General features: G+C 47.7%; 3 protein-coding genes, 2 long non-coding RNA genes and 2 pseudogenes across 5 annotated transcripts; 4 read left to right on the top strand and 3 right to left on the bottom strand.

The window, feature by feature from the left end:
- Positions 1-16,827: 16,827 nt before the first annotated feature.
- On the top strand, positions 16,828-19,521 carry LOC123927150 (annotated as a pseudogene).
- Positions 19,522-28,359: 8,838 nt separating this feature from the next.
- Positions 28,360-31,370, top strand: LOC123927181. Its single transcript, XR_006815367.1, has 4 exons — positions 28,360-28,439; positions 28,820-28,915; positions 31,051-31,154; positions 31,331-31,370. It is a non-coding gene; the product is annotated as an uncharacterized LOC123927181 (long non-coding RNA).
- Positions 31,371-33,403: 2,033 nt separating this feature from the next.
- LOC123926557 lies at positions 33,404-44,172 on the top strand (annotated as a pseudogene).
- A 233-nt stretch (positions 44,173-44,405) lies between these two features.
- LOC123927183 lies at positions 44,406-46,440 on the top strand. Its single transcript, XR_006815369.1, has 3 exons — positions 44,406-44,433; positions 44,903-45,032; positions 46,369-46,440. It is a non-coding gene; the product is annotated as an uncharacterized LOC123927183 (long non-coding RNA).
- Positions 46,441-51,142: 4,702 nt separating this feature from the next.
- On the bottom strand, positions 51,143-57,065 carry LOC123926556 (uncharacterized protein C2orf16-like). Its single transcript, XM_045980518.1, has 2 exons — positions 55,034-57,065; positions 51,143-51,174 (listed from the first exon to the last, which is right to left on the bottom strand). Exons 1-2 carry the CDS (start codon positions 57,042-57,044, stop codon positions 51,143-51,145), a joined length of 2,043 nt encoding a protein of 680 aa, XP_045836474.1. The 5' UTR covers positions 57,045-57,065.
- A 1,259-nt stretch (positions 57,066-58,324) lies between these two features.
- LOC123926555 (uncharacterized protein C2orf16-like) lies at positions 58,325-62,383 on the bottom strand. Its single transcript, XM_045980516.1, has 2 exons — positions 61,107-62,383; positions 58,325-58,360 (listed from the first exon to the last, which is right to left on the bottom strand). Exons 1-2 carry the CDS (start codon positions 62,337-62,339, stop codon positions 58,325-58,327), a joined length of 1,269 nt encoding a protein of 422 aa, XP_045836472.1. The 5' UTR covers positions 62,340-62,383.
- A 324-nt stretch (positions 62,384-62,707) lies between these two features.
- Positions 62,708-65,262, bottom strand: LOC123926554. The gene is made up of 3 exons (XM_045980515.1): positions 65,120-65,262; positions 63,492-64,593; positions 62,708-62,731 (listed from the first exon to the last, which is right to left on the bottom strand). Exons 1-3 carry the CDS (start codon positions 65,164-65,166, stop codon positions 62,708-62,710), a joined length of 1,173 nt encoding a protein of 390 aa, XP_045836471.1. The 5' UTR covers positions 65,167-65,262.
- Positions 65,263-69,949: the final 4,687 nt, after the last annotated feature.

The raw sequence follows: 69,949 nt of genomic DNA, 5'->3' as shown, positions 1-69,949 counted from the left end.
CTCAGGTCAGAACTCAGTCTCCCAGGTCCAGGCAGCATGTCCCTTCCCGCTGGCTGCAAGGCCCCTCGACTTGTCCTGACATTTGGGGAGATGTCAGCCCCTTCTCTCACCTCCGCGAACCCCTGCTATGGTGGTGGTCCCCCTTCAGTAAAGTCTTTCTTGCCATCTTGAACAAGGGTCAGAATAGGTTATTTAACAGAGTCAAGACTGCAAGTAAGTAAGCAAGACAGGAATTTAATGGAGGCTGGAGGGATTGGGAAGCGGTTTTCTAGTGACCGTGGGGCATGAGGGGGGTAAGACCAACGCCAGCAAGCTGCGCTCAGGCAGAACTCAGGTGGGCACGAGACTGGTGTCAGAGATCCGATGAGAAGGCTTCCCCTTGTCCCCAGCGGCCCTGACACTGCAGCGTGGAGGGGACACATTCACTCCGGTGAGATCATCGGAGGGAGCACGGGCTTCGCTGCGGAAATGCTTGTCTCTGCACTTTGCTGTCTTCTCCGTTTGAAGGCTGAACCTCCAAAGAGATGTTACTGAGCTCCTGCATTTAGTTTGCTTCTAGCTGGTCTCTGCAGCAGCGGGGCAGGGGTTCATCCTAAGACGAGGTGCCTGTCTTGGCTTAGAGAGCCCTGAAAGTATCCTACCAGAATGGGGTACAAGGATCTTATTTAGGGGATGATCCCAGGAGACCTGAGGAGAGACAGCAGAGTAAGGAGGAAAACCCAAAAAAAGGGGCATGTTACGGGGTCAAGGCCCTAGGCAACTGGCACTTAGCCCCTTAGGGGCCCCTGTGGGACCATGTAGAATCCAATGCCAGGAAGGAGGAGGTGGGTGTTCTCCCATTACTGACTAGGGTTGATCCTACCATGTATGTGGCCAAGGAGAACTGTGGACACAGGAACTGCCCGTCAAAGTCGCCAGCCACACCCGGGCCCCAGAGCTGTGGACGGGGCCGTGACTGTTCCTGGGAACACCTGCTCCCTCAAGCCCGCCGCGTCCTGACACCTGGGACAGCCATCTGTGGCTGGATGCTAGCTCTGCTCCAGACCCTCCTGGAGCTGAAGCTGCAGTGTAAGAACCCAATGGTGGGACACCGTTTAGTAGTAAGGACACAGAACGATGAGCCAGCCTCAGAGTTCAACCAAGTGAGTGAAGCTGATCGGGGAAAATACAGCAGTGTAGATGGTACGTCCAGCCGTGAAGGGGACATGGCAGAGGGACACAGAACCCTGCCTGACGGGCCCTCCCGGCTCAATCTGGGGACATCTGAGAATCAGAAATAAATGCCACAGGAGTGGACCATAACCTGTGGAATAAAGTAAGCCTGGGGTTGGGGGAGGGGAGCCCCTCACAGCAGCAGGGCGGCCAACGCGGGAGACATGAGCCACGGGCTGGAGACGTGCCACGTGACGAGCTGCGCTGATTCGGCCCAACTCTGTCGGTAGAAGTTAAGGAGCAGTAGAATAGATGGACAGACAGATGGGCTCAAAGTATCTTCCAGACAATTATTCTGGGCCTCTTTTAGACTGTGTGGAAATAATTAGCCCATCGCACTCAACCCAGCAGTTCACGATAAACCAAAATATCCACTTAGCAGGAATTTTTCGTTTTGAAGAGAAGAAAGAACATGAGGAGAAAGTGTGCCGCCCACTCCCCCACATTTGTTTTGTTTCCTGAGAAGGAAAACGGCCAGGGATCATGCCTGCGGAGGGCACCAGAGGACATCCCTCCGCCCCACGCACTTGCCTCGGAGCACAAAGGTGGCGTCCACGGGGACGGTGGAGGTGGCGAGCCCCTCTTCCCTCTGCTTCATTCTCGGTGTGCAGCACTTGGCTCTCCACTCAGTTGTCGGGGTGGCCCATCCCAGACCCTCGTCACTACAGGGCCCTGTCTGTGTCCCAGTGAGCGCTCAGGGCTGCGTGGGGCTTGTAAGCCGCTGTTTGCCACCTGAGAAAGCGAGCTTGCCTTCCTTATTCATCTCAGCTGCTGTCCTACCGAATTCCAATGCCCAGCGCATAGTAGGTGTTTCACCAGCGTTCGTGGAATGAGTATCTGGTGTGATTTGAGGAGCATGTGTGAGTCACATCGCCAGAGTGTCTCTGGGTGTGTGGGTCAGGACTTCTCACGGGGCCCAGGACACCCGGAGTGGCGTCTGGAGACATTGTTGTCCCCACAGGTTGGGGATGGATTGCTGTGGGCATCCATGGGGTCCAGGGGTGCTGTTGAACACCCTGCAGGACAGGCTGGCCCCCACGGCAGACGGTGGCCTGCCTCAAAATGTTGGGTGCACCGAGGGTGAGAAACCCCGGTCAGGATCATAAGATCTCAGCTCCTTTTTCTTCCTTTTCATTGTTTCAATTCCCCATGTTCTCTGACCAAATTTTGTAATTAAAAATTACTTATGGAGAGATTTTTAATGAGGACACACTGGGAACAAAGAAGAAGGGGTTCTTGAGAATGGCCTGGTCACAGTTCTCTGTTCCCACCTGCCTAGTTTGGGTCCCTGGGGAAGTTTCTGGGGTCTGTCTGAACCCACAGGCCCTCAGGCCTCAGGGTCCTTGGAAGCTCAGAGAATGTTCTAGAAAACACCGTTGAGATATGCCCACTCTGTGATCTGCCAGGTAAGTGAGGCCGAGAAAGCAGAAATTTACCCAAATGGACAAGACTCAGCTTCATCTAGGGCCGAGGGGCTGAGCCGCTATATTGCGCTGTGAGGCCTGGAAGACATCGGCTGGACTGGGCAGGCCTGGGGTACAAGCAGAACACGCCGACGTGACCCTGGCAGTGGACGAGGTCTGGGACAGCCGGTTCTCACCAGAGCCCCGTCACGCACTGCACTGCTGCACTGTATTGGCTAAGGGGCATGGTCCGGGCGGCAGGTGCATCCCCGTCCCTCGGAACGCCGTTCCTGCAGCCTCGGTGCGCGGGCTCCGGGATTGCCTGAGCAGAGGCTCTTGGACTGCAAACAGGCGTGCTTCATACCCAACCGTGTCACTTCCTGGGATGCTCCCCGGTTCTGGCGTATTTGTGATTGGGTAGTAAGACTCTCTCCCTTAGGTGCTATCTGCAGAATGATCCTTAGGTTAAAAAAAATGATAATACTAATGGGAAGCCATATTTCTGCCTTGGCACACTGTCCTCTGCGGACTGTCCCTAATTACCGGCCCCACTCGCAGTTCGACCTGGCTAGGCCGCTTTCCTAAGGCAAGCCCTTGGGTGCACGGCTCCAGCAGCCAGGGAAGCAGCTGCCTTAGGGGAATTTCTTTCTTCTGGACACCTTTCCCACTTCCCGAGCAGAGCAGAAAGGTAATGATGAACAGCTGTAGGGAGACGGCTCTTGGAGACCAGTGCAGGGGCAGCCACCGTGGAAGGAATCAGGGAGCACTGGTGAGGTCACCGCTCCCGGACCTGGGAGATGAGGAAGCTGCTGGCAGAGCTCCTCACGTGCTCTACAGCCGGATGGGGGGTCAGGACCGAGCACGGCTCTGCACTGCGTGGTGGGCTTCTGAAAACTGTGCGTGTACTCTGGGCGGTGGACAGTGGGACTGCCGTCTAAAAGCCGTCCTGTGTTCCCAAGGGCCCCTTCCCCTTGTTTGGTTGGAGCCTGATGCCCACCAGCTGGGCCCAGGGTGCTCCAGCTGGGCCCAGCCTGGCAGCCTCCCTTGGGCCAGCGCGCTCTTCCATCCCAGTATTTTGATCCTGCACGACCTCTGGTCATGAGGACGTCACACTGGGCCTGACTGCCTAACGTGTGTTGTGTACGGACCCCCAAATATTTATTCATATTAACTTCTTCAAACACAAGACTCTTGAAACAGGATCTTCAATTATTGAGAAGAAAAAAAGGAACCTGACTTTTTAAAAAAAAATTAACAGAAAATTCCAAACATACTCACAAGTAGAGGGAGCCGCATCCCCAACCCCCAGACCTGTCTCTTACCTTCTCTCCACCAACGTGGGTTCTTGCGCATCTGTCCCCCCAACAGCCTGTCTTCCTTCCTAGGAGGAAGGGACATCACCATGGGAACTGGGGGGGCAGCGTCCCCCTCGCTCCCTCCTGACGTGAAGCACTGAACATCTCCGCCTTGTAAGCGGGATTCTCGATTGCTCTTCTGTTACGCACCTGCTTGCACGTGTGCTGTGGTGTCGGAGAGACTGCTTCTGCCCCCAGGACGCGTGGACAAGGAGGTGGCCTTCCAGGCAGGGGCCGAGGGCTCACGGGTGACCCCTGCTGCTCAGGGTGCAGGAGCTGCCGGCACACAGAGCGCCCCCCGAGCCCAGCGGTTGTCCGTGACGGCTCCTCTGGCGGCTTCCATGGACGGCTGCCTTCCAGATGTGAAGGTTTGCTGGGGTCCTCTGCCCTGTGAGGCTGGAAACCTGTCCTCATGACTTAGCTCTTTAGTGAAGAACAGATTTTTGTCCTGATGAATATTTGCGGCTGCTTCAGCCTGAAAGCTCGCGTCTGTCTTACCTGAAGGCCACTTTACAAATGAAAAAACAGGAGGGTTCGGCAGTGTTCCCTCTGCTCACCACAGTGGAATCGATTGCGGGAAATCCCTTTTCCCCCTTTCTTCCTTATTTACAGAGCCATGGACTTACTCAGGACAACTAGTCGGCCCAACAAAAGGCTCATTTCCCAGGCTCCCTTGCAGTTGGCTGTCAGCACACGACTAAGTTCTGACCCAGTGCATTTACATGGGATTATGGGAGGAGCTCCTGGAAAAATTTTCGTGCAAACTCTCCCTTCTGCCTCTCCCTCAACCTTCTTCCTCCTCCTTTTTTTCTGTGTGGACCATAGAAGTGATGGCTGGAGATCCAGCAGCTCCCTTGGACCAGGAGGAAACCTTGAAGGTAGAAGCCACAGGTACATACACCAGAAGTGGGCTGGGTCAGCATGACCCCTCGGACCGCTGTAATCCTTCTGGACTGCCAACCTGGGCTGCGTTACGTGAGCAGATGTCCCTGTGAGTCTGAGGGAGTCTGTGTGAACCTCTGACCCTCAGCCTCATGAAGGTTGTCACCTCACGTGACTTCTGTTCTTCTGGACGTGACGTGTGTTTGGGGTGGGGGTGGATCGGCTTCCGGTTGCTGTCATCAGGGTGATGTCATACTTGGAGCTGAGTGGCCACCTCCCCAGAAGTCAGGACACTCTGGAAAGGGACCACCTTGTTCCCCCACCTCCATATGGGTGCTGTGCCTCCACACACGTGGGAAACGTGTGAGCTGGACTCAGAGAAGGGCAAGGGGTCCCCTTGTACTTCGCTTACTCATGTCCCTCCCTCACGTGTGCCCTTCTCTGAGTCATTCTCCCAGTGGCCGTGGGCTGTGTTCACAGCACACGCTCCCGCGTCTACGTCTTCATCGGCAGCTCATGCTCAGGCTCCCAAGGGCTCACGGGACCCTGTTTCTCTACACATACACACCCCAAGTTGTCTTTATTCCTGAATCCAAAGGGAAAGGGAAAGCACCATCACTGACTTTGGAAAGCTTCCCCCTTTGTCTAAATATGAACACGTTAGTCTGGCAGGATGCGGATGATTGGGAAAAATCTAGAAACTGCCGTGTGCGATTTCCAGCTCATGTGTCTCGACACATTATTCTTAATTAATTATATTTTATTGAAGCAATTAGGTGACTGACAACCCCAGTTAAGCGGTAACAAGAAGACCATGTCTTGTCACACGCTAGTGATCAGATGGTGGGGCTGCATGTGCCTGGGGCTGGCGCCGTGCGGGTCGCAGGGGGCAGACGGGCTCGCGAAACCTGCAGGCAGGGCCCTGGGCCATGCACCCTGCCACCCGCCACCTGTTTGCACCTGGTGCCCCCCGCCCCCCGGCCAAGGGAAAGAGGCTCCTGCACCCTCCCCACATCTTTCTGCTTCTCTTCTCTTTGTTTTAATATCCGGAAACAGTGAGGACAGCTGTTCCAGCTCCAAACCTGGTGCTTCTCCGGGAAGTTGGGTTAATCTATCTAATTTTATACCTTTCACTCTGTTCCACGTGGTCGAGTGCTTTCCGTCAGGGCGTCAGAGAAATTTCATGCTTCCTGCCTATTCTGAAACAGCCTGTGGTGCTCGGAGCGGCCGCGCACCTGGATCAGCCCTGGGGCCCCAGGATGTAACTGGGATTGTGACTGCGGGAGGCATGGGCGTCCTTGACGTGGCCCAGACCGAGGGACAGCGGCCACACGGCGATGGGATTGCGCATGGAAATGGCACTGTGTTCTTCAGTCAGATTTCCCTGACCTCAGTGCTGTTTCTTCGGGGAAATGACGAATGCCTGGGGGTTTCTGGGGTTTGGAGTAGGGTGGCTGTTGTGTTCTTTTGAGGATGAACGTTGTTGAGAAAAACAACCGTTGTTGTTACCGATGTTGTTAATACCCTCATCTTGGCACCTTTCCAGGCTGGTTTTGGTGGTCGGGAGTGGGGTGGTGCTTGAGATCACGCTGAAAGCTCTCAGCCCAGTTGGCTTCTGGCCCTGCCCTCCTGCCTCTCAGCGGCCAACGCCAGGCCCCTTGGCCCGGCCCACCGGCGCCTCCCCATCCCTGTCCCATGAGTTGCCATGCACTCCCAGAATGCACGTGCCTGGGACACGTTCCAGAAACCACGTGTGCCCATGCACGGCTGCTTCACAGTGTGATTATGGCTCCTGATCTAGGAGATGGGCCCGGGGCCCACTTAGGATCTGGGGGACAGGGCACCCTTTGCTCTCGTAAAGATCAAGAATGAGGGAACCGCTCACGGAGTTGCTGTGGGAGGACCACACGTGGCCCAGCCACGGCCCTGGGGCCCACATTCATGCCGTTCAGCTGGTAGGTGTCCTCACGTCTGCAGCAGAGGGGAAAACAAAGCCATGGCGGAGATAGGAATTTAATCCTAGGGTCCCTGCAACAGGTCTTTTCCACGACAAGGATCAAGACGAGGCCCAACAAAAACAAAGGGGCACACTGTTGACCTCTTGTCCCTTGTACTTGTCCCACCCTGGGTCTTCAGCGTATCTCCCAGGTCTCTGTCTGGACAGAAGACCTTGCACTTTGCCTCCAGGGCTTCAAGCTCCCGGGAAGGATTTCAGGATTTCCATACCCCGGGACGCAGTTCCCTTGGCAGGAGGGAGTGCACAGGAGGCGGACTGGTTCTTTTATTCATACGGGTGCTGATCCGGGGACACCCTGTGCCATGGCTGAAGGGGGGGCTGCCCTGTTGGGGCAGGTGTCCTGGGGGACTCACACCCTTTGTTCACTGTCAGAAGACAAATGTCATGCGTTAGGAGGAGAGAACATTGACACAGACGGGGTGTTACTGTGTGAGGGCCCATGGCCAGCATGTCTGATCAGAGGGGATCTGAGCGGAGACCGGGCGCCATCCAGGAGCCAGCCCACAGGAGCCAGCGAAGGAACATTCCAGCAGAGGGATGGGAAGGAGCTCTGAAGGCACAGCGTCAGCCCCGGCAGCTGCAAGACACCCTGAGCAGGCAGTTCAAACACCGGCGTGGAGGGAGCCTGGAAGTCCAGACCAACGTGCTAGCCAGTGTGTTTCCTGGTGAGGACCAGTTCTGACCCGTAGCCACCCACCGGGGCCCTGTCCTAGCATGGGACGGGGGATGATGTCTTCCTCTGTTTTTAAGGGCACTCATCCCACCATGGAGCCCCAGCCCCGTGACCTCGTCGCACCAAATTACCTCCCATTTCCAGGGCTTCACCAGGGCAAGTGTGGGGGACATGAGCGTTCAGCCCTTAGCCACCAGGCTCAGATCCCCACCTGGTTTGCCAGTAATGCCCTGTTGATTCTGGGACCCCACCCTCTCTGCCTGGTTGCACGTGAGACAGACACAGCCCACACGCTCACTCAAAAGGGGGCATCCCTCTAGGCGTCTTTGAGAGCCGGTGAAGACACCCAGAGCACAAGGTGGTTGTCACCAACGACGTCTCCCTCCTTCTAGAAGTTTCTTCCCCTAGTTCCTCACAGGGCTGTTCTGGCCCACCATGTTGGGTGCCACTGGAAAGCCAGCTCCCTTGAGGGGCAATCCGTGTGTGTCCACCTGGTGTGACTATACCTCGCCCCCCATGTGCTCCACCACATGCCTACCTCGCTGTGCAGCCGTGTTCTGCACCTGGTTGCCAGCGACCCACAGAGCAGGGCCCCGGCTGCCCTGGCTTGGCACGGGGGAGATGTGGCACCCCTGAGCCTTCCTCATGGCTCACGAACGGCGGGGAGATGGGGCTCAACCACTTTGACAGCATTCTGCTATCTTTTCACAAAGCTGCACATAAACTTCTTTACGAAGTCTCTCCAGAAGCCCTACCCCCAGATATAGTCCCAGGAGAGAGGAGTGCACAAGTCACAATAAAAATTTTTTTAAATGTGCAGGAAAGTTCCTAGAAGCCTTGGGCTATCTGACCCCAGATCGGAAGCTGTCCAAGGGCTCACACAAAGGAAAATGGGTCAAGGGGCCACAGCATATTCCTGCAGGGTATCCCGGCACCATGATGGGGGGAAGGCGTCAGAACAATGTAGATGACCGTCACAGACATTTTGCTGAGACTCCTGGTTTCTTACACACTTTGTGTGTTTTAGGATTATTTTAAAGAGGAAATAGGTTAAGAAGCAGGGCTATCGAGCATATCTTGAGCAGGTAGAAGCTGCTGCGAATGAGTGAAGCGAGTCCCCAGAATCCTTCTAGAGAGATCTGGCACTGGTCCAGCTGCCAGCTTCACTGTGGCCGTAAAATGTCATTTAGTTTTTAATATTCCCAGTTTGGAAACTCTGAAGGGGAATCAGTCACCACTCCCAGAGATAAAACATGCAGTGGCTAAGAATACTCAGCATTTCAGAAAACTGATAATCATCATTAATGTTCATGGGCTCACGGCACCGCACACCATCCTCGATCAGACCCAATGGTGAGTGTGACTCCACCTCCTTTCCCAGATGAGAACTAGGGAGCTCAGGGAGCGGGAGTGACTTGCTCAAAGGCACACAGCTCAGGGCTCAGTGGGGGATCTAAACCATCTAAGTCCTGGGAACAGCCAGCTGTATCTCAGCAGAGCTTGCTCTATACTGAGACAGACGAGTTGGAGTTGTAGGAAAGCCCAGTGACACTTTAATGCCTTTCCTGTAAGTTATTAGGGAAAAAAAGAATATCTTTTGACCATCCATCCACCCACCCATCCGTCTATCCACTCACCCATCGTTTTATCCATTCATCCTTTTGTCCATGCATCCACCCATCCATCCATCTATCTGCTCCTCCCCCCATCCACCCATCCATCCATGCATTCATACATCCATCTCTTCATTTACCTACTCATCCATCTGTCCATCTGTCCATTTACCATCCCTCCTTCTTAGTTATTGGGGATTCCGTGACCAATGGAGCCGATGAGGTCCCTGCTTTCATGGATCTGAAGTTCTTCTTCACCATCCTGTGCTGTCATCAAAACGGGGAGCCATGTCATGTCCTCATGAAGACTCCTGCCTCCCCACCTTTGGGCTCTAGTAGTGAGTCTGATTTTCGAGCTGCATTAGTCACGCCCTCATGCAAGGAAAAGCTGCATTTGTAGATGTGAAGACCTCAGCAGAGGCCATGCCTGGATAACTGCCAGCACAGCCTCTCGCCTTCTTTACTCTAGTTTTTAGACAGGCAGTGTTTCCGTGCGGCCAGGCGGCCCAGCTGCAACATGGAGGCTCCGCCGTCAGCTGGGCTACACTGTGTCACCTGCTTCAGAGATGCCACCGCAGCCATGTCTCAGACGTGGCCCATCGCATGCTCTGCGGCCACACTGACAGCCCATTTCATTGAGCTCTGATGCAGAGCAAGCTTGGAGTTCAAACAAATAAAAATAAAAATGAACCCTGAGTGCCAGAAGGGAGGGAGTATGTGCATGTTGGGGGATGTGTGGGGACAGACAGGGGTCCGCGCCGTGGGCGGACCAGAGCAGGCAGCCCGCGGGTGTGCATGGATTGGAGAGAAGCGTCAGCGCCCACAGGATGAGGCCGTCAGCACACTCCCTCCTCTGCATGGTCGCGCAGGGAGACCAGGCACAGGGTCACGTCTCAGTACGGGACCGTGGGTCCATCTCTTCACCTCTCCGAGCCTCCCACCTCATCTAGAAAGACGGGATGCAGTCTCCCAGCCCTCGGAGCACAGGGGCCTGCCTATGGCCGAGCCTTGCTAGGTCTCTCCTTTCACTCCGCCCAGCAGAGCCGGTGAAGGATGCCTTTTGGCCACTGGTCTAATTCGCCCTTGCCTGCAGACAGCGGCCCTTTCTGTCGTGGGGCGGCCCCGTGTCTGGTTCATTGCGTAATCCTGCTAGGTAGGTGAATGTCTCTGTCTTCACTCTAGTCTACACTGAGACAAACTGAGGGGAGTCTCAGTGAATGCTGATAGGAAAATCTGGGTCCCCCGGGCCTGACCCAGGATGGCCAGGCCTGGCTCCTGACTGCTCCCCAGAGACAACTGTGCAGTCTGTCCCCAGTGGTGCGGTCAGGAATGGGCACAACACACATCTCTAGTGACAGGCGGGGACTTGAGAGTGACCATAGAAATTCGCAAATGCTGTAGATGAGCCTCCTTCCCAGCGAGCTGGTTTTTGACATTTGCAAGCACCCCCCTGGCTTGGACTCCTAAAGTCTAGATTCCTTAGCAAAGCATTCGAGGCCCCTCCTGTTTTCCTAACTCAGCTCAAGGTGACTTAAAGAGAAGAAAGAAAAGAGGGCTACAGAGGGGATTGACTGGCTCCCATACCTGGAGCCCCCGTGGTAGGTCATGGTAGAGATGTGCCCAGGTACTCCGACTGTGTCCTCAGACTTGGCTGGCTCCGTCCCCCAGCCTTGTCTGCTCCAACATTGCCCGCAGCATCAGCAAACCCAGGGAAATGGCTTTTCTTCTCTGGGAGCTTTAGCCAGAGCTGTGGGGCTACATCTCATGGCCTTGATCTATCTCTCTTTTCCCCTTGAACTAATCGATCTGGATGGAATGTTCTGGGTGGCCAGGCCTGCGCCCTGGCTGGGGGCAGAGGCAATCCCGCCAAGTCTCCGGGGCCAGGGCAGAGGGAGGCTTGGGCCTGACTCTAGAGGAAGGGGTGTGCGTGCAGGGCGGGCCAGACCCCGGGTCGACTGCGTTTCTCCCTGCTGTGTCTTTCTCATCCGTTCTCCTTTCTGTGCTCCTGGCTGTTTGTCTCTACGTGACGTCTGTGCAGGACGCCCATCTCTGTTGGCTATAATTTTAAACCACCATTCTCAAGCGCCTTCCCCATCTCTCCTTTGCCTCTGAGCCCTCTGCCTCCTTCCCCTGCACCCCCTTGTACATTCCCCCTTCACACACCCCCCCCCACCTTCTGCTGGACGGAAGCAGCTGCAGGTCATGGCAGTGCCCCCTGCCTCCCCCAGCTGCCAGCATGGGCTGTCGTCCTGGGTGAGGGCGTAAGTGGGAGAGAGAGCACGACACCTGCTCTCTGTGCTCCAAGGCGGAACCTGGACTGGGAGAGAGATGGCCGCTCCTCGCTCTCCTGGCCAGTGACCTGGGGCTGTGACCTCACCTGTAGGCAGGTGCAGATCCCAGTGCCACGGTGGGGATCGAATGGAGCCTGACACCCCTGCACATTGGCGGAGCCCAGATCACGCCCGTCACTGCCGCAATGACAGGACTTATGAGAGATCACGGCCTGGCACCTGGTAGGCACCGAGGTGGTCATGATGGCCTGCCTCCCCGCCCCAGCGACTGCCTGCCACGGGTTGTCACCAAGCCCATTCATCGTGAAAGGTGTCTCCTGGTGCCACATCTTTCACGTTCCCAGCAGCTCCTGTGTGCATGGACTCGGGCCAGGGTGACACAGGGCACAGACGGGGCAGCATCAGCAACACACACATATGTCTGTGGTCTGGAGCCTGGAAGTCCGAGGTCATGGCCCGGACAGGTTGGTTTCCCTGAGCCCTCCCTCCTTGGCTTGTAGAGGGTGTCTTCTTCTCCCCAGTCCTCACGTGCTGGTCCCCCTGTGTGTCTCTGCCCCAGTCTCTTCTCGTAAATACACCTGTCAGACTGGATGAGGCCCACACTCGTGACCTTGTTTTAACTTAATTCTGCCTTTAAAGACCGTCTCTCCAAACACAGTCGCATTCTGAGATCCTGTGTGGCAGGGGGAGAAATCCATCACAGGAAATTGGGAAGACACAGTTGCAGCCTGTAACACTGCCCAGCAGCCTGCTGGATGCAGACCTGTCACCCAGGGGTGAAGTCCTGTGCTGCTGCGGTGGGCAACCTGGGACAGGGCCCATGCGTTCTCCCAGCCCTTGGTCAGCTTGTCGTGCTGGCTGCTTCGGCGGGGCCGTCTCAGCAGGGGTGGGGGAACCTGTGGATCCCCAGGCAGCTTGGGGTTTGGCAGAGGCCCGTGCTGCTGCTGGCAAGCAGGCTCTCAGGAAAGAGCCTTGTGCCATCCCCCGCAACTGGGGGGCTATGCTCACAGTGCCCGTCACCACGGTCTCCTGCCAGCATGGGAGAAAGGGGTGGAAGGTGCCGTCTGCTCTCAGAATTGGACTTCCAGTTACAGCCATTGTCAGTCGTGCCCTGGTGGGAGGCGAATCTGAAGCCCGTCAAGAAGCCACTTGCTGGGACACTGGGTGGCTCAGTTGGTGAAGCCTCTGCCTTCAGCTCAGGTCATAATCTCAGGGTCCTGGGATCGATTCCCGCATCGGGCTCTCTGCTCATCAGGGAGTCTGCTTCCCCCTCTGCCTGCTGCTCCCCCTGCCTGTGTTCTCTCTCTGACAAATAAATAGGTAAAATCTTAAAAAAAAAAAAAAAGGAAGAAAGAAAGAAAGAAAAAAGCCGCTTGCTTTCCTCCCGCTGAAGTCAACACAGCTCCTTGGGTCAATCAGGACAAGCATCCAGGTGGCCCCCCCGCCCCATTGGTGAAGGTCTCCCTAGGGAGCGGCGATACCCATGTCCCCCTGCGCCCTGGTGCTCAGGTGTCTTTCAGCGACCGGTTCAGGTGGAGATTCCCACCTGGGTCCCTCATGGTGGTTCTGCCAGTACAACCGTAGAGGCTGGCCCTCTGCCAACCAGAGGTCTCAGGACTTCCACCGGGAAGTGGGGGCTGCTCCGTGTGCCCCTGGCAGTGGTTCTCAAGCAGGGTCTCCAGACCAGTGGCCTCGGGATCTCCCCAGGAAATGTTGGAGACTTGTCAGCCCCGTCCCAGACCTGTTGGGCCCAAGTCTCTGGGGCACAAGGATGGGAGGTAGACCTACAGAGCTCACCAGCCCCAATAGGTGCTGGCCACGGGCACCTTTAAATATTCTGGGAGCCACACTGCAAGTACCGAGAGGGGTGCCTGGGTGGCGCCGTCGGTCGAGCATCTGATTCTAGGTTTGGGACTTAGGTCCTGATCTCATGGGTCATGAGATCGAGCCCCACGTCACCATCTTCTTGAGGATTCTGCCTCTCTGCCCCTGGGCATGCGTGCTCACGCCCTCTCTCAAATAAATAAATCTTTTTCTGAAGAAGTATGAAGAAAAAGCTGAAGTGATTCTTTGAAATGGTAAATATACATGATATAAAATTTACCATCCTAACCATTTTTTTCCCATTTTATTTATTTTTTTCAGCATAACAGTATTCATTGTTTTTGCACAACACCCAGTGCTCCATGCAAAACGTGCCCTCCCTATTACCCACCACCTGTTCCCCCAACCTCCCACCCCTGACCCTTCAAAACCCTCAGGTTGTTTTTCAGAGTCCATAGTCTCTTATGGTTCGCCTCCCCTCCCCAATGTCCATAGCCCCCTCCCCCTCTCCCTGATATGAGGACATCCTAACCGTTTTTATGTCTGCAGTTCTGCGCCATCAGGAGCATTCACAGTGACACAACCGTCCCCTCCGTCCCCCTCCAGCACTCCGTCTTCCCCAAATTGTGTGATGTCCCCATTGAACACTAGTCCCTCCTTCCCTTCCCCCAGCCCCTGACAGCCACCACTCAACTTTCTGTCCCTGTGAATGTGCCGGGTCTAGGTCCATCATATAAGCAGAGGGATGCAGCGTCTGTCCCTTTGTGACTGGCTTACCCCACAGAGCGTAGTGTCCTCAGGGCTTCTGCGTGTGGTAGCAGGTGTCTGAATGTCCTTCCTTTATTGAGGCTGAGTCATAGTCTATCCCATGGTTGGACCGCATCTCCTTTACCCATTCCTGGGACGAGGGACACGCGGGTTCTTTCTGTGTCTTGGCTGCGGCAAACACGAGAGTACACACGTCTCTTTGAGTTCCTGTTTTCATTCTTGTGGACAGATGCCGAGAAGTGGGATTGCCAGATCATAGGGTATCTCTATTTTTAATCTTTTGAGGACCCTCCATACTGTTTTCCATAGTGGCTGCACCAGGGTGCCTCCCCACTCGCAGGGCACTGCATTCCCTCTTTCCAAATCCTCTCCAGCGTTTGCTATGGGTTCTCTTCTTGATGGTGGCCATTCTGCTTGGTGCGAGGTGACATCTCACTGTGGTTTTGATGTGCATTTCCCTGACGATGACATTGAGCATCTTTCCCTCAACCTGTCGGCCAGCTGCGTATCACCCTTAGAAAGACCAAGCCTCACTCATGCCTCTTGATCTGGAGGTGGGAGTGGCAGCAGGCACAAGGTTTGGGGACACACACACACACACACACACATACACACACACCATCCAAGGATTTAGCCTGAACTTGGTACTCTGGGCCTAATAGGGGAAGGTCAGGAAGGAAGATGGGAAGGAGGAGAGGGAAAACAGAAACCCAGGGTGGAGGGAAGTCCAGATGAGAAATGATTCTTGGAATCAGTGCAGAAGACCAACATGGAGAAGGCGGAAGGAGGGGGTCTCACCTCCCACTTGCCAGGCTCTGGGGTCTCAATCACGTGTTGAAACCGTTTTGTGCCTGGCATGGTCGCACGCTGTGGACACCCTGTCGTGCCTGCATCTTCAGCCACACAAAACCTTCTGTCACGCTAACTCTGCTTCCAGCTGGTGGGGCCTCATCTGAGCCACAGTGATGATTAACCCAGGTACCCTGGCCTCTTTGAGTACCACCGCCTCTGAGTATCTCTCCCCGCACCCTTTCCTGACCAGTTGGCCCCCAGCCCTCTGGGCACCCCAGGGAAGCTCCAGGGGTCCCTCTTTGCATGCATGCGGACGTCCCAGGCTCTGCTTTGCCCCATGAAGGGGGAAACCTGAGGTTCATTGCTCTTAACCTTTGGACACAATGACCTCTTCTCTGGAGGGCCTGGAGCTCAGAAGTGCAGAATAATACACAGTCCCAGGACAATGAGAATCCCTGAGCAGAGTGCTCTGGGACCAGGATGCAACAGGAGGCCAGAGATCAGGGTCCTCAGGGACAGCAGAGGTCAGAGGACCTGAGCCATGGCTTGATCACAAGTCCAGAACACAGAGTCCTCCCTGCGCCTCTTGCTCCATTTCACTCTTTCAACTCAGAAGGAAGGTAACAGAAGCTTTGGAGCCCCAGAGGGACACACGCTGAACTGAATATTACAGGAAAAAAAGTGCCACAGAAATAGAAATGCTGCAATGAGAATTAGAAACCAAAGTATCTGCCCTAAATACAACATTAGCCAACATTTATTTACACTGCACAATGCACTTTTCACATACGGTATCTCACTGGGTACATTCACACTAAGGAGACCATACTGACACTCTCATTTTGCAGATGGTAAAGCAGAGGCTCAGAGAAGTTAGGTCATTGCTGAAGATCACACAGTTGACAGAAAGGGGACTCACACCCAGGTTGTTACTCCAGATCTCACGAAATAGTTTAAGGATTTATGTTTGCTAAAAGAATGAAGTAACTAACAGACTGGTGCAAACTCATGACAATCCCTCACTCACACAGTGTCAGAAGATTTATAACGACATTCCCCAACATTCTCTCACTGGATCCTGCCAACAGCCCTATGAGGTTCTGGACGCTCGGATTTTGGGAAACCTGACACTTAGACGACCAATTTCTCCACGCCAGGCAGGAAGAAGAGCTAAAAACATAGGTTGCTACTCTTTAGACTCCCACCGCTATAAACCCAGCCTGCTGTCTTAACCGCTGTACTCCAGCTCTTCCCATGCCCAGACACCTAGGTGACACTCAATAAATTATTTGTTTAATAAATGAAAGAATGAATGAGAGTGAAGAGAATCAGTATCACATTATGAATGGGGAAGAGATTTAAAAGCTGACACAGTCTACAAGTAGGAGATTTTTAGAACAATTATCTGGCCACTCTGTCCCCTCCCGCAGGGGAAGTGGGATTCCTCCTTCCAACTTGGCTAATTCCACCCCGGGAGGGAGGGGCCCTCCCAGGTGCCCTAGACCCTTGCACCTGCTCCTCTCCCTATGCACGCAGCAGGCTCCTCGGAAGGAGCCGGGATCAGAGGTAAGAGGGGTCCTTGGAGGAGCCCCGGGAGAATAGGGACGGGGCAGGAGGGGGATGAGTGCAGCGAGAACCCTGGCGGGGCAGGGCTGGCCAGCACGTCCAGGTCGGGCTGCGGTGGACTGAGCCGGGCCAGCTCTGCAGAAGGCGGCGGCTAGCTAGCCTGGACAGTCACATCCCACTGCAGGGCCCGGGGGACAGCTGCACTGCCTCTGTACCAGGACTCTTACCAGCAGCCAGGCAGCGCCTGCACCGCCCCACACTCAGGGACAGACTACACGGCCCCTCCTAGCTCTGGGCCCCCCCACCCCGCAGCCCCGTGGCCCACTCCCACTCGGCCTCCACCTGCCCTCTGCCCGCAGCTCTGTCATGCGCTGCCTGCTGCACAGGGCCCGCGCCAGGATGGGGTAGGGGCAGCGCCAAGGAGCCGGGTGATGGGCCGCCCTCTGGGCACTGAGCAGCCTGCCGAGGCCTGACCTACCGCGAGGACTCGCGGACGTCGGTGTGGGCAGGGCAGAACATAGCACTGCGGACCCTGGGTGACGCTGGGGCGGGGAAGGCGTGGGGAGACCGGGGGTAGGGGGATCCGGGGCTGCTGTGGGCGGTGGGGAGCCCGGGAGAGCTGCTGCCACCCGTGCGTTCTGGGCAGTCCTGGAACCCGCCCCCAACAACTCCGGCCACCTTCAGGAGCCCCACCTGGATGTCAAGTGGATGCCCCAGTGCCTCCCAGCAGACTCAGTGGGTTCCATGGCTTCGCTGATGCCCCTCTCCCCATATTTAAGCCCTTAGGTCCTCCTGCTGGTCAGTTGGGACCTGGGCTTTGTGCAAGCAGGTGAGTAAAGGGGTAGTGGGATCAAGCAGAGCTAGTCCGTACATGGGACCTGTTAACCTATTCACTCTGGCACCCAACAGACGGGCCTCCTTCTCCTGTGAATGTGACAGTCACTCACCTCAGAACCAGCTCGGCCACTGTGTCCTGGGACATCCCAGAAGGCAACATTGTCATTGGCTACTCCATTTCCCAGCAAGTACGAATTACCCTTCTGCTCCCTCAGCCTGTGTCCTTGGAACTCTGAGCCTTCCTTCCGTTACCCCCACTGGGGACCAAAGCTCCCCTCCCCGTGGTGGGGGAATCTGGGAGCTGGTGTCCCCTGGCTCAAGCTGCCCTTGTCATCCTACTCCGTGGAGTGCTTGGATGTTTGAGTCCTGGGACTGGTGTGAGACCACCCTCCTGTCCCATCATCTCCCCGCAGCGACAGACTGGCCCTGGGCAGCTTGTGATCTGGGAGGTGAACACCACCACGTGGGCCTGTGCCCTCTGGGGACTGGCTGAAGACAGCGACTACACGATGCAGGTTCGGAGCATCGGCCTTTGGGGAGAGAGCCCCCCAAGGCCTCGGGTGCACTTCTGAACTCTCAAGGGTTCTGACCGGCTACCCTCCAACAGCTCAAGCCCAGGTGAGAGGCTCAGCTATCCTCCACTCCCAAAAGCTTTGGATTCTCTGGCTTTTTACCTGCCCTTTAGCCTCTTGTTTACTTCCCCCCAAACAAGCCAGTCTAGCTTAGATGAATAAAAGGCTGACTTAATTCATCATACTGCCAAGAAACGAAGGAATAAGGTTGGCAGGGGACTGGGTATAAACAGGCTGATAATGAATTGTTTGGGAGAAGGGCTTTTAAGCTTCCTTTTCCCCACCGTCTGTTCCTAGCCGCCGCAGTCTGTGTGAATACTTGCCCGCAACGGTCCTGCTTTTTTGGTCTCTAACTACCTGTCCACCTTCCTAGAGAGGGGCTCGCAGGGGCAACCCTGCCCCCAGACTCTCCATCCTTACGGGTCTGCATAGAAGAGCTCTGTGGCCGCTCCCCATAACCTGGAGTCTATCTCTTTCTTCTCAGGTGACATCACAGTGGAGGGTCTGGATGGACAGCGACCACTGCAGACAGGGGAAGTGGTTATTGTGGTGGTGTTGCTCATGTGGGCCAGTGAGTGAGCAGCTGCACGGGGCACCAAGGATTGGGGGAGTGGGGGCTCAGTGAGGGTGGGAGGTGGTGAAGGCTGTCAGGGGAAAAGGCAGGGAGGGAAATGCAGGGGAGATGCTTAGTTGAGGGTGCGCAGAAGTTTGAGGAGAGGAAGGCTAAGAGGGTGGTGCTCGCATATGAGCACCCGAAATTCAAGGGTTTTCTTCTCAGATTTTCTAGAAACCGTGTGGGTATCTCACTGCCCTTCAAGGCTGTGAGTGGGGAGGTCAAGATCAAGGTGCAGATTGTATTGTTGTGTCTCAGCTGTAATTGGGCTCTTCTGCTGTCAGTATGATATCATCAAGGACAACGACTCCAACAACAACCCCAAGGAGAAGGGGAAGGGGCCAGAACAGAGTCCTCAGGGAAGACCAGTGGGGACGAGACAGGTAATATGATGTGGGGCCAGTGAGGGAGGGAAGGGTGATTTCGCTTCTAGAAGCAGTCAGGGAAAGGGAGAAGGCCAAAGAGGGGCAGGAAGAGAAAGGAAATGGATATTTGGGATGAAGGAGGCTCTTACCTTCCTGACATGAGACTCAAGCCATTTTTTTTCAAAACAGAAAAAGTCACCATCCATCAAGACCATTGATGTATGAGTGAAGAAACCGAACTCGAAAACAGATGCACTAACAACCTGGGGATGGGGATAGGGTCAGGGAGAGCCTCAGTTGGTGATCTGCCCAAGACTGAAGGATCCCATAATCTCTTAGAGGGTAATGACACTCCCACAATCTCAGGCCTGGTACCCATCCTCTTTCCACTGTGAGCAGGGCCAGAAGGTAGGTCTCTTAGGGGCTGTGCCCCTGGACCTGGGGAATGGCTATCAGATGGGATATGTCCTTCCATCCCCCAGGTCAAGGGGAGAGACACCTGTTCAACTGTATCCCACTAAGTCCCAGATGGGGCCCCCATCGCACCTGCATCAGGTCTCTCGGCATCCCCAGCTGCCCCCACATCTTGCCTCTGGGTCTCAGAGAGGGGTGTTTCTTGGGGTTCTCCACCTCCCCCAGCAACTCAAAGGAATTGTCTGGGTCTGGGGCAGATGCTGCACTGCACTACTCCAATGTCTTCCACGGAGCCTCAGGTGCTCCCCCTCTCACCTGGTAGCCCCCCTCCCCCAGCTGCTGCTGGTGACCTCACCCCTTGGACATTTTTCCAATAAACGTTCTTGGACAAACTGGAGATGACTGTATGGGACACTGTATAGTATGCTGAAGACACTTCCCCACTGTCTCTCCCCTGACCACAAGGGCCTCTCACACCACCACCAACTCCACAGGAACACTCTCATTGTTTTAAGGCATTTGTTTTGATTCTATAACCTGGAATGGGTGGGGAGAGGACAGAAATGGGTATAGAAAACTAGAGCCCTAATTCCTTTTGTTTTGTTCAGTGAGAAGGGCGGAGAAGGAAAAGAAGGGGCGGGGGGATATAAATTCTCCTGCATCCGTGGAAACGAAGGTTATACCACACGAGAGGGGCCGGTAACCTTTTCAAGTTCACTGCCCACATTGACACCCAAGCTTTTCACCATTTATTCCTCTGACTCCTCCATCAACCTCAGTTAATTTCCAGAAAAGGACTGAGTGGTGTTTGGGACAAATCAAAGAGCAGCTCCACTAATGGAACCTTCAGTCCACGTGCTCCTACCCTGTGCCTCCTGTACTTAGAGTCTTCCCCGCCCTCACTCTTCCTTTTGTTTCTGTCTGCCTCTGTCTCTGCTGATTTGGTCAAAGTCAATAATAACTGTAAAGTGTAAGTGAGTTTATATTCACTCTCTGCCACTATATCCAGAGGAGGATTATGGAAATAAAACTGAGGGGTTGGAACTCCCCTGTCAAAAGACTTATACTTTGGGCTCTGGGGCTACTTCCTTCCTGTGAAAGTAGAGGCTTTCCTCTACTCTTTCCTAAATTCCAAGGGTGGGGAATGGTGCCAATGAGAGAAATACCTGTTGATGTTTGCAAGCACTATGGGGGAAAGGCTGCAGAACCCAGAATCTGGACATCATATGCTCTACTCTCTGGAGAATCAGAGGTCTTCTCAACTTCGGATCTTTCCAGAGGAGGTGTATGAACTCTCCTTTCTGCATCTCAGTCTCTCTGGCATGTTACAAGAATTTAGGCCAGTAATTCTGAAAGGGACCCCAATCCAAATAGATCAAGAAGTCATTATCCTTTCTACTTAACCTAGCTCCAACCCCAGGTATCACAGACTTAACTTCATCCTATCAGATAAGCCAAGTTCTCATTTGCCCTCTGCCTTGAACCACAAAAGCATCCAGATCTGGGCAGCAGTCTTTGATCCACTGCTTCCCAGTTCTGAAGTAGTACCTCTCACTGGCCACTGGCACGGAAACACTCACATCTCTGGACTCTGGACACCTCATCTCTTGGGATGGAGGTGGCACGGGGTATAGAAGCATGGCATAGATATAGGGAGCTAGAAGTTCAGAATATAAAGGCTGTTTAAATGCATCAGCTCTGGGTTGAATCCCAGTTGCATCATTTACTGTTAGTTTGTTAAGTGACCCCTCTAATCCTGAGTCTCCTGGGATGTGAAATGGAACTAATAATGCCATCCCCTTCAAAAGGTGTCTTTGAGATTAAATGAGATAATGCATCTACAACCTTTTGCCCAGTACCTGGCAGAGGCATACTGAGTATTCAGTTAGCTATCATGATTAGCCTTGTGATACCCCGTGCAAATCATATAGCCTATTTCGGTTAAAACCGGCCCGCTGCAAAACGTGTGAAAGCAACCGCCCTGCCTTCCTCCAGGGTTGTAAGGATTAAAAGAAGTATTCGGCCACACTTTACTCACAATCACGGTGTGAGAAAGACCGCCATTACCTAGGTAGGACCTGGAGTATGTGGAGGGCTTGTGGGCGTGGCTTGAGCTTGAGTTTGCAAGCAAGGACAGGATTGGTTGAAGAGAGGACTCGAGTCCTCTCGGGGTCCCGCCCTAGACCTCACTGCGCCTGCGCACCTTCTGTTTGCTTCAAGGCGAAGCTAGGTGGGGACCTGGTGAAGAGTGTTCGGCTCTCTTAGCATCTGCGTCAGCGGCAGTCTCTGAGACTGCGTGGCGGGTTGTCCAGGTAACGACGGGAGTTGTCGCTGACTGGTGGCATCAGAGAGACAGGTGTTCTTCAGGCAGTTGAAGCATCTGAGGACCCTGCTGAGCCCTCAGGTGAGGAGTTGCATGCCTCCTCCTTCCCTCGCCAGCCTTAACGTTCCCAGAGAAGTGGGGGAACTGAAATCTCACCATGCTGAGCGCCTACTGTATGCGGAATCTCTGCTCGGTAGGCAGTGTGCGGTAGTCAAGACGGACCACTAACTTCGGTAGCTTTCATTCCTTTTCATTTGACCTCAGTTGTGTACGAGGCCCCGTGCTGGGCGCACGTGTAAACAACGAACCTAAGTCTGTGCCCGGATAAACAAGCGCTTTAGGTAAAAGCCCCAAAGACGGAGTGCGGAAGACCTCACGTGCGCTCTGTTGATGAAGATCTCAGATTCAGAAAAGGATGGGCACCGGGAGAGGAACCATGCTAAAGAAAGGCTGGGTTTTGGAGCTAGGAGACCAGCATTCAAGTCCTAGTGCCAGCTCCACTTTAAATAAATGGTCCAATCGCGCTGACTTCAAGCCCTCGGCACACAGTCTCTGAGGCCCACCCAACTACTCCATTTGGAAAATGGGAGTAACAATAATAGCAGCCTGAGGGGCTTTGGAGGAAGAGTTAAGGAAAGTCATGTGCCCATAGCCTTATCAAACTAAAAAACCCTGTAGAAACTGATAGACGAGAGAGAACATTCAAAATTCAAAGGATAGACTCATACAAAGCTAATGATAGTATCTGCCATCAGTGAATGTTTCCTATGTAGCAAGACAGCATAATTTAAGGAGTTAGGATTGTGGTTTGTGGAGCCAGACATACGTGGATTTAAATCTTGGTTCCATCCCCTTAGAAACTGTGTATGTCAATTTGAGCAAATTACTTAACTTTTCTGAACCTCAGTTTCCCCATCTGTAAAATAGGCATAATCATATCTGTCTCAGCATTATGAAGTAAAAGGACAATGCATATTGAGCATGGATCAAAATGTCTAGTCTATGGTAAGATCTTGTTAAAGGTTGGTTGTTATTATTCTACTCCCTGCCCCCATTTAATCCTCACCACAGTGCTGTGAGGCATGAGGAAGGCTTCACAGCGAATGTGGTATTAGGAGAATAGAGGGAAATTAGAACAAAAGAGAGAAGTGCTCATTGCTCAGGACACTGCCCCCGAAATTGTAATTTAAAAATTCCTTTACCCTAATGGAATAATTGGAAGTGAAAATCCCCTTCAATCTTTCAAAATAAGATGTCATGTTGCAGGGTAGGGCAAACGCCCAGGATTGGCAAAATGATGAGGGAAGATGATGAGCAAGGAAAATGAGGAACCTCAGCCTTTCGAACCTAATTCAATCAAGCGGTGGGGGAGGGTAAAGGTGGTGGTGTGGCTATTTTCTGACTCTGAGGATTTTGATGGAGGGAAGAAAAAAATAGGCCTTTTAAACCTGGGACTTTGGAGGTAGGTGGGTTAGGAGTGAAAAGTAACAAAGTTTCAAACCAGAGCTCTGGAGCCCAAGTATTAATCACACTATTGGAGCAGAAGCTGAATGTTTTATTTCAAGGAGGGAAGTCCTTAGTTCAGAACCGTTGAGGACCAGGTGGTGGACAGATGTGGAAGAGAATAATTGACTGGGAGATGATCACTTCAAAACTGGACTTCTGAGCAGTGCATAGTTTGGGGGGGGGATTAAAAAAAAAAAAACTAAGCTGGTGGCTTTTCATCCTAAATCTCAACTCTGATTGTTTAACTCCCCATTCCAGAACTTTCCCTGTCTTTGTCCTACCAAATAAGCCCAAACTCCTTGGCCAAATTCCAAAGTTTTTTTTTTGTGCTGGCCTCACTGTTTTTCCTGTCTTCCTTCTTCTGTTCTATTTGTAAGATAGTTTAAGCTAAATTAAATTACTGTCTCTTAATGAGATTTGCCTTTGCTCCTATCATTCCTTCTACTTCAGATAACTTCCCCCATTTAACTACATCCAATTCTTCAAACCTTAAAGTTGGGTCATTTAAACATAAAACGATTTCAGACTTCTCCAAACTATCATGGCTTTGTACATGCCTTTCTAATGGGATTTTTTCTGTTTTGCACCATGTTATTAGCCTGGGGGCAGGGACTGTATTTTGCTCTTTGTCTTCCTCTGAGCCCCTGGCTACATGCCTTTCTCAGTAAGGTACTCAAAAAATATTGAATGAGGAGTGCCTGGGTGGCTAAATCATTAAGTGTCTTCAGCAAGGTCATAATCCAGGGTCGTGGGATTGAGCCCCACATTGGGCTCCCTGCTCACTGGGAAGCCTGCTTCTCCCTCTCCCACTCCCCCTGCTTGTGTTCCCTCTCTCGCTGTGTCTCTGTCAAATAAATAAAACCTTTAAAAAATAATATTGAATGAAAAAAAAATGTGTATATTGAATGAATGGCCAAAGACCAGAACCTATTAAAAAAGAAAAACTTATCAGACCAAATGAATTTATTTCAGTTGAGCTATGAAGGAGCAAGACCATTGCAGGGGCACATTGGTACAGTTGATACTGTGTGTCACCTCAAAGTGTATTTGCATTATGGGTTTCTAAAGCACCTTGTTCTCCTGGGCCAGGGGTTTTATAGCCTTGGAGACCAAGATGCATCTTTTGTTTTAAGAACTATGATTTGGAGAATTGACCAAAGTCACACTAGAGCTAAAGGAACTAGAAATGCTTTTGTCACTCTGGATGAACACCTGGGCTTATTTTTGCCCCCTCTGCCTCTGCAAGATGGAGCTGCAAAGGTGACCTGCATGGCTTGCTCCCAGAACAATGCCAAGTTTGCCGTCTGCACAGTGGACCGAGTGGTGTTGCTATACGATGAACGTGGGGAGTGGAGAGAGAAATTCTCCACCAAACCAGCTGAAATGAAGGTGAAGAGAGTACTCTGTGTGTCCTTAACCTGTTCATGGGGTCTTATGAATCTGGAAAACTTCCTAACTTCCCCAGCCATCTGCATAGGAAATGGCCTGCCCCATCTTTTCTCAGGATAAATCCCTCACGCTCCATACAGTCACACAAACACCTTTTCTTCTCTTTTCTCTACCATGGGTACTCATGACTTTTTTTTTCCTTTTCCTTTTTTAACTCTTAATATGGCAGGAAGAGCTATATGGTGAAGGGCATGGCTTTTTCTCCTGATTCCACTAAAATTGCCATAGGACAGACCGACAACATCATCTATGTGTACAAAATTGGAGAAGATTGGTGAGGATAGAGACTGGGAGGTGGGGGTGACCTGGAAAAGAAGGGGAAGGCAGGAAGAAATGTCTCATTGGGGAAAGGGGAGTAGAGAAGATGATGGTCCAGGCTGGGACGTGGAGAGCAAAGGCCTTCCCGAGTCTGTTGCTGCTTCCCTATCTGTGCCTGCCTCATGTGTTGTGAGATCCCATCCCTGGTGGGATCAGCCTAAGGACAGCATGAGGACCTGTGATGGGAGCCCTTGGTGACACAGCATCTTTGTTATTGTTCTAACACTGCTCGGGTTTCATTGTATGCCTCCTTTCAAGGCTCCTATGGAACGGTAGGAAACATTAGGGGGAGCAGGGAACGTACCTGGTCTTTCCTCCCTTCCCCCAGCATCACGTGTGGCACTTTATTTATGAAAGTGTTTTTAATGTGTTTTCCCTCCTTTTATGTGGCAGGGGTGACAAGAAAGTCATCTGTAAGAAATTCATCCAGACGGTAAAGTTCAGACCTGTCTCTGGGAGATTTGGATGAACAAACATATATCAATATATCTACTTGTAAATGTAACCAGAAGTTGCATTTTTAAAACTTGTCAGTCTGACTTTTCCAACTGAGAGGATGGAGGATGGCGCTGCGTGGCTGCCCATCCTCCTTGCTTTCCTCCTTGAGCCCTGCTGTGTCCTCTTCTCTGCTGTAGGCGACTGGGGTGGTGGCACGTGTGGGGGGTTCAGTTTGTTATAAATGCGCTGGGCTACATGGACAGGGTTATCCTTTTCATGATTTCCTCCTTACAGAGTGCTGGCACTTGTCTGCAGTGGCCGGCAGAGCACATCATTGTTTTTGGACTGGCTGAAGGGAAGGTAAAGAAGGAAGAGAAACACAAGAGAGGTTGTGGGTGGGGATAATGGTTCTGGAGAGAGAAATACGGTTAAATGTTTCCTTAGGGTCAAGTTATATATTGGGGGGAAAACAGAAGGACCAGTTTTTTGTTATTTCTTTTTCTTTCCTTAGGATCTGGGTGGGATTGAAAGGAACCTAACCAGACTTGTATCCATTTTCCCATTTTCAGGTTCGTTTAGCAAACACTAAAACTAATAAATCATCTACCATCTATGGGACAGATTCTTACGTGGTATCACTGACAACAGAATGAGTACGGAAGAGCAGTATCCCAAGCTTGGAGACATAGGAAGAAGCGATGGGGATGTCGGGACTGGGAGACTATAATATGGAAGATGGGGAGGAGTGGTAGCAGGGAGCCCAGGTAGGGTAATGTTTGACACAGAAGCGGGATTTCTTGGTGAGACAGAGTAATCTCTTTCTTCCTCTTCCTCTTCCTTTTAATTCACTCACTTTTTTAGTTCCTCTGGGAAAGGAATTCCCTGGTCATGCAGATGGCACCATTGTTAGGTATTTCTTCGATGATGAAGGCCTGGAGAGTCACAGGTATGACTAAAGGATGCTGTGAGATGGGGGTAAAGAAACCCAAGATCCCTCCTAGGGGAGGTTGAACATTAAGATTGAGGTGGTTGGTGGGGGGCACATTTAGATGCAGCCACAGAGAGAATTTTTATTCAGGAGGCCACAGCTTAATATTTGTGGGCAAAGAGGAATCGAGTGGAAAGGATTCTGAGAGTAAGGGAAAGTGAAAATTATTCTTATCTATGTAAAAAGTGTATTTATATGTATAAACTCATAGGAAAAGTCATTCTCAAGAGAGAAAAGGGAAAGGGTGGGGGATAAAATGAATGTTTATGTTTTACTTTATGTAATTCTCTATTGTCCAACTAACTTACCTTATGACTTACTTGTAGAGGGGTGCCTGGCTGGCTCAGTTGGTGGATCATGTGACTCTTGATCTCAGGGTTGTGAGTTTGAGTGCCACATTAGGTGTAGAGATTACTTAAATAACTAAAACTTTAAAAAAATAGTAATCCCTTTCTGCCTGGGTGACTTTCTCCAAACCAGGAAAAATCCGGCCTTAGCCTAAAGCAGTCTCCCCTGAAACTAGAGAATCTCTTCTTCCCTTTGGACCCCAACCTAAAAATATGACATTAAAGGCAGGAAAGAGAAATTCCTACTTTATTGGAAGCCAAAAGAGATTTAAAAAAAGAATTACTCAGGTAATAATGAAATTTATTTCTTCTGTAAAGAAAGAGCTGTATGCTCCGTGTGGACCTAGCCAGTGTTAGTTAATGTGTAGGATATGTCCCTTTGGGGGCCTTATAGGTATTTACTAAAGAACTCAACATACAAGCCTTTTGAGGTTTCCTCTTGAGGACAATGTCAGACATGTGTGTGCATGTCATACATATGTGTGTAAGAGTATAAAACACAAAGACGGTTTGTGAAGTTCTCCAGATTAGGATGTGTTGGGGTGGGAAAATGTTGGGAGGAAGATTGATACAGGGTATAAATTTTTCCTAGAAAGGAAAAATCCCTGGCTGAGGCTGTCAGAGTCAGAGTGATTGGAACCCTTTACTTCTGTCTTAGGGGAAGTTGGTGAACCACCCCTGCCCACCCTTGGCTTGGGCAACCAATAGCATCGTGGCTGCAGGCTGTGATCAGAGAATTGTAGCCTATGGAAAGGAAGGCCATGTGCTACAAACTTTTGATTACAGCCGTGACTCTCAGGAGCGGGAGTTCACCACCGCTGCTGCAAGCCCTGGGGGCCAGTCTGTTGTGTTGGGAAGTTATGACAGATGGGTCCCTTTCCATGTGCATCTACTGCCTACTTTCCCTGTGTACACCTTGCTCTAGTCCAGTTATTTTCAACCAGAGTGGGAGAATGGTTGGAAATCCATGTAGGTTGAAAGAGATCCTCAGGTTTTAATTCACTCACTTCCCTTTTCCTGCTCCCACCATTGGTTGGGACTCTGGCAGTTCCACAATACACCAGGATTTTGTGTCTCTGTGCCTCTGCATGGGACTCCATAGTGGAATTCATCTCCACTGTCTTTGTATTACCATTGCCTCTGTTCAGACCACTGGCTCGGTGTTTGTCCCATGATATTACACTTTGGTGTTTATAGTTATCTGGCTAAACTGAAACGCCCTTGAGAAGAGGGCCTATTCATTGTTTTTAAATCTCCAGTGGCCAAATTAGAATCCAGTACATAATATATGCTTAAAGGTTTTGTGAAGGAAGGAAGGAAGGACGGGATAGATGGATGATGGAAGGGTAAATAAAATAAAATAAATAAAGGGCCCCAGTCCCTTCACATCAGCTTTACTAGCCCTGTCCTTTTATCCCCTTCGATGTCATGTGGGTCTCTTCCTTCCTTTTTCTCTGTTTCTTTTTCCTTATTTCTGCCTTGCTAACAGCTCATTTTTCTCACCAGCCATGATCTCCTTTTGTTTTCTCCACTCCTATCGCTCTCACCCCATTTTACTTTTCTCTTGATTGTCCCAACTTCCTTCCTTGGAACCTTTTAGTCCTCTCCTATGAGATTCCCTAGCATGTGTGTTCTCTTTCACTTCCTTTCTTCGCTGATACAGCAAGACTCATTGCCTTCAGTTACCCACCCATTTCCACCCTTTTGCTCAGTCTCCATCTCTTCTGAAATCCACCTTCTTAATTTCAGACTTCGGCTACTCAACTAAAGCCCTTGAAGAAGTATCTGGGAAGTGGCAAAGCCCAAGGAGATTGCCAACTTAAATACGGTCACTGCCTTGGCCTGGAAACGGGATGGCTCACGACTCTGTGCGGTGTGTTTTAAGAGTAATCCCTTTCTGCCTGGGTGGAAAATCCAGACTTAGCCTAAAGCACTCTCCCTGAAACTAGAGAATCTCCTCTTCCCTTTTGACTCCAACCTAAAAAGATGACATTAAAGGCAGGAAAGAGAAATTCACACTTTATGGGAAGCCAAAAGAGACAAAGAATTCTGTAGGCAGGGCTGATTTCTCTCCTTCATCCCATCACTGTCCTTGAGTGCTGTGAGTGCCACCTCTTTCCATCTGGTACTTCCCCAAACTGCCAGCCCTTTTACTGCCAACTCTTTCCTAGATTCTAGAACTTGGGTTTCAAAGGTGTCTCTAGATATCCTTCTGATGCCTGTGACCTTTTATGTTGTCGCTTTCCCTTCTAGGGCACACTCTGTGGTGGAGTGGAACAGTTTGACTGCTGCCTCCGGAGAAGCATTTACAAGAATCCGTTTGAGTTGACATATGTGGGACCTAGCCAGGTGAGCAGCTGATAGCCAGTGCACCAAAATCTCCTTCTGGACACTGCCACAGTGTCAAATATAACCCCTGGCAGAGCTGTTCTGGAGAACAGAGTGTATCAGGCAACTCTTTGGCAACTTTCCTGCTGTAGCCCTTCCAGCTTACTGTAAGAAAAGATTTAAACACCAAATTTAAGGGGTACAGAGATCGCCACTTCCATCTTCCTGGTTTAAAACTTTACTACCTGGGGCTCCTGGATGGCTCAGTCTTAAGTGTGGGACTCTTGATTTCAGCTCAGGTCATGACCTCAGGCTTGTGAGATCAAGCACCACATGGGGGCTCCACACTGGGCATGGAGTCTGTTTAAGATTCTCTCTTTCCCTCTCCCTCGGCCCCACCCATGTCTCCATCCCTCTCTAAAACAAAACAAAACAGAAAAAGCTTTATTACCTATATGTTGTTAACTAGGGAGTTTAGGATTATGCAGGTGCATAACATTGCTTTAGGGCCTCTGAACTCACCGTGTGTGACATTGCAAGGTAATTTCTTTGTTCTTGAGCCCACTTTTCTGTTTTCCCTACCTCTGTCCCCTTTTCCTTCCATTTATTATTCATTGGTTCCTTCATTCTTTTTCTCTTTTTTTAAAAATTTTGTTCACTTATTTGACAGAGTGTCCACACAGGAGCCAGGGGAAGGCCAGAGGGAGAGGGAGCACTTGGACGTGGGGCTGAATGTGGGGCCTGATCCCAGGATCATGACCTGAACTGAAGGCAGATGCTTAATCAGCTGAGCTACCCAGGTTCCCCCTCTTTTTTTTTAAGATTTTATTTTTAAATAACTCTACACCCAACTTGGGGCTCAAACCCACAACTGAGATCAAGAGTTTCATGCTCCTCTGACTGAGCCAGCCAGGCACCCTTGTTCTTTCATTTTCTGTCCATTCTCTATACATGAGCACTGTTAGGACAGAGAATACAAAGATAATTGTCTGTATTATATTGTTCCTTAATCAGGATCATTTTAGCAAAGAAGTATATGAAATGACAGTATGATCAGTATACACCATGATTAAAGTAATCACAAAGATTTTCACAAGAGGTAGAGGATTGTAAGGAGAGTGATTAGTTTGACCCCGTATGTATTATGTATTAGCATTGAAGGAGATAATCTCTGAAAACATTTTGTAAATAGTAAAGCACTGTGTGAATATGAGGTGTCATTTTTACCAACAATAGCCTAGGCTAGGTGAGGAAACAAGATACTAGCTTTGTTGAACACTGTGGAGGTGGGCACGGCAGGTTAACCCCTCTTTGGGGTTGAGGGAAGCCTCAGGGGGCTCAGACTTGTACCTTACCAAGGTGATTGTGAAGAACCTGTCATCGGGGACCCAAGTGGTACTCCAGTCACACTATGGCTATGGGATAGAAGAGGTGAAAATCCTCGGAAAGGAACATTAGTTACCTGGTGGCCCACACGTCAGACATGCTGCTGCTGGGGACCTGAACACTAATCGCTTTAGTGAGGTAGGACCCCCAGGCGGAGGGGCAGGGAATGGAGCATCGTGAGCTGCTACTTCCAGGGAGCCCAGGTCCCTAAGGGGGAAGATCTCTAAGTAAAAGCTCTAAGATGCTGGCGTTGGGGACCTGGTGGACCTGGGAGTGAGACCCTGGAGATTTGGAATCCTGGAATGGGAATTCCCACTGTTGGACAGTGTTTACAGGATCACTCAGAAGCCTAGAAGTCTAGGGCAGAATGTGACACAGCACCCCACTTGTGGAACATCAGGGCCTTCCTAAACTCCTTCTCTCTGCCTCCTACCCCGTCCTTGTCTCAGCGTTGTCTTGGATACTTACCCACATTGTTCTTATGTCCTCTCTCTCTTTGACACGTGGCTTGGCAGGGATCTGGTGGCAATGAGAAGTATTTCTTTGAAATTGAGAATGTGAGTAGAGCTTGATTAACCAACCCTCACCATCTCAGTAAACCTCCTAGCTAAGAGCAGATAAAGAAAGGAGGGCGAGATAGGCAGAGGAACAGAATACAGAGAAAAGTGGGAGTCACTTTGCACTGACAAGACATCTCCCTCTACTACTGTTGACCATGCAGACTTCTTCATGCAAACTTCCTGCCACGTGACAGTTCCCTTCATCCCCAGGTGTGCATGATCTTCAATGCTGGAGAGCTAACCCTGGTGGAATATGGGAGTAATGATACCCTGGGTTCTGTACGTACTGAATTCATGAACCCCCACCTCATCAGGTAACCCCACAAGGTTCTCTAAATTTTTGAAACCCCAAAGAAGTCCCTTTTAACCTCTCACTCCTGTATCCTCAAGATTAATCTAAAAACGTCATCCCATATGGTACTTTGGGGCCCTTGCTAAACATCCCGATGACCCAAGTCCATTCTGCCTTACCTCACCCTTCGTGTTTCAGTGTCCGTATTAATGAGCGGCGTCAACGAGGGATGGGAGACTATAAGAAATTGGCTTCTCTTGTTGATGTTAAGACTATTGCTATAGGTAAGACTCTCCCATAATTCTGATAACAAAACAGATGTTTCTAGTATGCTTCCATATCACAGGGGTGTGTAGAGTGGAGAATGCAGGAATCTGAGAGGCACCAGGTTAATGTATGGCCCTGCTCTCACAGAGGATGTGGGAAGTGTTCTAATCCACGTGTGTGAGTCTGCATCTAGCTGTATAGATACACATAAACTGTTACGCATATCAGCTTGTCCCTATAATTGTTCATGTTCTTTAGGCATGTATCTTTGGGCTAGGAATTGTGAACTGTAGAGCGGAACCTTTAGTCAATTTATGAATTTTCCTGTTTAGACTTAGGACATAGGATAATGGACTGTTCGAACTGGAAGGGGACTTATTTTCTGTAGAGTTTGACATTGGTAGCCAGTGTTGACAAAATTTATTTGAATTTCACAAGTGTTCACATAAATAAATACATCTTATTTTACATATTAATAATTAACTCTGGGGACACCTGGGTGGCTCAGGCAGTTAAGAGCCTGCCTTCGGCTCAGGTCATGATCCCAGAGTCCTGGGATCAAGTCCCACATAAGGCTTCCTGCTCAGCAGGGAGCCTGCTTGTCCCTCTGACTTCTGCTCTCCCTGCTTGTGCACTCACCCTCTCTGACAAATAAATAAATAAAATCTTTAAAAAAATTAACTGTATCATGAAATGTTTCAAGCATGGAAAAATGTATTTAGAACAGCACAGTATTCCCTATGATGTATAGAGAATAACATACCCATATAGCCTCATTAAGAACAAGGTCTAGAGTCAAACCTCCCCACTTCTGCAATTATACCTGGGTGATCTTAGGTCAAATTTCTTAACCTTTCTGTATCTCAGTTTCCTCATCCACAAAATGGGGATAAAAATTGTACCTACCTTATATGAAAAGCACTTAGACTAATGTCTGGCACATAATAAGCACTTAATAAATGTTAGCTATTAATAATATTATTACTTGTGTACCCATACCTAGTTCTTTTTTTTTTAAGAATTTATTCATTTATTTGACAGAGATCACAGGCAGAAAGGCAGGCAGAGAGAGGAGGAAGCAGGCTCCCTACTGAGCAGAGAGCCTGATGCGGGACTCGATCCCAGGACCCTGAGGTCATGACCTGAGCCGAAGGCAGAGGTTTTAACCCACTGAGCCACCCAGGCGCCCCTTTTTTTAAGATTTCATTTATTTATTTGACACAGAAAGAGAGAGAGAGATCACAAGTAGGCACAGCGGCAAGCAGAGAAAGAGTGGAAAGCAGGCTCCCTGCCAAGCAGAGAGCCTGGTGCTGGGCTTGATTCCAGGACCCTGAGATCAGGACCTGAGCTGATTTCTGAGGTCTCGTTTAAGAAGTTTCCCTGGGGCACCTGACTGCCTGAGCCAGAGGAGCATGTGACTCTTTTTTTTTTTTTTGAAGATTTTATTTATTTATTTGACAGACAGAGATCACAAGTAGACAGAGAGGTAGGCGGAGGGGGGGGGCGGGGCGGGGAAGAAGGCTCCCTGCTGAGCAGAGAGTCCAATGCAGGGCTCAATCCCAGGACCCTGGGATCATGACCTGAGCTGAAGGCAAAGGCTTAATAAACCACTGAGCCACCCAGGTGCCCCAGCATGTGACTTTTGATCTCAGGATCGTGAGTATGAGCCCCAAGCTGGGTGTAGAGTTAAATAAATAAATAAATAAATAAATAAATAAATAAATAAAATTTTTTAAAAAGAAGGTTCCTACTCCCTCCTACATTTTAATATTTTTAGCTTTTGCTTGTCATCTGTAATTAATTTTTGTGTGTAACGTGGGTGTGGCTCATAATTTACTTTTTCCATGTTTAACCATTTATTGGAAATCCATTCACTGATTCGTAATGTCACCTCTTATAAATCAAGTTTCCAAATACATATGCGGCTGTTCTTAAGATACCTTTACAGTTCATGAGTTTTATGTTTCACATCAGATTGTTGAGTTGTAATGGAAATGATGTAATATGGCGGCCCATGTTCCAGTGGCAGTAATGAGCTGTGAGACTTTGGACAAGTCATCCCACTACAAAGGGCTTGTCTTCAATAGTGTATAAAATGACCTTCTCTTAACCTTTTTTCATTCGTGACCCCTTTGAGTATCTAATTAAAATCATAGATCCTGGGATGCCTGGGTGGCTCAGTTGGTTAGGCGACTGCCTTCAGCTCAGGTTGTGATCCTCGAGTCCCATTTTAGGCTCCCTGCCTGGCAGGGAGTCTTCTTCTCCCTCTGACCCTCCCACCTCTCATGCTCTGTCTCTCTCTCTCCCTCTCAAATAAATAAACAAAATCTTTTTTTTTTTTTAAATCATAGATCCTTTCCCAGAAGAATATCATAAACATATAATTTTGTATATAATTTCAGGGTGTTCACAGAGATGGGGTCCCACAGCTCTAGTATTCTGTGATTCTACTTAAAAATTGAGACATTGAAACATGGCTTTATGAAGTTGGCTTTTAATTAAAGGAAATTTCATTTTTAGGTTGGTCTTCCCAGTTGTAGACATTAGCTGGCATTTGGTCTTGAGCTTGAGCACGGATCAAGGCAGGACATTGCGCATTGGTAACGTATACAAATAAGAGCTGTGAAGGCGCCGTGTTCAGGAGACTCCCTGAAAGCATCCTAGCCAGTCCGTAAGTGTGATCTTATCTTACATTGTCTGCAAAATTCACACCAAACTAAAATACTTATCCTCAGCACTTTCAGCCTGACTTTAATCAGAGGTTCCTTCTGTTTTGTCTGTGTGCCTTCTCCACTGTTTGCCCCTCGGGGCTCTTACATCATTGACACTCAAAGTGCAAGGAACTCCTTGTAGCACATATGTTCATCGAGGTCGTTTCATCCATCAGCTTTCTCTTCATGGTTGTGCTGGAACTGGGGCTCTTCCTTAATGTGCTCAGTGCTGCCTTCCAGAGGATTTCTTGAGTAAAGGATGCCCGTTGCTCTGATCTGTTCTGATCTGCTATGAGACAACTCCAAGATCCCAGAGAGGAATCTCATTTCTTGATGGATCTGGACCTTTTGAGCTAGCTACAGAGTTAAACAAAATCTCTATAATTTTAGTATAAATCTAGTATTGTAAGCATCTTAGCAAAATTATGTCATATTCCTCATACTCTACACTGATGGAACATTCTTAAAGCCCAACATAATAATTAAAGGCAAGACTTTTGCAGGCTGCCTTGTGTCTGTATATGATTATGTGGAATCTGTCTTCTTAACCCTCTCTCTTTTACTTTGTAGTGGATCTGACTGGTGGCTACAACATTGGCACCATCAGCCATGAGAGCCGTGTGGATTGGCTGGAACTTAATGAAACGGGCACAAGCTTCTCTTCAGGGACTGGAAACTTCGTGTAAGAAGGGTTACTAAGGCCTTAGCCATTGAGTAGTCCATAGAGGATGTGATACTACCTGCTGCCAGGGATTGCGGGGGGCAGGATGGGCTTAATTTCTTGGTGCACTATGCCATCAACATAGCAAAAGGCACAGAAGAATCAACATGGTGTCTGTTATCACAGCCCATCTGTTAACATAGCCCATACCTTAAGAAGATGGTATTGTGAGAAGATGGTATTGTGATGGCACCAAAGTCAAGAGGGAAATTTGGGAGCTGGTTTCTCTTTTACTGTTCACAAGTCTGTGCCCTCGGGAGACTGCCTCACCCCTGAATGCCTGGCTGAACTTTACCCACACCTGTTGCAGCATTCCTCAGCTACACGTACCCCACAGTGTTAAGGCTGGCTTGACAGTCTCCCCCAAACTCCTTATTGACTCTGATCTCAATATGCTATCACCAAAGAGCTCAATCTTGAGGGCAAAGAGACTCTCTGGTAATTTTTCATTTCATGTTCATTGTGATGGGAAAGCCACATCACCAATTTCCAGACCATTGAATGTGCATGGTGGCCTTACTTTTGTGATCCAGTCTGGCAACTCTGGCCCAGAGTTAAACTCTAAGAATGAAAGTCTGACCTTCAGCTAACTTAAATTTCTGGTGTAGCTCTGGGCTCACTTGGTCATCTCTTATGGGCCAGAGTCAGGATGTACCAAGTCAGCATACACGTCGAGCATTGCAGGCTAGTAAGCTTTGAAATCCAGCATCTGCCTGAGGGGTGGGTCAGCTCACCACATTTCGTTAGAGAAATGGTCAATATCAGAAGCCACCCCATAACCCCTTCTGATTGCGCTGTCCACCTCTTCCTTCCGCAGTTGCATCTGTACGATACTGAAAGCTGCTCTAAGACGGTGATCCTCCACTTCTGCTCCTACGTGCACTGGTCCCAGGAAGTGACGGGCTGGTGGCTCAGAACCGAAACAGCCTGTGTGTGTGGTACAACATTGAGGCACCCAAGAGGGTCACCACATCCTCTATTAGGGTATGTCGGTGCCAGGGGACCTCAGACATAGTGTCTCACTGATCAGTTAGGGCCCTGAGGAAGCTCCAAAGGTTATTTGGTTTTCTCTGGCCCACCACCCATCATCTCTGTGATAGAGTCAGCAAGTAAAGCCTAGATCCTTCCCCACAGTGCGCTAGGCTCCAGAACCGTCCTTGTTCAGATTCCTGACATTGTATCCTGTCCTCTCTATTCCAGTGGCCCTGGGAATTCACCAGGTCATAATGAGTTCTCTTAGACTGGAAGAGCCCCCTTAGCGGGGGCAGTTCTGTCAGTTCCTGGGTGAGGATTCTCTGTTGTAAGCTGTTCAGAGCTTCTTTTTTTATCAGACTGAAGATCGGTCACTCTCCTGTCCTGCCAGCATCATGTACATTCCAGTGACCTTCCAGAATCTGGGAGGGAAAACAAGAGAGGCCCTGTGCTAGGTGAGGATGATTGGTGTGGATACAGAGGGAGCATGTGATAGTTCTTTTTGTCTTTTTTCTACATCTCTTCTTTCCTGCTTTTCTTTCCTCATTTTAGACTAATTACGTTTGGCGCTTGGGGGCTGTTTTGTCCTGTTTTAAACACATTTTTCACATTTTTGCTTTGGAGGTCATACATTTGACTCCTATAGTGGTTACCCTTGGAAGTTTACCATACCCTTAAATTATTCTGAATAGTTTCAGCTTATTTAGCATCTGACCCCTGGCAAATGATACAAGGACCTGAACTTTGATTACCTCCCCTTTGCCATTATTGCCCAGTATTTTTTTATCCCCAAAGTGAGACGTTATTCTTTTCCACAGCTGGAATTTGGTTACATTTACCATCATGGTGCCAGTTTCTCTGCTCACTCTTTTTGCATTGCTGACCTTTGCTCTGGAGTTACCTCCTTGAGAGAAAGTGTTTCGAAGATGAATCCTCAGTTTCTGAAAAGTACCAAAATGGAATTATCTGAAAATGTTTTTATTTGGCGTGTTCTTGAAAGAACAGTTTGACAGTTTTTCTTAGTCTTTTGCAAATATTATCATCCCATCGACTGACCCCCTTAGTTCTGAGAAGTTTATTAACAGCTCCTTGTGTTGTCTTGTTGCTTTTTAAAAAAGATTTTATTTATTTATTTGAGAGAGCAAGGGGAGGGGCAGAAGGAGAAGCAGACTCCCCACTGAGCAGGGAGGGATGGGGGGGGGCTTAATCCCATAACTCCAGAATTGTGACCAGAGCCTAAGGCAGAGGCTTACCTGACTGAGCCACCCAGGCGTCCCTGTCTTGTTGGTTTTAAAGTCTTCTTTTTTCCAGCATTCTGAAGCTTCAGTACATTATGTCTGCATATAAATGTCCTCTTACTTAACCGTGCTTGGTGTGTATGTGCACGCGTGCACGCGCGCGCATGTGTGTGTGTGTCCCATCTGCGAGGACACCTTGTTCCTCAGCCATGAGCTCTTTAAATGTTGCTGCTTCTCTGGAACTCTTTCTCACCCTCAGAACTCTAATTAGGTATGTGTTCCATTTCTTGTCCTGTCTTTGTGCCTCTAGAACCTCTTATTCTTCCTTCCTCCTTCTCGCTCCATGCACATTCTGGATAATTCCTTAAGAAACATCTTGGCAAGGGGTGCCTGGGTGGCTTGGCCCTTAAGTGTCTGCCTTTGGCTCAGGTCATGATCCCGGGGGTCCCGGGGTCCTGGGATTGAGGCCCTGCATGGTGCTCCCTGCTCAGCAGGAAGCCTGCTTCTCCCTCTCGCACTCTCCCACTCCCCTTGTTTGTTTCCCTCTCTCTGTCAAATAAATAAATAAATACAATTTTTTAAAAATTATTTAAAAAAAAGGAAACATCTTGCAAGTCAGAGGTTTACTGTCACCACTGTCTTATCTGCTATTGAAATCACCCACTGAGTTTTCTTACTTTGAATATTGAATTTTTCATACGGTTTCATTTGGTTCTTTCTCTAGTCTGCCTGGTCATTTCTTCTAGTATATTTGCTACTGAAGCGAGCACAACCTGGCCATTTTTTATAGTTTCTTGTCTCTTGCTTAATTTTTCATTCCATCCCTTAGGTCTTTAAACATTTCACAATTCTTTCATATTCCATAACTGGTTTCTTCCATAATTGTTATTTTTAATATTGGAAATCCTTGGAGGTCCAAAAGTGCTGTAGTTATTGTTATTGTTTACTCCTTTATGGTAGTTAACTTCTATTTTGGTAGCTTTATTTTATTGGGGGGCTCACGTTACACTGAATATAATTTTTAGAATCTCAAGGGCCTAACATGGGCATGTTTTCCTCTAGATATGATCAGTGTTTGCTTTTGCAGGAATCAGGCATACTAATGACTTTTGTTCCCTTTCCTGAAGAGAGGATCCCAGATTTCATGACTAACAGAACCTCAGAATCGCCCCCTCATCCTGCTGGAGGACCCCTGGTTTATTCATCCGCTGCTGTGTTTGCCATCAGGGCGACTGTACCCTTTCCACTTGCTCCCCTGTTTTTTCCTGCTCAGGTTTTAGCTTACTGGCTTTTTCCTTTTTTTTTCTTTCCTTTCCTTTTCTGTTTTTCTCTTTTTCTTTCTCTTTTTCCCTTCCTTCCTTTTCTTCCCTTCCTTCCCTCCCTACATTTCCTTTTTTTTCCTCCCTCCCTCCTTCCCTTCCTTCCTCCCCGTGGGAGACTAGGAAGCATGCCTAGTGATTTCTTCAGGTGACCTAAGCAACAAATGTATTCAAAAGTAGGGCCCAGGTTAAAGTTGTATTTTAACAGGACTCAAGCTGGAAGCAGAAGTGATTGGACGCTTTGTCAGTTTACATCCAGGCATTAGTGCGGGCACAGCTCTGAGTGTACAGGAACCTGAGGGCATTAGTGTAGATAAGGGATTCTTACCTGCTTGAAGGAAACTAAACAGCTGGGCAAACAAGGGCCACTGTCATTCCCTCAGTGTGTAAGCGCTAGGGTGGGGTAAGGCGGGGTCTGTTCTGCAGTGGAGTCGTGGAGACACTAAACTGGAATTCGGGTGGGGTGGGGGGATTGAAATTTTACAGGGTGATGTGGTAGGTCTGGAGCAGGGCGGGGGGAAGACCGAGGTGATGGTGACCGAAGGTGTGACAACTGTTGCCTGCATGCTGGATGAGGGCCTGATCGAGTTTGGAACAGCCATCGATGACGGCAGCTACACCCGGTGAGGGGCTGGGCTGATATCCCCGGGAGGTGGTGGGAGAGGCTGGGTTCTGAGGCTGGAAGACCTGACTGTTGCCTTCCTTCCTTCTCTCTTCAGGGCCACAGCCTTCTTGGAGACTCTGGAAATGACCCCAGAAACAGAGGCAATGTGGAAAACCTTGAGCAAACTGGCACTCGAGGCAAGGCAGCTCCACGTCGCTGAGAGCTGAGGCAGACCAGAAGTGAGGTGTGGGCAGCTAGGAAGGATGGCCAGAGGCCATTTTCCATGGGGCGGGAGTGTGAGATGCTCCTCCCGTGCTAAGGCACCAGTCCCCTGCCATTACAACCAGTAACACCTTTCAGGTAGTTATTCCAAACATTCTTCCATCCCAGTTTATAAGATTTTTATTGCTTTTGCTTCCCCTATGTAGGTACCCCTTCAGAGTTTTAGCACCCATGCCCTCCAGTCCAGGTGTTGATGTGTATTTCCAAATGTGGCATAGGAGTGTAGTTAGTAGGACAGACTTGGGATTTTAGACTCTTTCAAGTTACCTGGCTCCATTTAACAGCTTGTATAACCGTGGGTTAAGTGAACCTTTCCAAACCTTGGTTTCTCAATTTCCTCTCTGTAAATGGGAGTAATGATAGCATTTACCTCCTAGGGTGGTAAAGAAGAATCATAGGGGCGGTGAAGAAAGTAGGAGAATTCTCAGTGCTCAGTAAATGTCAACTGCTGCTGTTTTGCCAGGAGTCCTCTTGGATCCTTCCTTCCCGTGGCCCCACAGCTAGACAACCAGCTTGTCCTAGGGCCCTGACCCAGCGTCTTCAGGCTGTTGTTGTAGTCATGTGGTATGTGTCAACAGGCAGGTGATCTCTTTGAGAAGATTCGAAACCCAGAGCTGGCCCTGGAGTGCTACTGTAAAGGCAGCGCATTCATGAAAGGTACTGCCCCCTACAGCCCCGCCTTCCCTGTTAGAGTCTTGCCCAAATCATCCCCCTGCACCAATTTTGTGCATCTGTTCTGGTGGATCGGCTCAGTTCTCCATCCCTCCACTTCTCACCTATTTTCTACACCCCATTTCCCTGAGTCCCATCCCTGGAAGTCTTAGCTGAGTGCCCTCTCTGTCCCTGGCAGCGGTGGAGCTGGCTCGGTTGGCATTCCCAGTGGAAGTGGTGAGCCTGGAAGAGACCTGGGGGATCATTTGGTGCAGCAGAAGCAGCTCAATGCAGCCATTAATCACTATATTGAAGCCAGGTAGAGGGGTGCAACTGAGACTGGGTGTGAGGTCCAAGGTGATGGGTCAAGTAAGGGCACCAAGGCTCCAACAGAGATGACACCATGTAGGTTGGAGTAGGCTTGAGGTGTCTCCCTACCTCTACCTGTCTTCCTCTTGCCTCATACACACAGATGCCTTTCCCAACTCTGCCAGGTGCTCCATTAAGGCAATGGAAGCTGCCCTGGGCTCCCGCCAGTGGAAGAAGGCCATTTATATATTAGATCTACAGGACCAGAACACTGCGTCCAAATACTATCCCCGCGTGGCCCAACACTATGCGTCTCTGCAGGAGTATGAGGTGAGGAAAGTCCCTTGCTGGAGCTGGAGGCAATGCAGTACAGAATGAGAAGAGAACTCAGAACCGGAAGTGGGGGCCACCTCACCAAATCCTTCTTTCTGGGTCCCAGCAGCACCAGCCACCCTGAGCGAGAAGAAAGCAGTTTTCTTCCCTTATTTCATTCCAACATAACACAAACCCCTCTCCCAGATCTATAAAGCGAGTCTCCAGCTCTCTTCTATGGAACTCCATGGGAGTTCCAATGTGGAATTGCCCTGTGTTGCAGAAGTACGAGGTCCTTTTAGGTCCTTTTAAACTGCGTGTTGTATTGTCCCCATTCTGGTCTTGGCTGTTTTTTTGTTTTTGTTTTCAAAACAGTAGAGGGTGTGAGACAAGATAGCCCTCTTTTCTTCCATGTTGGGGACTAAGGGTCCTATCCTCTCCCCACCATCCCAGCTAAGGTTTGCTCTCCCCCTGCAGAGGCTCTAACGCTCTTTCTCTAATGCTCTTGCCCTCGGCCTTTTGTGTCTGCTGTCTCGAGCACAGATTGTGGAGGAGCTCTACATTAAGGGAGACCGAACAAAAGATGCAATAGACATGTACACTCGGGCCAGCCGCTGGGAGCAAGCCCACAAGGTAGAGAGCGGGGCGCAGTTCGTCCGAGGGCTCCACCTCCCTGGGGCTGTCCCTACTTTCCTTGGGCTCTGATGTCCCCTCTTCACTGGCCTCCTTGAAAGCTGAGAAAGAGCACCAAAATAGAAAAGTCTGGAGCGCTTGGATACCTAGCCACAGGGAAAGGCAAGGATGAAGAGGCCCTTGTTCCCAACCTGTAATTCCGAAGCGAGCAGAAGAGTTTGGGAGCTGGGGAGCCCCAATTGCCCCTCCCCAAGCTGTCGTCACAGCGGCAACTTCATTCCCTGCCTGCAGCCAGAACCCGGTGGGTACGGCGGGAGCTCGGGAGTGGGAACACGCGCCCCACCACAGGGCATCTCTGGCCTTTCTGCGTGAGCGGAATATAGTTCTGACTTTGCTCCTTATGGTCTTGGAATTCCCTGGACTGACCAGGAAAGCATCCGTACACAAACCCTTGTGGTTGTTGGGAAGGTTCAGAGTTGCTGGGAACACAGGTCACCCCCAAATCATGCTTCCCTGGCCACTCCGCAGCCCCCCTGCTTCCCTCGGAAGCGCGCCGGAGGCTACTGGGTCTCTGTGTGTCTGCAAAGCTGGCAGTGAAGTGCATGAGGCTGGAAGACGTGTCGGTGCTGTACATCACCCAGGCCCTGGAGATGGAGAAGCAAGGCAAGTACCGGAGGCGGAAGGGTGAGCCACAGCCCTAGAGGAGTCATGCAGGGAGAAGGATGCGCGCTGTCTGCCTAGAAGGCAGTGATGCAGGAATCTAGGTCGAGGAGCCCTGGGGTGTCTCTCCCCTCCCCAGGCACTACATGACAGTGGAAGAGCCTGGTCTTGCCATCCCCATGTTCAAAAAGCACAAGCTGTGTGATGATATGATCCGCCTGGTAGGGAAGCACCGCCCAGATCTCCTCAGTGACACACACCTGCACCTGGGCAAGGTGAGTCCTTCTCAAGCCTCGGCCATCTCTTCCCCGAACAGGCTCCACATCCCCCTCGCCCCATCCTGACCCTCCTTTCCCCAGGAGCTGGAGGCTGAAGGCTGACTGCAGGAGGCCGAGTATCACTACCTCGAGGCTTAGGAGTGGAAGGCAACAGTGAACATGTACCGGTCCAATGGGCTCTGGGAGGAAGCCTACCGGGTAAGGAGTCCAAGTCACTCTGGGGATGCGCCTGTCCCTCTTCCCCACTCTCAAGTGATGCATTCTGAACTGGTTGTGGGTCTCTCTGAAAAATGTTCATACTGACAGGCAAAATTTCACATGCGGTAGGAGGGGGTCTGTGAACTACCTGAAGTCCATCCTTGGACCCTGAGCAGGCTAACAGACCCCAAAACTGAGCCCTCTCCCTGTTCTAGTAGAAAGACCGGACCCTTGTCAAAGCTGAAGTCCGATCAGAGGGGAGTAGGGAGCAGCCATGTGGCCCTGTGTGGGAGGATTGCCAAATGGCTTTGCTTCACAGGTAGCCAAGGCTCACGGAGGAGCTAATGCCCACAAGCACATGGCTTATCTGTGGGCAAAGAGCCTGGGAGGAGAGTCCGCAGTGAGACTGCTTAATAAGCTCAGACTCCTGGAAGCTGCCGTTGACCATGCCGCTGACAAATGGTGAGGCCCTAAGACTTCTCTCCACTGGCCCCTTTTGAGAAAGAGCCTCTACGTAGACAAGGAAGATTGCTGTATAGCTGAGAAGTGTTTCTGAAAACGGAGGCAGGAGTGAAGAAATCCTTGGAAGAACGTGATGGAGAGGCAAGGAATGAATCAATCGCTCTGCCCTTGCTCCCCAGGGACTCAGAACAGTGTTTAGCTGTTCTAAGAAGATGGAACGTGATCAGCTTTTTTTCCTTCTTTTTCAAAAAGACCTTTTTAAGTAATTACTATACCCAGTGTGGGTCTTGAACTCAACCCGAGATCAAGGGTCACTCATTCTACAGACTGAGCCAGGCAGGTGCCCCAGAGAGAAGAGCTTTTAAAGCTAAGGTGCACTAAGCCAGTAATTGACTTCTGAGTGATGGAAGTGTGCTTCTGTTAAATGCAAAAAGAACTTTTCTTAAGCAAATGTTACAAAGACCAGTAATAATCCTGCATTGAGTCAGATGGCTGAGGGTAGTCTTAATGTTTTAGAGAGACAGTTTTTCTGCTAGTATAGATGTGACTCAGGAGGAAGTGGTGAAGAACCCAGAGCCCTTGCTCCTGAGGAAGAGTAGTTCTGTGAGGCTAACTGCGGTCCCCTGCCTCACGCCCATCCCATTCCCTTATGACCACTAGTCGCAGGAAGCACAGGCTTTTCCAAGTGTCCCCGGACCCACGTCCTCTTTACATGTGTGTGTGCTTCTGTATCACTTCATATGGACTGTCTTCTCAATCTGTCTTTCCCTCCCCCGGTCCTGTCTCTGCCCTTTCTGTTTTCTCCTGCCCTGTTCCTCCTCTTATAAAATGAAAGTACTACTCTGAAAGACAACCTGAGGGTTTTGAAGGGGCGGAGGGCGGGAGGTTGGGAACCAGGTAGAGGGTAATAGAGAGGGCATGTATTGCATGGAGCACTGGGTGTGGTGCTAAAACAATGAGTACTGTTATGCTGAAAATAAATAAAAAAAAAAAGAAATGGGAAAAAAAATGAAAGTACTAAGTAGGCAGACCTTACCTACACCTTCCATTTCAGCTCATGGGAATTTGCTTTTGAACTCTCTCGGCTGGACCTCAAGCATAAAACCCCTGAGATTCATGTCCGATATGCTATGTACCTGGAGGATGAGGTATGGATGTGCTCCTTCTCCCTTGCTTTTGACCTTGAACTCCTCCTCTCACGGCTGCCATGATGGCAATCTGCTTCTGATCATGTGTGGCTGCACTTCTGTCCCTACAGGGTAAATCTGAAAAGGCTGAAGCTGAATTCATCAGTGCTGGTAATCCCAAGGAAGCAGCCCTCATGTGAGTTACCCATCAATTCCTTACTCCCGTCCTCCCAACCACAGCCCCAGGACCTGGCATTGCCACCTTCACCTGATCCTGGTACCAATAAATCTTCTACCCCCTGTGACATGGGTGTTTGTCTCCCACTACTGAGGCCTCAGTCCGGTACTGAGCCTCCCCTGTGTCCTCTTCTGGGAGCAGGTTTGTCCATAACCAGGATTGGGAGGCAGCTCAGTGTGTGTCCGAGGCTCACGATCCTGACAGTGTCGCCGAGGTGCTTGTGGGGCAGGTCCGGGGGGCCTTGGAGGAGGACTTTCCAAAAGCAGAAGTGCTGCTGCTTCAGGCCCAGGGACCAGGCCTGGCCCTCAATTATTATAAGGTAGGGCACCGGATTCAGGGCCATGAGGGGGAGGGGGAGAGAGTGTAAGAACCCACAGAGCACTACACTAACCAATACTACTGGGAAAGATCCAGAGAGTTAGCAATGGAGAGGGGGAAGGAGACAAGAAGGAGGAGAGAGGTCCAAGGACCTAGGGATCCGTGGCCCATAGTGTACAGCACCTGTGTGGCAGTGGGAAGGTGTCATGCCGGCCTCTGCCTTCCTGATACCTGGAAATCTGAGCAGGAGGCTGGATTATGGAGTGATGCCCTGTGGATCTGCAAGGACTATGTGCCGGGCCAGCTGGAGGCTCTGCAGGAAGAGTAGGAGCGGGAGGCTACCAAGAAAGGGGCCAGATATGACGCCGGGAGGCAGCAAGTGTCAGCAGGGCTGGAGGGTGGGTCACAAGGTATGCACCGGATAGGCCCCGCTGCCCAGCCTGTTCTGGTCACGTGTACTCTCATCTTAGGGGCATGGAGGGGCTCGTGGACCAAGCTCGCCAGTGGGAGCAGGCTGGGGAGTATAGCCGTGCTGTCAACTGCTACCTCAAGGTGTGGGACTCAGGCAGCAGCAGCCTGGTGGAAAAGTGCTGGATGAAGGTGAGGCGGGCCACACCCTTTTTGGCCATCTACTTCCCAGACTGCTCTCACAGCCAGCATTCCTCCTCAGACATTGCTTTTTCCTCCTGGGCCTCTCATTTTCACTCAGGCAGCAACGTTCCTGCTGAGTGCTTGCTAGATGCTAGAGCCAGAACTTTGAAAACTGTAAAAAGGGATCTAAGGCAGAACCCCTAACAGCCTGAAGTTGGGGGAAGTTGGACCACTGTGGCTCAACTAATTGAGAAGCTCGGTGAAAACTAAAGGATGTGACTTGAAGTGGAGTTCAGAGGAGGGTGAAGTCTCGACTGAGAGGGAGGGAGGCTTAGTGAGGGAGGGGGTAGACCTGGGACCAGAGCTGGAAGGGCAAATCCAGAGGCCAGAACTGGGGCCAGATGGAAGCCAGGAAGAAAGCAGAGGCTCCTCCTCTACATAGAAGCTCCTGAAAAGAAGAATCTAGCCAGTGAAGCCAAGTCAGTAGGTTTCATCAATTCCTAAGCATATATATAATCACATATTATTTTCTTAGAAATTGGGTTGCATGTGAAGTTCTTTTTAAAGATTTTATTTATTTATTTGACACACAGAGAGAGATAACAAGTAGGCAGAGAGGCAGGCAGAGAGAGAGGTGGAAGCAGGCTCCCTGCTGAGAAGAGAGCCCGATGCGGGGCTCGATCCCAGGACCCTGAGATCATGACCCAAACCGAAGGCAGAGGGTTAACGCAGTGAGCCACCCAGGAGCCCCTGAATGTGAAGTTTTAAATGATGTATCTGGGGTACGTGGGTGACTTGGTGGGTAAAGCATCTGACTCTGAATTTTCGGCTCAGCACATGATCTCAGGGTTGTGAGATCAAGTTCTGCATTGGGCTCTGCACTGGTTGCAGAATCTGCCTTAGATTCGCTCTTCTTCTCCCGCTGCCCCTCCCCACTCATGCTGTCTGAAACAAAAAATAACAAAAAATAAGTAAATGATGCATCTTTGATCCCAAGAAATATGGTATTAGGAGTTTGAGGGGGATATGGAGTCGGCGCCGCCGATCCCAGGTCTGAAGGTCTACTTCCACCTGGCAGCTTCCAAGGGGGCTGTGGCCAGAGTGAGTCACGTGACATGACTCCCTCCTCTGAGACCCCACCCCAGGAAGCTGTAGGTGGGGTTTGGAGCCCCAAACCTGGCTTCAGGGCCCCTTCCTCGCATTCCATCCCTTTGCAGGACACCAAATATCCCTTCACCCTCCGTTCCCCACCTCCAGCACACGAGTGGTCTTTCTAGGTGGAGATCAATTATTGCCCCTTTATTTAGAGAAATTACAGACCCATTCCCACCCTCCCTCCCTCCAGGTAGAGAGGCCTTGAAGCTCTTTGACTGCTGAGGGTGCAGGTATCGGAGGCAGTGGCTGAGCAGGAAAGAAGCCAGAAAAGGGGCAGGTCAGTGAAATCTTGAACCAGACAGTAAATAATGGGGATGAATCTCTTCTCATCTTTCAGCTTCAGGCCTCTAAACTTGGCCTGTTTGGGAGTATTTTGTGTGTGGTCCCTAGGAGACATGTTTTTTTTGGGGGGGGGTCATTTTAATATTTACAAGAAATAAATCAGCAGAACAAGATTATATCAGATAGGCTGTGTAGAGTAGCTGCGGCTTATAAAACATACCAGTAATTTGTACCTGGTGAGTATAAAGAAAACCAAGGCAGGATTCAGATGTCTTTACAACCAAGGGAGTACACAGGGCATCAACAAATTAGAGGACAAAAAAATTCACATTTTCTACATTAAAAAAAAAAAAATTTACAGATCTCACAAATGTCTTTGAAGACAAAGAAAAAGCCAAAAGACAAAGAAAAAGTCCTCTGAAGGGTGGGAAAGAAGAAGAAATCTGAAACGGAATTCTAAATGTAAAAAGAGTTTTACTTCACAAGACCAATTTTCTTGGCTTCTGTTTCATATATCAACAATCTCCACATTTTGACTATAAAAACTTCTGCTTCTTCATCAAGTACCATGGCAACATTCTAGGAGATGTGTTTTGAGTAGCCCTTGCAATCTTTAGACAGACCTTGTCTGAGCCTCTCCCTAGGGGAGCTGTGTTTGAGTCTCTTCTTAACGGGACTGTGATGGGTTCTCGCAGAGGGACTGAGATGGGTTTTGCCACGCCAACTGTACTGGTCCCTTTCAAAGTGGCTCTGTTGGCTCTGCTCAGAAGGACTGTGTCTGTTCCTCTCAGAGAGATTGCGTCCACTTCTTTCAGAGGGACTACAGTGAGTTCTCTCTGAGAAACTGCGACCTCTCCTCTCAGAGGTCCTGTGCTGTCTTCTCTCAAAAGGACTGTGTCCTCTCACCTCTAAGGGACTGTGATGAGTTCTCTGAAAGAGATTGCGACTGCTCCTCTCAAGGGGAATATGACATCTCCTCTCAGAGGGACTGCGACATCTCCTCTCAGAGGGACTCTGATGGCTCCTCTCAGAGGGACTCTGATGGCTCCTCTCTGAGGGACTGTGATGGCTCCTTTCAGAGGGACTTCGATGGCTCCTCTGAGAAGGACTTTGATGGCTCCTCTCAGAGGGACTGTAATGTCTCTTCCAAGGAAGACTCTGATGGCTCCTCTTGGAGGGACTGAGATAACTCTTTAGGGAAGGATTTTGATGGCTCCTCTCAGAGGGACTGTGATGGCTCTTTAGAGAAGGACTTCGAAGGCTCCTCTCAGAGAGACCGTGATGGCTCTTTAGGGACGGACTTAGGTGGCTCCTCTCAGAGGGACTGTGATATCTCTTCCGAGGAAGACTTTGGTGGCTCCTCTCAGAGGGACTGTAATGGCTCTTCCAAGGAAGACTCTGATGGCTCCTCTCGGAGGGACTGTGATAGCTCCTTAGGGAAGGACTTTGATGGCTCCTCTCAGAGGGACTGTGATGTCTCTTTAGAGAAGGACTTTGAAGGCTCCTCTCAGAGAGACCGTGATGGCTCTTTACGGAAAGACTTCGGTAGCTCCTCTCAGAGGGACTGTGATGTCTCTTCCGAGGAAGACGTCGGTGGCTCCTCTCAGAGGGACTGTAATGGCTCTTCTGAAGAAGGCTTCGGTGGCTCCTCTCAGAGGGACCGTGATGGCTCTTTACGGAAGGACTTCGGTGGCTCCTCTCAGAGGGACCATGGTGGCTCTTCCGAGGAAGACTTCGGTGGCTCCTCTTAGAGGGACTGTGATGGCTCATCTGAAGGCGGCTTTGGTGGATCCTCTCAGAGGGACCATGATGTCTCTTTAGAGAAGGACTTCGAAGGCTCCTCTCAGAGAGACCGTGATGGCTCTTTACGGAAAGACTTCGGTAGCTCCTCTCAGAGGGACTGTGATGTCTCTTTAGAGAAGGACTTTGATGGCTCCTCTCAGAGGGTCTGTGATGGCTCCTTTCAGAGGAATTACATGGGGTTCTCTCCCTTAAGAAGCTATGGTGGTTTTGCTTCTTGGGTGTGAGTGTCTCTTTAAGGTGACTGTGTGAGGTTCTCTTAAGTGAACCATGTAGATTTCTCCCTCTGACTTGAACTTTGGTTCCTATTTTGGAGCTCTTGGACTCCTGGCTAGAGATTTCACATCTGTAGGAGTTTTTCTTACCTTTGCTGCTATTGTCGTTTTGAAGAATAACCACAGTCTGTCCGACTGAAGTGGTTTTGAAAATAGCACTTCTTTGGGAAACCATGGGCTTGGGTAGTTGGGTATGTTTAAGTTGGAAAGAGCTACCTCTTTTTGGTTGATGAGCTGATCTGAATTGCTGTATTTCTTCCCATAACATCTTCTCCTTCTTAGTGGTGCTGTCTGTTGGCTTTAGCTTAGCAACTGACATCCTCTCTCTTTTGATATCTCTCGATGAGGAATAATCTCTGGCTTTTTGTTTTGGATCGTGGTTTTTGCTTGAACACAAATGGTCTGGCCTTGACCTGTCCTCAGGCTTCTGTCCAGCAAAACCCATAATTCTGTGTGCCATCTGGAATGCTTTCTTTAGACCTTGAAAAAGCAGTGGAATGAATTTGGGTTGGGAGGGTTTCTTAGATTGTCTTTTTGAAGAGGCAGTAGTTGTCTGAGATGCTCCATTCCTCTTCCTTCTTAACTGGGCTGGTAAATCCCGAGGACGACTCCGTATTGTGGTTCTACCATTTGTATAGAACTCTGTGTTTTGTGTCCTGCCTCCCATAGTGATTCTTTTCTTTGGGTATTTTGAACTACGGGTCTTTTTGGTTCTCCTTTTAGACCATTTTTCATCCTGATGGCTTTCAGAGTCACTCTCTGGTAGAGAGTGAACTTGAGTAAACTCATAGCGCCCTGGCCCTCCAACTGTCATCTTTCCTGCTAGGGCAGGGATCCTATACTGTCTTTGCCTGATGTGGACTTGTACAGGAGCAGGAGATGGGGAAGATACAGACTGGAAATCCATTGTAGAAGTAGGACTCTTGGAAGCTCGAGTGTAGACTTTAGCTTTCCTTAGTGATGGTGATATAGAACTCCTTGATGTGATGGATCTGTCTCTTCTGTGATGCTTTGGGACTTGGGATCTTTTCCTAGTTCGCATCCTAAAGCCAAGATGCAACCTAATCTCTCCGTGGTCTTTGGGAGTGCTTACAAGGTGGAGCTGTGGGTAGATAAGAAGGTAAGGCCGCAACGTGCCCTGTAATTTATGACAGCAATTAAGTCCTACACATCGGCCACACTGTAGGCGCATAGGGTATTTTAAAACCAGACCTGAAGTTAGAGGTGGAGGTACATGGGGGAGTATTTGACTCCTTAACAGTTTTGCTGCTACTTTTAGCTTCAGATCTTGTAGCAACTGGAACTGTTCTGACAAATCAGTCTTGGCCTGGGGAAGATAACTTGGCTCGAGACAGTGTTGGGACTCAAAAATCCTTGTCTGTGAACTCTGTGAGTTCTCACTCTCTTCCATTGGAACAGAATCTTTCCTAGTGAAAAGTGTATGGAAGGAAGACTCTAAATTTACTGGGACAGGAGGCTGGCCCTCTGTACACGAAACAGGCACGTGCTGAATGACTTCCTGGGATATATCACTAAGCTTCGAACTTTTCTTTATTTTTGCGCTAGCCCCAGAGTATTGCTGTATTATGGAGGACATGGAGCTACGTGTCCACATCCTTAAGGCTATTCTTTGTTCGTGACCATGATATGAATTGTGTCTCTGAATGTAGTTTCTGGACACTGAAGTCCGAGAAATAATACTTCGACTCTTCTCTAGCAGACCCTTGGAAAGTTGCATCAGTTCCGCAGGAACCCCAAATAAATTCTGAATAGATTGACAGATATCTGCAGTGTCTCTTCCCGTTAAAGGTGTTTGAGAACAAAGGTTCCTTTCCATAGTGGTGCCCAAGACATTCCCTAACACTAGCATATTGGAGAGATATCTTCTGGGTAGTCGCTGTCTCCAGGAGTGATTCTCCCAGACATTCTGTTGTCTGCTCAAGACAGACCAGTTAAGGCCTCTTTGAGTTCCTGATCCTGACTGGAAGGTCCTAGATGGTGATCTCCAGCTTTGCAGTGGATGTTGGGATAGGCGCTGGAGTGAATTCTCTAGCTTCCCCACCTGCTTCTTATCAGTCCTCTTAGATATGACACCCACTCCTGGGATCTCAAAATGTGGGGTTTCTACAATGTTAGCCGTCTTATCAGAGGGTTGATTGTGAAGAGACAAGGGAAGGGTTGAAGTTTGTATCATAGCAGAGTCTAGAAAGTATTCTTCAGACTGCAAAATATCTGTCCCAAAGTTTTTTATATTCAAGGCCCTTGACACTTCTGGCATCTCCAAATCACAAAGGCTTCCTAGTTCAGATGCTTCGGCAGAGCTTGAGATGAGCGAGTTTGAGGAGTTCTGTAGAAATCTAGAGAAATAATTCCCTATTTGTAACTCCTCTGTTGAAATAAAATCCTCAGATGCCCTCTTCTGATATACCTGTACTAGATTCAAATCCTCACATTGCATGGTTTGAGGAGGCCCTATATTTATCCCCATTACTTTCCCAGCCTGAAGCCCTTGTTCATGAGTGAACACTGTAGATTCCTGCAAACTAAATGCTAGCTGTGAGAGTGATTCTGAAGATTTCTCTTCAGTATTTGGCCTCAGAGTTAGTTCTACAGGTTCTTCCATTTCTTGAAGGTGTGGCCTTGGGAAGAAATCCAAACAATCTATTACTTCAGTAGCTGATCCTAAGGAGACTCCTAGTGGTTCTACAATCTGAGGAATTGGTAGTGGTGCTAATTCCTCAGAATTTACAGTTTGAAGTGGTGGCCCTGGGATTAACACAGTCTTTACAATTTGAAACCCTGTGGACTTCGTTATATCCAAAATTTGGTGGCTTGGCTCTGTGGTTAATTCCTTTGATTTTACACTTTGCAACCGTAGCCCTGAGGTAGACTCGGAAGGTCTCACATCTTGTACTTTTGGAGTCAGTTCAACGTAGTCTACCATTTGAGAGGTTCCCCCTGGTGTTAATGCTACAGAAGTTACAACCTGAAGTGGTGGCCCAGGAGTCACTTTCCCATATTCAACAACCTTGGGGGGGCTTACTGAGGTTATTCCTATTGGTTGAGCAGCTTGAAGCTGTGTCTTTGTAGATCCTGTGACTTGATCTAGCGGCTTTGGACTAATCCTCATAAACTCTGTAATTTGACCCTGTAGTCCTGGAGCTATCTGTGAATATTTCATACTTTGATTCTGTGACTGTGTCAGCCCCATTGGTCCATCCCCTTGCTGCCATGTCTCAGATGTGAGCTCTACAGATTCTGCATGTCCTGTAACTTGACCTCTTTGCCTTGGGGACAAATCTAAAGAGTCCTCCCTTTGAAGCCATTGCTTAGAGGTTGAAGCCACAGATTCCGGAACTCGATATCTTAGCCTTGGTGTCATCTCTGAAGATTCTGGGACGTGATGTAATGACTTTGTAGTCAGTGCTTCTGATTCTTCCCTTCGCAGTCTTTTCTTGGAGATCACCTCCACAAAGGGAGGATTGGGCCTTGGAGCGCTCTCTGTATATCCAGTGGTTTTACTTATTGGCTTTGGGGTCATGCCAAAGGGAGGATTGGGCCTTGGAGCGCTCTCTGTATATCCAGTGGTTTTACTTATTGGCTTTGGGGTCATGCCAAGGAGTTCCTTCTCTGTTGGCCTTGCCTTGGAGGTCAACCCCATAGTTTCTGTAGTGTGATGCTTGGGCTTTGGTGCCATCTCTTCAGATCCTGTAACTTCCTGCACTGACCTTGTATGTGATTCCCCCAAGTCCTTAACTTGAGGCCATGACTGAGAGAGCAACTCTAGTGTTTCTGGGATTTTCTTTAAGGTTAATTCCAAGGATTCAGAGCCTTGATTCCTTAGCACGTGAGTCAGATCATCAGATTCTGGTACTTGAAGATCTAGCCTTAGAGGCATTCCTGGAGATTCCATGGTTTTACTTGTTGACTTTGGGGTCAACCCCATAGAGTTTTCTACAGTTTCATTGCCTTGATGTGCCAACCTTTCTGTGGTATGATAAACTGGTACTGAAATCAAATTTACAGACTTGGAGACTTGATGCTTTGGTGTTGGGATCACCAAATTCACAGATTTAGGGACTTGAGGCTTTGGTGTTGGGATCATCTCTGCACCTTCTACAAATTGATGCCCTGGCCTAGGGATTATCTCAGAGGAGTCTGTGATTTGATAGCTCCTCTTTGGAGTTAGTTCCTCAGATTTTGTTCTTTGAAGCAGTGACCCCGATAGTAACTCTACAGATTTTATATCTTGTTGCAGAGATGCTGAAGACAATTTCACATGTTTTATACTTTGCAACTTTGCTTCTGGAGGAAACTCCAAAGGTTTCTCACCCTGTCGTTGTGATTCTGGAGACAAATTTGAAAATTTAACACTACTCAACATGGGTCCTGGTATGAACTTCTTAGTTGGCTCTGGTGCCAACACTATTGATTTCATACCGTGCCATCCTGAAGTCAGCTCTTGGCAATTCATACCTTGCTGTTGGGACCCTGGTGTCAACTCTACAGATTTCCCATCTTGAAAACATTGTTCCGGTGCAAAGACCTCAGAATTAACACTTGGGGACCTTAGGCATGATGGAAACCCTGAAGAATTAGCACCTTGAGGCTGTAGCTGTAGGTTTGACTTCAAAGATGTCACATCTTGAGAACATGGCTCTGATTCAAACACCACAGATTTCTGCCCGAGGCAAGAAATCAAATCCTTCGAATTCACATCTTGAGGTTGTGGCCCTGGTTTCAACTCCAGAGATTTCACATCTTGAAAACACAACTTTGGTGCAAACACCACAGAGCTCTCACTATGCTGCCTGAGGTGTGAGGGCAGCTCCCCAGAATTCATACCTTGAGGATGTGGCCCTGGATTTAACTCCACAGATTTCACTTTTGTAAAACATGGCTCTAGTGCAAACATCTCACACTTCAAGTCCTGCAGCTTAGAGCCTGAAGCCAGTTTCACAGAATTTCCACCACAAGACACTGGCTCTTTGTTCATCTTCACAGACCTTACATCTTCAAGCAGTGGCTTTGGTAAAAATAACACAGATTTCCTGCCATGCAGTGAAGAGCCTAAAGTGAACACTGGGTGCATAACTTGTTGCTGTGACCCACAGTGGTTCTCCAAAAACTGTATTTCTGGAAACTTTGTCCCTGGAATTAACTCAGAAGATTTCACACCTTGCAAATGTGGTCCAGCGTTGAACAGAATAGATTTTGTACCTTGATATTCTGACGTAGGATTCAATTCAGAGGGTTTCATGCCTTGCATCTGTGGGTCTGGATTAAACTTTATAGCATTTATGCATTGAAGTTCTGACCCAAAATTCAAATCAGAAGAATTCACGCCTTGCAGCTGTGGGCCACAGTTTAATTCTTGTGATGTTATACCTTGAAACTTTGTCCCTGGACTAAATTCATGTTTCACATTTTGTAAATGTTGCACAGGGTTGAACATAAGAGATTTCATACCTAGAACTTCTGACCCCAGATTCAAATCAAAAGATCCCATACCTTGACATTTAACCCCTGAAGTCAACTCAAAAGATTGTATACCTTGCAAAGGTGGCCCGAGTTCAGACCCCACAGAATTAGCACATTGTAACTTTGGCTCTGGATCCAACTCAAAAGAATTTACACACTTCATCTGTGGCCCAGGGTTGCGTTCCATGGGTGCTACAGCAAGAAACTTTGACCCTGGAATCAATTCGGATTTTAAATCTTGTACATGTGGTTCAGCGCTGAACACCATAGATGTCTCACTTGGATTCTTGGATCCCGGATTCACCTGAGATCCTGTACCTTGACATTTTGTCCCTGGAATCAGTTCAAAGTACTGTACGCCTTGCAAAGGTGGCCCAGGTTTGCACCCCACAGAATTTGCACATTGTAATTTTGGCTCTGGATTCAACTTAGAAGAATTTATACACTTCATCTGTGGCTCAGGGCTGCATTCCATAGGTGCTATAGCAAGAAACTTTGACCCTGGAATCAATTCAGATTTCAAATCTTGCGAAGGTGGATCAAGGTTGAACACCATAGTCGTCTCCCTTGGGATCTCTGAACTCAACTCAGAAGACTTTGTACCTTGACGTTTTGAAACTGAAGTTAATTCAGAAGGGTTTATACCTTGCAAGGGTGGCTCAGATTTGCATCCAACAGAATTTACACACTGAAGTTTTGGTTTTGAAATAAATGCAGAAGAATTCACATCTTGCAAAGGTGGCCCAGGGCAGAACACCTGGGATTTTATACCTCGAGACTCTGATCCAGAATTCAACTCAGATTTTACCCTGTTCAGTTGTGGTCCAGTACTGAATGGCCTAACATTTATACACTGAAGCTGTGGGGCTAGATTAAATTCAGAGGATTTCCCACCTTGTAATTTAGGCTGATGCTTCGTTTCCAGAAATTGCTCATATGGAAGCTTCCTGTCTGTGCACAACTCGGGTTTTATCTCTTGTAACTGTGGCCCAGGATTGAACTTGAAAGATGACATACCTTGAGGCCTTGATCCCTGGCATAACTCAGAAGATTTAACATCTTGCCACTGTTGCTCAGGATTGGATTCCTTAGATTTCACATCTTGGGGCTTTGTCTCCTTGCACAATTCTGAAGATTTTATATGTTGCAAATGTAGTCCAGGGTTGTATACCACAAATTTCACACTTTGAAGCTCTGGCCATGGTTTCAACTTAAAAGACTTCTCTTCTTGCCGCGGCTTCCCAGCATTGAACTCGGAAGATATCACATTGCAAATCTTTGATTCCAAAGCTAACTCAGAGGGTTTTGTGACCTGGAGTTCTAGGTCATGGTTGACCTTTGTGGTGTTCATTATTTGAAGCTTTACAGACTCAGGAGATTTTGCACCTTGCAACTTCGCCCCAGGGCTGAATTTCAGAGATTTCAGGGCTTGAATGTGTGATCCTGGTGTCGACATAGGCAATTTCCTATTTTGTAACTGTGGGACTGACTCAAACCCCAAAGATTTCACATCTTGGGTCTTTGCACCTAGAGTCAATTCAAGAGGTTTCATGTCTTGCCACGTGGGTCTGGTAAGGAGCTCCACATGTTCTCCATTTTGAAGCTTTGTTTTTGGCGTTAACTCAGAAGATGGTACACCTTGTAACTGCAGAACAGGTTTTAACTCAACAGATTTCAAATCTTGGAGTCTGCACTCTAGCATCAAGTCAGATTTCTCACCTTGTCTCTGAGGTCCAGGGTTGAACTCCACAGATTTCACACCTTGAAGCTTCCTCATCTGAATTAAATCAGATTTCCCACCTTGTAGCTTTGGACCGTGGTTGAACTCAGAGGGTTTCCCTTCTTGAAGTTTTGACCCTGGGATCACTTCAGAAGATCTCATACCTTGCAAGTGTGATCTAGAACCAAACCCTGCTGATTTTTTATCTTGAAGCTTTATACCCATGATCAACTCAGAACATTTCACATCTTGTAACTGTGGGCCTGCTTTCACACCTGAAAACTTCCTCTCCAGGATCAAATCAGAAGATTTCTCACCTTGTAACTTTGGATTAGCTTTCAGTTCTGCAGATTTCACACCTGGAAGCTTTTCCCTTGGGATCAGTTGTGAAGATATCACATCCTTCAAGTGTGGTCCAGACTTAAAATTCAGAGATTTTACATCTTGAAGCTTTATACCCATGACCAATCTAGAAGATGCCCCATCTTCCAACTGTGGGCCTGACTTGAAATCCACAGACTTCACTTTTTGAAGCTTTGTCCCCTGTATCAATTCAGAAGATTTCACACGTCTCAGCTGTGGCCCAGGTTTGACATTCACAGACTCCATATCTTGAATCTTTGTTTCTGAAATTGATTTAGAACTTTTCACTCCTTGAAACTGTGGGTCAGGGTTGAACACCAATTGCACATTTTGAAGCTTTGATCCAAGGGTCAGGTCAGAAGATTTCACAACTTGCACCTGGGGACTGGGACAGCTTTCTTTATGTTTTACATTTTGAAGCTTTGTCTTTGAGGTCCTTTCAGAAGAATTCACATGTTGTAACAATGGCCCAAGGTTGAAATCTGTACATTTGGTACCTTGAATCTTTGTCCCTGTGATCAATGTAGAAAATGTTATACCTTTCAACTGTGAACTTGGATTTAACTCAGTAAATGTCTTATCTTGGGACTTTACCTCAGGTGACAACTTAGAAGGTTTTAGATCATGCCACTGTGACCCAGAGTTGAAATTCTCAGATTTCACACCTTGAAGCTTTGTCTGAAGAGTCAATTCAGATGACTTCATGCTTGTCAAGTGTAGTGGGGAGTTCAATTCTATAGTTGTATTGCTTTGTAATTGTGACCTTTGGCTTAATACGCCAGATTTCACACCAGGAAGCTGTGAATCTTCCATAAGCACCAGAGACTTCACACGTTGAAGCTGTGCTCCTGGGGATGAATGTAAGGGTTTCGCTTCTTGAAGCTTTGATTTTGCAGTCAATTTAGATTTCCCATCATGCATGCAAAGCCTAGATTTCAGTGGCATAAATTTTATATCACAGAGCTTTGACCCTGAAGTCAGCTCACATGATTTCACACTTTTAACCTGTAGACAAGGTGTCAAATCACAGTCCTGAAGCTTATGTTCCTGGAGTGATGCTGAAGATTGCGTATCTTGGAGCTTTGGCCTTGGAGTTAACGCAGATGACTTTCTATCTCTTAACTGTATCAAAGGTTTCAACCCTAGAGACTTGACACCTTGAGACTGTAACCCTATAGACTTCACACCTTGGAAATCAGGTCCTGGTATCCACTGGATACACCTCATTCTTTCCAGCTGTGGCTCTTTTTTGAGCTCAGTAGTTTTTACATCTCGAAGCTGTGGCTCTGAGGTTGATGCCAAAAGCTTCCCTTTGTGCAGCTGTGTTCCTGGGAGCACCCCAGGGATTTTCATGTTCTGCAACTGTGGCCCAAGGTTGAACTCTGTATATGTCGCACCTTGAGTTTTTGACCCTAGAGTCAATTCAGATGACTTCACATCTCTTAACTGTGTCAAAGATCTCAACCCTAGGGATTTAACACCTTGAGACTGTGACCTGAGATTTAACTCTACAGATTTCACAGCTTGGAACTTAGGTCCTGGTATCCACTGAATGCATCTCATACTTTCAAGCAGTGGCTCTTGTTTTAACTCAACGGTTTTTACACAAAGCTGTGGCTCTGAAGCAAACTCTGAGACTTCAATTTGGTGCAATGGTGACCCTGGGGTCAACTTAGGAGACTTTATGCTTTGCAACTGTGGTTCAAGTGGATCAGGCTTGAATTCTTTAGGTTTTAAACCTTGAATATTTGATTCTGGAGTCAAGTCTGATTTCATACTTTTAAACTGTAACTCAAAATTGAGGTCTACTAGTTTTTTACCTTTAAATTTTAGCTCTGGAAGTAACTCCAAAGACAGCTTATCGTCCGACATAGCCCCTCTCTTCACCTGCTCTGAATTCACACATTGCTGCTTTGGTGAGATTACAGATATCGTGCCATCCTGTTCTGGCCCAGAAGTTAAATTCATGAGTGCTGTCTCTTGAAACTGTTGCCTTGGGGCAAAATCCATAGTTTTTACTCCTTGAGACTTTGATCTTCTGGTCACTTTCACAGATTTTGCTTCCTGCTTGTTTAGCCTTGGGGTCCACTTTACAGATTGTACACATTGCGGCTCTGAATCTGGAGTTTCCTCTACAGATTTTAAACTTTGATGCTTGAAACACGGGGTACTGTCGACAAATTTACTATCTTGGATTTGTGGCTCTAAAGTCAGTTCCTTGGGTTTCACACCTTGCAGTTCAGACCCTTGGAGTAATGGCCCTGGTGCAAAAGGCACAGATTTCTCACTTTCAATTTTCAATTCCACAGTTTGCACATCTTGCATTTGTGTTCTTTGGACCAACTCCACAGCTTTGGAGTCTTGAATTCTTGCATGCAGAATCAAGTCAGAAGTTGTACCTTGAAGCTTGGTATCTTTGGTACTTTTCACAGGTTTGACATAGTCTATCCATGGCACTGCAGTTATCTCCATAGATTTCTCACCTTCCAGCTGTGGACTAGGGGTTGGCAAAGTAGATTTCGTACCTTTTGGACCCTGTCCTGTAGTTAAGACCACAGATTTCACATCTTTCAGCTCCGAGGTCAACAACTCAGATTTTACACCTTGAAGTTTTGAGTCTGGGGTCAGCTCCATTGGTTTCATACCCCCCACACCTGGCCCTCGGATCAATTCAGAAGATTTTATACCTTGTAACTTTGTTCTTCTAGCCAACTCAGAATAGTTTACACTTGGCAACTGTAACTCAGGAGTCAACCCCATAGATATTGCATCTGGTTTCTCTGGCTGAGAGACAATTCGATAAGAAATGTTACCTTCCAAGTTGGACATTTGGTCCCTCCCTAAATTTTTTACACCTTGAAACTGTGTCTCTGGTACTAGCATATCAGGCTTGACCACTTGCTTTTGAGGTCCTGGGGACAACCCCACAGATCTTACTCCTTGCATCTTTGGGTTTGGGGTCAACTCAAAAAATTTCACATGTTGTAGTTGTGGCCCTGAGTTTAACTCTGAAGTTTTCACACCTTGAGGTTGCGTTCCTGATGTCCGATCACAAAATTTGACATCTTGTAACCATGGCCCTGGGGTAAGCCCCACCTGTTTTATATCTTGAAACCTTGGAGATGTCTTTGCTAATTTAGAATCTTGAAATGCTAATTCTGGAGTCATCTCCACAGAATTTACACCATTAAACACTGATCCTGGGGTTTGCTCCCCAAATTTGACAGCTTGAAGTTTTGGCCCTGAAGTCAATTCAGAAAATTTGACATCTTGCTGCCTTGGCCCTAGGTGCAGTTCCTGAGACTGCACACCTTGAAACTGTAGTTCTGAGGTCAACTTCATAGACTGCGTGCTGTGAAACTGTGATCCTTCAATAGACGGAAGAGTTTTCATATTTTCACTCAAGAGCCCTTGGCTTAATGGCAAAGGTGATTCTGTTACAAATCCCAAGGATTGTATATCTTGAACCTGTGTTCCCGGTATACATTGCACATGTTTCAAACCTTGATGCTTTGGTTCTAAGGTCAGATCAGAAAATCTGACATCTTGCAAGCGTGGTCCTGAGTTTTGTTCCACAGATTTCATACCTTGAGTTTCTGGTTCTGGAGACAATTGTACGGACATAACACTTTGATGCTTTAGCCCTGGGGTAAAGTCTGACAATTTGATTTTTTGCACTGGGGAACCTGGGGTCAGTGCATCAGATTTCACACTATGATGTGGGGACTCTGAGATGAAATCTACAGGCTTTTCTCCTTGAAAAGGTGGTCCTGGAGGTAAATTTGAAAATCTGACACTTTGCAAATGTGGCCCTGGGATCAATTTCACATCCTGAAGCTGTGCCGCCTTAGTCAATTCCTCTGATATTATATGTTGTAGTATTGGTTCTTGTACCAGCTTCTCAGATTCTACCATTCCAGTAGTAGCTGGCTGTTGGATTAAATTAACATATTCCACGTCTTGTAATTGTGGCTCTGGATGCAGCTGCATAGACTTTACTCCCTGGAACTGTGGCTCTGGGGTCAACTCCGGAACATGTCGTTTTGGTCCTGTGATAAATTGCTTAGATCCCACCACTACTGGGGATGACACAGGGGTTAACTTCACAGATTTCAAATTTTGCATTAGTGGCTCTGATTTCTCATATTGCATTTGTGGTCCCAAAGTCAATTCCAGGGATCCTTTTACTGAATATGGTGGTACTGGCATTGTCTCCTGGATATTTTCAACTTGAGACAATGCCAACCCATAAGGTTCTGTGTTTTCGTATTCTGACCTTAGGGGTACCTCTGAAGGCTCAGTAACTTGAAGGTGTGGCTTTAGAGTCATTCCCGTAGATTCTATAACTTGACCTGTTGGTTTTGGTGTTAATGCCACTTGGCGCAAAGTCCCAGAAAACAGCTGTGCAGTTTCTGTGTCTTGATGGCCTGGCCCCAGAGTCATCTCTGAAAAATTCTGAAAACATGGCCTGGGCATCATCGCAGGAGTTCCTGTGACTTGCTGTGGGATTAACTTCACAGATTCCTCCTCTTGTGGCCGGGTCTCAGAAGCTAACTTTACAGAGGCTGTGTCTTGATGCCTTGGTCTAGAAGTTGGACCCAAAGATGTCTTTGCTAGTAAATGTGGTTCCACGCTTAGTTTCCTCGATTCAACATGTAAGCGTGTTTCAGGAATCAACCTCTTAGATACTTCCAGTGGTACAGTTAAATCCACAGCTGTATTGCCATGCATTAATGTACCTAGAGCTAACTCGTCAGGTTTTGTACTTTGGGGCTGTGGTTCTGGGGTCAGTGGCACAGATTTCATACCTTGAAATTCAGGTTCTGAGGTCAACTTCTTATAGTTCCTAAATTCTGAATATGGTCCTAGATTCAGGTGAACAAATGTCATACTTTGGGACTCTGGGTTCAACACTTCTGGATTTATTCCTTGCATCTCTGATCCTGGTACTAACGCTGGAGATCCTTGTATTATGTGTTGAGGCATTCGAGTCTCCAGGGCTTTTACGCCTTGGAGCATTGTCTCAAGAGCATCTTGGAACGGCACTGAGTTTGCCTGCATACATTCTGAAGTCTGGTTCAATGGCCCTGGAGTACTTCTTAAAGATGGTTGTGTCAACTCCATAGATTCTTTCCTGTGGTGACAAGGGTTGGAAGTCAACTCTACTTCTGCTCCTTGATATCCTGGCTCTGTGATCATTCCTGAAGATTCCAAAGCTTGGTGCCATGGGGTTAATCCTTCAGGTTCTGTGGCTTGATGATTTGGCTTGAGGTTCAGCTCTACAGAGTTTACTGCTTGAATGTGTGCCCCTGAGCTTGGCTCCTCATATTTCATACTTTCCACCTGTGTTTCAGGAATCACATTTCTACATTCTGCCATTTGAGGAAATTTCACATCTTTAAGCAATAGTACTGGGGCTGTCTCCTTAGATCTTTCATCTGGTAACCATGGCTTTGAGGCAAACTCCATAGATTTCTTATCTTCCTGTGGTGGTCTTAGGATCAACTCCACAGCTTTTGTATCTGAAAACTTCGGTGGGAGGGCCAAATGAACATATTCCAGACCTTGCAACTGTGAATTGTGGGTCAAATCTAGCGATTTCCTATTTTGCAAGTGTGGTGCCTGGGCTAACTCAGCAGATTTTCCACTTTGTTGTTGTGTTCCTAGGTTCAAATGAATAGATTTCACACCTTGAAGCTGAGACCCTGGGGCTAACTGCACAGAATTCCCACTTTCCAGCTGTGAAATAGGTGCCAACTCATTAGATTTTACAGTCTGCAGTTGAAGTTCTGGGGCCAGTTCTATAGGGCTCACAGTTGGGATCGGCTGTCCATATTTTACCATCTGTGGGACCGAACCTGGAGTTACGTCTATAGATTTTACATTCTGCAATCCTGGGGATAACTTCATAGAATCCACAGTCTTAACTTGTGGCATTGGCTTCACCCCCAGATATTCTGCACCTGGAAGTAGAGATGTAGTGGTCATTACTGCAGATTCTGTGACTTGATGCAGTGGCTCTTGGCTCATTTCCTTAGATGGTGCTCTTTGACCCAGTGATCTTGGGACTGTCCCTAAATGTTCCATTATTTGATGATGTGACTGTTTTGGCTCAGCCAGATTTCTGATTATGGGGTCAGAAGCCAACCCCATAGTTTCCATAATTTGATGGCTTTGCCTTGGACACATCTCTGAAGATTCTAAGATTTGATGCCTTGGGGTCAAACGTGGAGATTCCATGACCTGATGAGGTAGCCCTGGGGTTAATGCTGTAGTTTTTGTGCCTTGAACATGTGGTTGTGGAGTCATCTCCACAGAGTCTTGCACTTGAATCCGTGACCCAGGAGTCAACTCCAGAGGTTTCCTGACTTGAGATACTGGCCTTGAGGTCAAATCCTGAGTTTCTACAACTTGTGATTGTGGTGTTATGATCATTCCCATGGGTGACCCCAGTGCTGCTGGGGTTACCTTTAAAGAGTGTATGGATTGATGTGATGGCATTGGAATCATCCCTACTGATTCTGTGATTTTAAGTGGTGGCTTTGGAGGTAAACCCACAGATCCTACAACTCCAGGTGGACCAATAGTAGGAGGACAGCTAGAAGATGTCAAACCGACTGGTTGAGTTGCTCCTGGGGCCAAAGTTGCAATTTCAGACTGTGAATCTCCAGATTCTATAACATGTGGCGGTGCTGGTGGAATTATTCCCATGAAATCCATAGCTTGTAATTGTGCCACTGGAGTAACTTTTGTGTAATCAGTAACTTGATGCGATGGACTGGAGATCATTTCCAGTGATCTTGTATTTTGACATATTGGCCCTGGAGGAATCTTCAATGGTCCTGTGATTTGACTTTCTGGATTTAAGGTTATATTCACTGATTCAGTAACTTTAGGATGTGGCCCAAAAGTCATTTCCACAGTTTCCACAACTGTATATTTTGCCTTTGGATGCATCTTTCCTGATGGTATAACTTTATGGTCCAATGATGTGGCTATTTCCCCTGATTTCATGGCTTGGGATGGTGTTCTTGGGGTTTTTCCCACTGGTTTTATGATATGTGGATGTGATTCATTAATCATCCCCATAGAATCTGTGACTTGAAGCAATGCTGCAGGAGTTACCGTCACATTATCTGTGACTTGATTCACTGGTCTGGAGGTCATCTTTGATTCCATAACTCGATGCTGAGCACTTGGTGTTACCTCCACTGGTTCAGTGACTTGATATGATGGTTTAGTGCTTACACTCACTTTTTTTGTGGTTTCCATTGGTTTCCCAACTTTGGCTGGTGGCTGTGGGAACAAACCTACAGATTCTATCACTTCTGGATGTGATTCTGGGATCATCCCCATCGAATCCATGACTTGAAGTAAAGCTAAAGGAGTTACCTTTATACTATCTGTAACTTGACATGGTAGACTTGGGGTCAATTCCACATTAGTCATGTGGGACTTATGCTGCTGAATCCTTTTTTCCAGACGACCTATGACCCTCTGTTCTATATTAAGTTCTAGGACATGTTTTGGCTCCTTCTGCAGTCCAGTGGTTTTCTCTGGAATTATGTCAGCTCCTAAATTTTTGGGAAGTGGAGTGCCCAATGATGTAACTAAGGGCCTGGATGTAAGGATTTGGGGGCCATCCCCAAGTTGTGACTGCTTACCTGGGATAAGTGACTGTGAAATTTTTGTTTCTGTTCTATTTAATCCAGATTCCACTCCAATATTCACATGGAGCTGAAATGATGGACAGTTTGGGAATTTATTGTAGAGACTTTGTTCAGTGCTTTGATGAATGGGCACAGATACCTGGATTTGAGGTTTCTCTGGTTCAGGAACTCCTCCTTGTGCCTCAATTAAATAATTCAGCATTCCCCATGATTCCCTCACAGGCAGAGGCACTGCTTGTTCCCTCAAAGTATAAACCTTCCAAGCCATATGTCCCTCTAACTCCCACCTAGCTAAAGGAGAAAGCCGGATTGGAGCCCACCCCGAGAATCGTGGTCTTGCCTTGGTGAAAATAAAATCTGGCCCATGATCCAATGTCAAATGACTCTTGCTCTCTCCCCCATTCTTTGTTTTTTCTTGTTGGCGGAGATCTGGGGATTCAAACATAGAGTTGATAAAAGAGTTTTGGGATCTTAAGGGTGAAAGAGCTGCCAAATTCTGTAAAAGTTTTGATTTCCCAAACTCTGAGAGCTGAAAAGGAGGCAGGGGTGTGCCTTTGTTCCTGAACATGGAAGACTGGGTTTTGGGTAAAATAGGTAAACTATGGCTCCGGAGTTGCCAGGTTGTTCCTTCAGAAAAGACGGGAAGGTGGGACAGGCAGGAGTTGTTGCATAATGATCCAAAGGAGCTGCTGTCCTTAGTAGAATGTTTTGCCTTCTTACAGCCACAACAGGGTAAAACAGGCTTCTGAGCCACAAGCACAGAGGAGGTGGAGGAAGAAATCACATCCTGTGATTCAGGCAAACATAATTTCTTAAGACTTGATCTAAGAAATAAAGAAAAGTTTCCATTTGCTTTGAGGCTGGAAAAAGTAGGAAAAGGGAAAGGTAACGGCTATTTCAAATGTGAAATATTTTGGCCCGAGGGAGAACAATAACAACAAAAGAGATTGTTTTTCCCAATATCAATTACTTGTGTGAAGAATTCCTCTACCAGGAGGAGAGGACGGTATGGGTCTCCATTCCAATCAGAAATGATCCATGGACTAAAACCTTTGGACCCAGAATTTATCCCCACTGCCAAAACTAAGTAAATAAGCCACCACCTAACAATCTCTCTTTTCCCTCTCTTTTCCCCTCCCTCTTTCCCTCTCTACTACCTCCCTTCTTTGGTCTCTTCCTCCCTCCCTCTTAAAAGTTCTACCACCTTTGGGGCACCTGGCTAGCTCAGCTGGTAGAGCATGCAATTCTTGGTCTCAAGAATTCAACCCCCACATTGTGGGTAGAGTTTACCTAAGACAAAAACAAAAACTTCCACCACCCAACCTCCCCCCAGAAATGACCTTCCCTGACCTTGCACATTCCAGATGTTGGAAGATCTGATGAAGACTTCTGTCCATGGACCAGAGTACATACTCCTGGGCCCATCCTATAGGGAGACCTGAAAAGCTGGACACAAGAGTAGGTCAATGTCACTGAAGTGATATTAAAGTACTAGTAAGGAAACCAGTAAGAATAGTGACTTAACTTAGAAAAGGAACAGCTATCATTGTGAGGGAAGTAAAACAGTACTAGGTACCTTTCTCCTAACTCATACAGAGTTTATCAGTAGAGTAAGCTGAAGAGAGGAGGAATAGATAGTGAAGGTCAACTCTACTCACTGTGTCCAATTAGCTTCCGAGCAGCTCATCCTAAGTTTTTCTTCCCACTGGGAAGCTGGGAACAGAGGTAAAGAAGCTTTTAGCACCCTAATTGTTGATACCACCTCTACCTTGTTCCACCCTGGTGTTTTACAGATAAGACAACAAAGGTGAAATCATGCCTAGGATCATTAAGTTAATTAGTGGTAGAGCTCAGACTTAACCCAAGTCTCAAGTTTTTATATTTTGAACTCTACTCTGCTGCCTTCACCATGTAGTAGATTAAGCTGTTGGAAAGCGCAGGAACAGTCATGCGAGTAGGGAGTTGGAGTAGGGGAATCAAAGTTCATAACACATGTTTTTCCCCCCAACAGAGTCTACCCAGTGCCTATGACAGGGGAAAAAGTTATCGGAACTTCCTGCACCAAACATTAATCTCACCAAATTTCTTTCCTGATGCTTTGAGTTCTACACGAAAGGAAAATTAGGAAAGAGAGCATGGGGAAAAGAAGCATAGGAAGAATTATCAATCTGTTTACATCTCTTTGGAAGTTGCTAAAAAGAATCTAGCATCTTTGGAGATGCTAGAAAGAATAAGCACATTTCTTTCTTTTACATAATCTGTCTCAAATTCCCTCCCTCAAACTGTTATTGAAGTCTGGAGTTTTAAAGCAGACCCACAGTTGATTTGTCATTAGCCTTGAGCTGAAGAATAAAGGATAGGATCTTTCTGACCTGTGAGTTTCTGGATCTTTTTCAATTTACGCTGCTTTGAAGTCTAGAGAGGCACAAAGAGAAAAAAATAAAATCAGAAAATGTTCTAGGTTAGAGAATCAAGAGCACATTTCCTCTCACAGACACAAATATTGATACAGTTGGTGTCCATAACCACAGCACAACTGGCACCCCATTCATGTATTCATAGATCATTTAATGAGTGCTTACTAAGTTCTAGGCATTAGGTTGGGTGCTAGGACTACAAAGATAAATATGACCCCTGTATTCTGGGAATTCACATTAATGGCAAAACAGATGTCTAAACAGCTAAATTATAATACAGTGTGGTAAATATATAACACATAAATAGTATATAAATAAATATATAACAAAACATAAATATATTAAATTTATTAAAATTTATAGATATATTAATAAATAAATATATAACAGAAATATAAGTGTTACAGAATAAAAGGACAGTGATTAACTGCCTGGGAAAGATGGGGAAAATTACTCAAGAAGTGGCCATTTGTACTGGAGTCTGAAGAATCAACAGAAAGTTTTTGGTGAAAAAAAGAGCCTGCCAGGCAAGTCAAAAGCACCATCACCAAGAAGATTATAAAGTCATGAGTGTCAGGTGCACATTGGCTAAGACAAAAGCTGAAAATATAAGTGGAAGCCAGATTTTGCCAAATGATGGAATTTTTATTTGATCCTTTAGGTCAGGATTTCCCAATCAGTAACGTAATCTCCTAAGTTTTTTGCAAGCTTGTTCCAGGTCACTTTAAAGGCAGAAATTACATTTGTTACCATTTCAAATAAAACAATTTTTATTTCTCCCTTTTGAATCATGACATCAGTCTCAGAGAGTGTATTATAAGAGTCTACATAATATTATTCATAGTATTGCCAAATGTTTTAGCTAAACAGTGTTGAATAAAAGCGTTAAAAGCAAAAATTCTCCCAAGAATGGTGGTTCAACATAAGAAAGTAAATCAATGTGATACACCACATTAATAACACAAAGGGGAAAAAAGATGGACAATTATCTCAACTGGTGGAGAAAAAGGATTGCCAAAATCCAACACCTATTCATGATTTAATAAAAAAAAATAATAAAGACACTCAACAAACTAGGGATAGAAGGGAATTTCCTCAATATAGTAAGGGGTATTAATGAAAAACCCATAGCTAATATCATTCTCAATAGCGAAAGCCTGAGAGCTTTCCTTTTAAGGTAGTGAACAGACAAGGATGCTCAATTTCACTACTTTTCTTTAACATTGTGCTAGAAACTCCGACCAGAGCAATTAGGTAAGAAAAATAAAAGCCATCTTTTCCTTTGGAAAGGAAAAGTTAAACAATCTCTATCTCTGTTCATAGATGACATAATCTTATTTACAGAAGATCGTAAATAATACACACACATACACACACACACACACACACACACACAACCCAATTAGAACTAATAAATGAATTTAGCAAAGTTACAGAATGCAGTATCAACACACAAAAATCAGTTGGTTTTTTTTTTTAGGTTGGTTCCATACTGGGCCCAATGGAGAGCTTGACCTCATGACCCTAAGATCAAGATAAAGATCAATATCAAGACCTAAGCTGAGAGCAAGTCTTGGATGCTTAGGGGTACCTAGGTGGTTCAGTTGTCAAGAGTCTGCCTTCTGCTCAGATCATGTTCCCAGAGTCCTGGGATCAAGCCCTGCATCTGGCTCCCTGCTCAGCTGGAAGCCTGCTTCTCCCTCTCCCACTCCCCCTGCTTGTGTTCCCTCTCTCGCTGTATCTCTCTCTGTGTCAAATAAATAAATAAAATATTTTTAAATATAAATAATTTAATTTAATTTTTAAAAAACTGATTGAAAATAGAAACCCTGGCCTCTGCCTTCAGCTCAGGTCATGATCTCAGGATCCTGGGATGGAGGCTGGTATCAGGCTCTCTGCTCGGTGGGGAGCCTGCTTCTCCTCTTTCTCTCCCTCTGCCTGCCTCTCTGCCTACTTGTGATCTGTGTGTCAAATAAATGAATAAAAAAAATCTTTATAGATTTTATTTTTAAATTTAAAATTAAAATTAAAACGAAATTTAAATTTTAAAAATGTTAGATAAATCCCCTGATATGAGGAAGTGGAGATGCAACATGGGGGGTTAGGGGGATAGGAGAAGAGTAAATGAAACAAGATGGCATTGGGAGGGAAACAGACCATAAGTGACTCTTAATCTCACAAAACAAACTGAGGGCTGCTGGGGGGAGGGGAGGTTGGGAGAGGGGGAGTGGGGTTATGGACATTGGGAAGGGTATGTGCTATGATGAGTGCTGTGAAGTGTGTAAGCCTGGCGATTCACAGACCTGTACCCCTGGGGATAAAAATACATTATATGTTTATAAAAAATAAGAAATAAATAAAAAATTCTAAAAAATAAAAAAATTAAATAAATCTTTAAAGATTTATTTTATTTATTTGTTTATATTTATTTGAGATAGAGACCATGAGAGAGAGCATGAGAGTGGAGAAGATCAGAGGGAGAAGCAGACTCCCTGTGCAGCTGGGAGCCTGATGCAGGACTTGATCCCAGAACTCCAGGATCATGACCTGAGCCAAAGGCAGTTGCTTCACCAATTGAGCCACCCAGGCACCCTATTTTGAAGTACTGATATAATTCCGAAAATGGCATTTTTTTAAGATTTTATTTTTAAATAATCTCTACACCCAGTGTGGGCCTCAAACTTACTATCCCAAGACCAAGAGTCACATGCTCTACTGACTGAGCCAGGCAGGTGCCCCTAGAAAATGGCATTTAAAATACCAGACGTTGGGGCACTTGGGTGGCTCAGTGGGTTAAAGCCTCTGCCTTTGGCTCAGGTCATGATCCCATGGTCCTGGGATCCAGCCCCACATTAGGCTCTCTGCTCAGTGGGGAGCCTGCTTGCCCCTCTCTCTCTGTCTGCCTCTCTGCCTACTTGTGATCTCTGTCTGCCAAATAAATAAATAAAATCTTTTAAAAAATAAAAATAAAATAAAATACCAGACATTGTGTCCCTCCTAATAATCATCATGACCTTTGAAATTGTCTCCCCTCCCTCCAAAGAAGTAATTCTGATAAGTCTTAGACCCAACTTTCCCATTTAAAGAAATAGAGAAGAAAAATGGAACATATTAAATAACAACATGGGTACTTAATCAGTAGAATCTTGCCTGCAAAACTCTAGAGGACAAATGATCCATTTCTTTAACATATAAATGGAAAGAATAAAAGAAAGATATGGAGGTAGGGAATCTACAAATTATAAGGAAATTAAACACACCAACCAATCTCAATATGTGAACCTTATTTAGATCTTGAGTCAAGCAGACTGTAAAAAATAATTTATATCATTTATGATACATTTGGTATTTGCCCAAACCAAATTCAGTGTTTATTTTCCTATTTTGGTAGGTTTTTTTTTTTTTACTCTTTATAAAATATTTTTATTTTAATTTTAATAATTTTTTTTTATTTTTTAATTTATTTATTTTTTCAGCGTAACAGTATTCATTGTTTTTGCACAACACCCAGTGCTCCATGCAAAACGTGCCCTCCCTATTACCTACCACCTGTTCCCCCAACCTCCCACCCCTACATTTGGTATTTGAATACTGATGGATATTTGATGGTACTCAAAGATTATTGTTAAATTTTTAGGCATAGTAATGATACTGTGATTAAGTATTTTCTCTTAAAAGAGTCTTTACCTTTTAGACACACATATTTAATCATGAATGAAATTATGTTACCCGACATTTGCTTCAGAACAATGCAGAGTTGAAG

The sequence above is a fragment of the Meles meles genome, chromosome 16 (assembly GCF_922984935.1).
Source record: "Meles meles chromosome 16, mMelMel3.1 paternal haplotype, whole genome shotgun sequence".
Taxonomy (NCBI): Eukaryota; Metazoa; Chordata; class Mammalia; order Carnivora; family Mustelidae; genus Meles; species Meles meles.
This window is presented reverse-complemented; position numbering and strand designations above follow the sequence as displayed.

Excerpts from the sequence above, each read along its gene's own strand:
- LOC123926556 (XM_045980518.1), bottom strand. The coding sequence starts at position 57,044 with ATGCCACTGAAATCTAGGCTTTGCATGCATGATGGGAAATCTAAATTG. Across the intron at positions 51,175-55,033 it reads CCAGGGATCAAGGCCTCAAG|GCCACACCTTCAAGAAATGG; the intron begins GTATGTCATCTT and ends TTTCTTCCCAAG.
- LOC123926555 (XM_045980516.1), bottom strand. The coding sequence starts at position 62,339 with ATGGAATCTCCACGTTTGACCCCAAGGCATCAAATCTTAGAATCTTCA. Across the intron at positions 58,361-61,106 it reads TTGAGACAATGCTCCAAGGC|GGCCATTACTCCAAGGGTCT; the intron begins GTAAAAGCCCTG and ends CTTTTGCACCAG.
- LOC123926554 (XM_045980515.1), bottom strand. The coding sequence starts at position 65,166 with ATGGACAGAAGTCTTCATCAGATCTTCCAACATCTGGAATGTGCAAG. Across the intron at positions 64,594-65,119 it reads CAACATCTGGAATGTGCAAG|ATCAAGTCTTAAGAAATTAT; the intron begins GTCAGGGAAGGT and ends TTTATTTCTTAG. Across the intron at positions 62,732-63,491 it reads AAGTTACAGATAGTATAAAG|GAGCAACTCAACCAGTCGGT; the intron begins GTAACTCCTTTA and ends CTTTGGCCCCAG.